The following is a 72089-nucleotide window of genomic DNA, read 5'->3' as shown; positions in this document are numbered from 1 at the left end:
CATTGAGGCTCAAATTATACTTGGGAAAATAAGAATGAAATAAGAGTGAAGTATCCTTAATTGTTTTAATCGTTATGATTTCTGGGACGAAATCCTCAAAAGGAGGATGTATTTGTAACATACACGTTTTGAAATCGTGTATTGTAAATTATAAAAGAGAATAATATTATGTGAAATTGAGTGTTGAGTTCTAAGAGCTAGTTTTTAGTAGAAATGAAGTAAAACTATGTTTAGAATCACTCAGAAAATATTCGAAGTCTTATGAGATTCTAATTAAAAGCCAAATAGTGAAATTTAGCGAAAATATAAAATTTTAAATAAGTACAATTTTATTATTTGATGTTGTAGAGAATCTCGTTAGAAACTTGTAGGTGAAAACCTCGTCAAAATCCGAGTTATAACTAAGAATTTATGACCAACTGAAGATCCGCAACAAAACCGGCACGACATCGAATGACGTAAAAAGTGAGTTTTTGATAAATTACTTTTTAGCCTTAGTTATCTAAATGAAAGTCGTAGTATTCGTTAAACCGAAAAATTCGATAAAAAGAACGCAAAAATTTGACTTCGTATGAGGAAGTTATGATTTTTCGAAGTTTCAACTTAGCAGTAGACAACTAAAACCTCGAATTTTAGATCGAGCGATATTTGACCGATACATCCTAAGAGAGAATCGAAGGTCTCGTCATTTGTAGTACAACGGTAAAAAGTCTGACAAAAACAGATTTCGGATGAAGAAGTTATGAATTTTTAATGGATTTTCCTGTCCGGGTCTGTTAAAAATAATAATATTAGAAATAAATTCAAAATTAGCCAACAAAGTCTAAATGAACTTTGTAGAGCGTAATTTTAGCTATGCGTGCATATAAAGAACGTAAAAAACGGAGCTGGTATGCGAAAGTTGTAGATTTTAGAAGTTCGGGGTCCGAAAACCGAGAAATCTCGCATTAATAGTACCGGCCACGTCACCTCGCACGAAGCAGGTGCGTCACCGGAGACGTGGCAAAAGCCGAAGCAAGCGCGTGTTCCTTTCCGATTCGCTGAGGCTGAGGTCCAGCAGGAGTGAGACACGTCTTGCCTACCAGCTGCGCGTCCGGAGCACACTGACCGAGCCTCGCATGCGCGCCAGCTGTTCCGACCCTCGCATCTGAGCCTCGCCTTCGTGCCACCTGCCCCTCGCTACTGACGCCACCAGGCTGCTTCGCTGCTTGCTTCCTTCCCAACCGACTCCGAACCTCGGCCCTATATAAAGGGGGCTGCGAACCCTCCCGGCTAGAATTTAAAAATTGCCTCTTTTAGCCCCTCTTTCCATATTTTCTTCATTTTGACTTTCCCCGAAGCCCCGATATCAATTTTAGCAATCAAAACACGTCCCGAGACCCCCGAGAAGCCCGTAAATTTTATCTTTTTGGTTTTGAAGACCTACCTTCATAGAGCCCGGTTTTGAATTAAGCTCCCGATTTTCAACATAGAAAGACATATTTAAAGCCGAAGTGCTCTCCAAATTACTATTTTAACCCCCGGTTAACTTAAGGTGAGTTCAATATATAGGAAGAATTGTATGTTATGTGTTATATGTGCTATGTGCTTCTCAGTGTTATTATTCTGAGTTATTCTTCCGTGTTGTTTTATTCGCTATGTTTATAGCAAATATAATACCTTTGACCATGTGATCAGTGAAAGGACTTAGATTCACATTGGTACTGGTACGTAGCCTCTGGCCATGTAGAGCATGTCTCCGTAAGAGAATGACTTCTATTCTATGGCATTGACATAAAGTTAGATAGGAATGGTATGTAGCCTCCGACCATGTAGAGCATGACTCCGTAAGGGAATTGAACTCTATTATATGGTATTAGCAAATGGTTAAAGAGGGCGTGAAAACCTGAAATCTAGTGAAATGCTAAACAGGGCGTGAAAACCTGAAATCTAGTGAAATGCTAAACAGGGCGTGAAAACCTGAAATCTATCATATTGATAATAAAAAATTTATATGTCTTCTGTGCCATTTGGGCCAAAGCTTTATTGATGCATACCAAGTATTGAAATCGTTATGTCTCATTGAAAAGAATGTCTTTGAATAAAGTCTTTGATTGATATGAACGCTTGTCACATGATTTCACATATGTCTTGTTGTTCCTCTTTGCTTTTGGCACATTGAAGTATATATAAGGCATAAGATTATATTGTATCTATTTATTGAATTCACTAAGCGTTATCGCTTATTCCTCTCAATATTTAACAATTGCAGGTGATGAGTATTCCGATATAGCTTTATACTGCTGAAAGATTTAGAATAGTTAATAGTATTTCTCTGTATTTTTAATGTTCATGTATGTATATGAATAGTAGATTCCTGGGTAGATATGAAATGTAATAAAACTTAGTCGGTTTGTATCCAATCCTTTGTAATCACTTTAGCAATATAAAATATTGTTTTATAAATATGCATGTAGCATGTTTTGAGGAAGTAACTTAAGAAATCTTTTAAAATAGTATGACAGTTTGGGTCTTTAATAAATACGAAAGTTGGGGTCTTTCACATTGAGTCTAGGAGACGACTCAGTGAGTTGGTCAAAGATTTTGAGTAAGGAAGACTGAGGAACTCATCGAGTTCAAGGAGGTACTCAATGAGTTGCCTAGAATTGTCTCGATATTATGATAGGAAGAACTCGATGAGTTGTGAAAGAACTCGTTGAGTTGAGACGAGATTTCGGTGTGTCTGATTTGTTGAACTCGGTGAGTTGGGAGAGCAACTCGACGGGTCGAGTCGCTTAGTCCTGATCCTATACAAGGTAGAATTCAACAAATCTGTGAAGGGACTCGACTGGTTGACTTGGTTTATTACGAGGATGAATGGCATAGGAACTCGATGAGTTAGAAGGTAACTCGGTGAGTTGAGTCTATTGGGAGTTGACTTTCACTTTGACCAGGGGCATATCGGTCATTTTAACCTAAGCAAGATTATCAAATTTTTTCACTAAGTATTATTGTATAGTGATAGCCGGGAAGTCGTAGGAGCAGCCAACAGAGATTACTCATGCACGAGTTATGTGACAGTTATATATATATATATATATATATATATATATATATATATATATATATATATATATTGTTGTCTGTGTGATACTTGTATGCATGTTAGTAGTGGAGTGTGGGTAGCGCCCAAATGTCCTAGACAGCAGAGTATGGGTAGGGCCTAGATAGAAAAGTGTGGGTGGGGCCCATATCTCCTACTTGCATGTTATTTGTATGGTATGTGGTATTTTGGTGGAGCTCACAGAGCTTCGTGCTTACAGTTTTTAGTTTCGGGTTCAGGTACTTCAGGTAGCAAAGGGAAGAGCTCAGGATGACTGTATGACACACACCACAGTTTTCAGCCTGGGATATATTAGATTATCATATTTTTACACATGAATTTGATACAATATTTTGATATGATGTTTGAGATACATGACATTTGATTTTATTATGTTGTTTTATGAGTTATGGGTTTTCATTAACGATTAAAAACAAAAATTTTGGACTATATTTTTGGGATGTTTCACGTTCCTACTTCCACTTGGGAATTTCTGGTTGTTGTAGTAGACCCGAGGGCTTCTGATACTCTACTTTAACTATGGCGCAAGTCAGGCACTTGCTCACATAGGTAGTAATTTCGGCTTTCATATTCGGCCACGAATAATGTTGCTTGAGGTCCAGGTATATTTTTTCTTAACCTGGATGGATGGAGTACTTTGTTTTGCTGGCCGGATTCATAACCGCATCTCTGAAGCCACCAGATTTTGGTGTCCAAATTCGGTCCATACGGTAGTAGACTCCGTCATCCTTGATCATGAGATTCTTGTGCATCCCACGCAAGGCTTCGTTTGTGATGTTTTCCGCTCTCAAGACTTCCAGTTGACCCTCTCTAATTTGCAAAGACAAGTGGGAATGGATGGTCATCATTAGAGACTCGACTCGGCAACACAAGTATTCTTTCTAGCTTAGTGCATCTGCCACCACATTGGCTTTGCCCGAATGGTATCAGATCTCACACTTGTAATCATTCAAATGTTTAACCCATCACCGCTGCCTCATATTGAGTTCCTTCTGATTTAGAATGTGTCGGAGGCTTTTGAGATCCGTATAAATTATGCACTTTGTTCTGTAGAGATAGTGCCTCCATATTTTTAGAGCAAACACGACTGCTCCCTGCTCAAGATCGTGTGTAGTATAGTTCTTCTCATGGGTGTTTAGTTGTCTTGATGCATAGGTTATGACTTTTCCTCGCTGCATGAGTACGCAACCTAAGCCTTGATTTGAGGCATCCCAATAAACCACGAAGTCATCCATTCCTTCTGGGAGAGTCAAGACCGGGGCGCTGCATAGAGCATGTTTCAAGGTTTGGAAGACATTCTCTTGTTAACTCTCCTAGACGAAGGTTACACATTTATGTGTTAGGACAGTGAGTGGTTTAGCTATTTTGGAGAAATTATGTATCAACCTCCTATACTAACTAGCGAGGCCTAATAATTGTCTGATCTCTATTGGGGTTCGTAGAGTCACCCAACCTTCGATTGCTTTGACTTTGGAAGGGTCCACATGTATTCCCTCCTGGCTTACTACATGACCCGTAAAATACACTATGCAGATCCATAACTTACACTTGGAAAACTTTGTATACAACTTCTCCACCATTAGTGTTTCCAGAACCTGTCGCAGATGTTAACTATATTCTTCCTTACTGCGTGAATAGACTAGTATATCATTAATAAATACTATCATGAATTGTAAAGATAGCATCGACAGACTCGGTTCATTAGGTCCATAAATTCCGCAAGCATATTTGTTAGACCAAAGGGCATTACTACGAATTCATAATGACCATAGCGAGTTCGGAAGGCTGTCTTGGGGATATCTTCTTCCCGTGCCCGTAGTTGGTGGTGCCCGGATCTTAAATCTATCTCAGAAAAGTAACTTGCTCCATGTAACTGGTCGAATAGATCATCGATCCGAGGAAGAGGGTATCAGTTTTTTGACGGTAAGCTTGTTTAGTTCCTGATAATCGATGGACCTGTGAAATGACACATCCTTCTTTACAAATAAGACCGGAGCTCCCCAGAGTTAGAAACTTGGCCTTATGAACCCCTTGTCTAGCAACTCACTCAATTGATTGAAGAGTTCTTGTATCTTAGCAGGAGCTAATCTGTACGACGATTTAGCAATTGGTGTTGCCCCGGGTATCATGTCGATTCCAAAATTCGACTTGTCGTTTCGGAGGTACTCCCGACAGGTCTCCGGGAAACACTTCGGGAAAACCGCACACCTACTGGATGTCTTTAATGCTCTTTTCTTCCTTCTTTTTATCAAACACATGACCTAAGAAGTCGTGGTTCTTCTTGTGTAAACACTTTTGTGCCTTAATGCACGAGATGAAGCGAAGGTTTGTAATGAGTTTGTTGCCATATATAACCAGGGTTTCATTGTTAGGTAGGTGAAGGTGAATGGCCTTCTCGTAGCATGTAGTATCAGCACGGTGGGGGATTAAGCAGTCCATGCTGATGATCACACCAAAACTCCGTATGGTAACCAGCACTAAGTCGATCTGAAAGGAGTAGTTATTTAAAGTTATCGTGCACCCTATGAATACGTTGTTTGTTGTTTATGTTTTCTCGTTAACCATTTCCACAGTAAAATTTTCATTTAATGTTTGACGATTTTGGTTGACTAGGTGTTTAAACTTATGACTCACAAAGCTTCTTTTTGCCCCACTATCAAATAAAACGCATGCATAAATGTTGGTGAGGAGGAATGTACCAGTGAACACTGCGGGATCCTTCATTCCATATTCATTTCCTATTACTAGGACTCTTCCCGTCCCCCTTGTGTTCCTGTTGTTGGCCTTTGGAAAATTTCTTATGTAGTGATCCATTTCTCCATACCCATAACATGCTTGACTCACCCCAACATTGGTAGGTAGGTTGGTTTGTTTTGTTGATGTTTTGCATTATCAGGCACTGTGCCCTTTCTTTTTAAGGTTTATGCATTGCATTTCCATGCAGGCTCCATAATGGTGGAAGGGGCATTTGTTGTACATTGGCAGATTACCGACATATTGCTTTATGGGTGCCGATATGGCTGGAGTAGTTGCAACATGAACCACCACTATTTGTTTCTTTTTGGAGTGTTCTTGGGTTGGTTGGCCCTTATTTTTCTTCCAAACTTCCTATTGGTATCATTTCCCTTACCTTCGCTCACTAGATAGTAAGGTCCTTGATGAGTGGTTTTATAGGGTAGTAATCCCTCTCGATTTCTCGAGTGCAGACGTTGGTGACCTCTACAGTAGTTCTCATCTCCATGACTCAGTTCGCTGTCATCTAGGCGTAATCGCCGATGTCTATGATCCGTGGGATCATAACGAAGAGATGTCAGTCAGCAGGTCCTCCATGGCGGAGGTCGTAAAAACCTCGCTCCATACCATATGGAGGGTGTTGTCTCTGATGTCGGCTCCACCTCTCAAAGTAATCTGCCTAGCAGAGCGTAGGGCCAATGTAGCTCCAACGATGTGCAAGTACTCTAGCCATGTATGGATGATTGATGACTTTGAAGTCCGCATCCAAATCATCCTCCTCCTCCTCCTCTTCCTCTACTTCCTCCTTAAGCTCATCCTCTGGCTCTTCCTCTAGGATCTTCTAGGGATCCTCCTCAATCCATCTTCACTTCCCCTGGTTGGGGAAGTAAGGATCTCTCGGATGGTGGAAACCTGCCATAGCATCAGATGCGACCTCACTTCATTAAGAGACTCCCTATGCTCCCGGAAAGAAGGGCCGTCAGCCATTTCCCGAGAGGAGACTCCCAGAAAGACACTCCGATGGTCAAGTTAGATGGTATCTATGGTTTTTTTTTCTGAGTAAATGGAAGAATATTGTTTAACTTGTAAGCTCCAGAGCGTACCCTTTTATAACTAGGGATTCTGTCATGTCCATACGAGATATGATCGCATTTAAGGAGACAGGACCAGAGGCGCTGATTGGAGAGTCGTGCGCCACTATCTGTTAGGGCGCCCTTATTTGGCTCTGGCAATAATGGTCTGATCCTGTATCTTGTCTCCTGACCATGTCTTTTGTCTTGGTGCTAGGAGTGTCCCTGTCTGGTGCGAGCCTTTTGTCGAGGGTGCCCTGCTCGTAGTTGCGTTGGCAGGCGTTGAGCCCTTTGTTAAGGGCGCCCTATTCTTTGGGACGCTGGCAGATGCTGAGCCTGTTGGGATTAGTTCTGCTAGAATGCTTGGTTTATTGGCTAGGTGCAATTCTCTCTTGCTGGCTTGTAACGCTGTAAATTTTCAAGAAAAAAAATTTGATTTAAAATCACTTAATCCTCATAACACATTTCATAAAAATCTCATTAATTTAATTTAGACTTTTGCAACTCCACAATTATTCAGTTAAAAAAATCCAGGATCCTCAGAATACATAACTCTTCCACTGGTGTGTACAATGAAGCCGGTGACTTCCCACGATCCTAAGAAAAAACTAAAACACATAACACCTAACACAGTAAGAACAAAGCTTAGTGTTTTCCCCAAAATAACACATGCAACAAATTATCCACTCGAGACTATAACTCTATATGACCCTCTAATCAATGTGTCTCAGTGGGACCCTCCAGTCCCACAACTCTGGGGGACCCTCCGGTCCTAATTCTACGGACCTTCCGGTCCTAACTCTGTAAACTCTGAATAATACATAGCATAAATCACATAGAAATACTGTAGTATATCATAGTACACAAGTAACATATCAGATACTCTGTCACACAACTCCGATTACCACTCTAGGTATGCATATTGAGAAGACTCACCCCACAATCAGCAAGTAAATTACCTCACACCCGAATCTCGAGCTAGCCTCCACCTAATATAAGCGATGAATCTCTCTAATTAATAGTCTTTTACAGGAACACTAATAATTGAGGGCTATTCCTTCTCACTCTAACTCTTGAATTGGGTAAAGGACCATCTTACCCTCCATGGTCTCCATTACTCATGTTGACTAAACCCTAGAGTTAACACAAGTCAAAACCGAGTCAGTAGTCTATGTTTGACCCGACTTGTCAAGTTCACTCACGCAACTTGTCGAGTCCACTCGCATCCTCAGAAGTCTCGTGAAGGTCCAGCTCAACTAGTCGAGTTGACCTCCAACTCGACGAGCTATCTCACGATTAATCTCTTCGGGATAAACCGTAACCAACTCGTCGAGTCGGCTCACCGACTCGGCGAGTTCATTCAGACCCAAAGCTCATTCAGACAATTTAAAACAGATATATCACTCCAAACATTAGATTTGTCATCTCAAGTATCAATAGTCACGTAACGTTTAGATCTTTACATTCATGCATGATGTTATTGCTCTAAAAATGCTAATACATGCCCTTCATGAGTGATTAGGCCCAAAAAGCCTCCTATGTATGAATAAAGCTAGGACACCTAGACTCCAAGGACCTCACAAGGTCCATATCTAAGGTCTAGACTCTTTCATAACTCATGTTACTCAAAAACCCAAACAAAAGATGGCGAAAAGTCGTAAAACTCCATAGATATGAGATCTATCGAATATAAGAAGAAAGGTGAAGACTTCATACCTTCCTTAGAAGCTCTGGACAAGAAATCACTGGATCCAACAGCCTCACCTCCAGCTCCATGCTGGATAACCCCATCCTTTTCCTCAAATGACGCACAAGAACCAAAATATAAGCTTCTCTCTCTCTCTCTAGCTTTAATAGCAATTAGGGTTTGTTTTTAGAGGTGTAGGGTAACTGATGAGGTGGAAATGGGGGCATAAGCTCCCTTATATAGGCCTGAACCCCAGGAAATTATGGTTTTTCTACCCAACACCAACTCAGCAAGTCTACCTGCCGACTCGTCGAGCCCATTCATTAAATCCCACATGGAAACTCAACCCTACTCGGTGAGTTGGACTCCTAACTCGTCGAGTCACTCCATAAACGTCAAGAATTCAACCATATGATAACATACCTAAAGTTCTGTATGTTACAATTTCCCCCCACTTGAATTAGATTTCGCCCTCGAAATAGCTCCTCAACCACAGATAGCTCGAAACCTATAACCCGAAAAGCACCATTGAAAGGATCTCGTACCAAACCTGATATCCTACTCCATGGACATCTGAATCCAAATACGAACTCCTAAATCCAGAACAAAACCGACCCCTCTGCCGCTATGATACCTCTTTCCGGCTTTCCATATTCTAGAAACTCTAGTGGCCAGAACCACTGCTAGACCGCCCACTCAAGATATTACCATCTCTCACTAGAGCATTAACGAATTTATGTTAACTACGACTCCTTTTTTTCTTGTATAATAAAATAATTACACTATTGGAAAATTTATGACATGAGTTTTATGACACAAATTATACAATTAATAATTTGCCATGTATGTTATTGTGTAAACTATCCGTATAAATAGTTATATAAATATCTATTTTTAAGTTTGTTAAAATATATTGTTCTTGGGTTTTAAGCCATCAAAACCGTGGCGACTGAAATACCACAGTTTTTATACTTATACAATTTTTAATTTGTAAAAGTGAGTCATGTAAGTATCCGATGATCAAACATATTTGGACAAATATATATATATATATATATATATATATATATATATATATATATATATATATATATTATATTTGTATGTATCAACCCATAAACACAATATTTGTGAAATAAGATGATGATATCCTCATAAATCATGATTTTTAGGTAGTAAGCAAGTGATAACTACTTATTATACAAGAAATTGTTCCGTATTCAAACAACTAAACATGGTGCACACATATGTCCAAAGGAAAAACACATTTTGAAGCAATTTTGAAGCAAGTATCATTATCATTAGTTTAGTAATAATATCATTCATAACTCGATGTACTCATGGATTTACCATATCCATATATATTGATTCAAATAACATAGGCTGGCATGATTGTACCTTGGATATAAAATGTCCCCCACCTTCTTTCATCTATCAGCCATACTAACTTGTCCTCACATCTTTTTTTATGTGAACGAAAATCATCATCATTCCCTATTTTATGGACACATAGATTACTGACTTTCTACTATATATACATATACATACAATCTTTACATATACCTAAAATAAATAATCATTTCGATATGATCCTTACCAATTGGAAACAACCTTGTCCATGAGAAAGAAATTCCAACCATTTAATCATCATCACGTGATTCATGAAGTTTTAGAAACAAAAATGTATATGACTAATTTCTATTTTCTCACCGGAACAATTCCTCAAAACATACACATGAAAACAACCAACCGGCAACATCTCACGCTGGCAAAATGACCCCGACTAGAGTCACAGTCACTCCCCGGAAATCAAACAAAATCACGTTCTCTATCTCTCCTTCTTTCCATTTCTTCCCCTTGCTCCCTAGTCGACGCACATAAACGGGCCGACATAAATATTGTTGGTCTTTTACGGGGGTTTTAGTGAATTTACATACCAAATAAGGCAACAGGGGACAAAGTATTGAGTATCAAAGTGGGTAAAGTTAAAAGAGAAATAGGACAGGAAAGTAATATACAGGGTACGGGTATAAAGCTACAATTTTCTTATTTATAAACTAGAAGAGAAAGAGGATGAGTACACCTCGTACATACCTCACTGATTAAACTAGAAAAACACTAAAACCAAAGAGCTACTTCGACCTATCTACATAAGAATAGGATCCATTTGCCAACATCGCCTTGGACTTATTCAAAAACAAAGATTGGGTAAAACACTAAAACAAACATGTGCAGTAAAATTTGAATTAGACTCACATTTTCCTCTTTAATTTAGAGTTTGATACCTGCTTAACTCTAATCAAAGCTTTCATCTCCTTGTGTTTCAATTTTGCCATTGCTTTTGTGAGTATATCTGCCTATTGACCCTTGCTACATAGATGAGTCACTTTCATTTCACTATTCTCCATGCACTCTCTAATAAAGTGAAATCTCATGTCAATGCGCTTGCTTTGTCCGTGAAACATCGGATTTTTCATAAGGTCAAGGACTGACTGGTTGTCAACAAACAATGTTGCTGGTGCAACTCTTTCTCCGATTATCTCATTAAGTAGACGATGCGATCATATTCCATTACATGTTTCCATTGTGGCATCCACAAACTCCGCTTCACACGAGGACAATGCAACAGATCGTTGTTTTTGAGAGGACCAGGTGACCAAGCTCCCATGTACATAGAACGACATTCCACTAGTGCTTCTCCTATCATTGAAATCCATTGCCAATTGACTATCAAAGTACCCAGAGATTGTAACCTTGACCTCCCCTTTAGTATAAACTAAACCATAGTCTAAAGTGCCCCAAAGATATCTAAGTATGCTATTTATAGCTTGAAGGTGTTTCGTGGTAGTATTTTCCATGAAACAGCTTACCACCCCAACCGTAAAGGATATATCGGGACAAGTATAAGTTAAATACCTCAGTCCCCCTACGATGCTCCTGTACTCAGTTGGATCCACTAATTCTCCATCTTCATCCTTGGTTAACTGCACTTTGTGTTCCAACGGACTTGTGGTGGGATTGCACTGCAGCATCCGGTCCAGGTTAAAATACTCTTTGCATATGCTTCTTGTTTAAGATAGATTCCTGCATAATTTTGATGTACCTCGATACCCATATAATAACTCAGGAGCCCAAGATCACTCATCTCAAATTTTTCATTCATATCTTATTTGAAACACTTCACTTCTTCATGGCAGTTTCATGTTAACAGGAGGTCAGCGACATACACAACAACTATAAAAAAAAATATATTCTATCTTTTTGGTATAAACCAAGTACTCTTTTGTGCATCTTGCAAAACCCAAACTCTTTAAATACATGTCTAAGAAAGCATTCCATGCATGGGGTGCCTGCTTTAACCCATACATGGCCTTAGAGAGTTTATACATCTTTTTCTCTTCACCTCTTCTTATAAACCCATCAGGTTGAGATACATAGACTTCCTCCTCCAACATACCATTCAGAAATGGTGATTTCACGTCTAGATGATGCACATGCCTTCCATTGCATCCTGCAAGGGGTAGTATTACTCGAACCGTTTAAATTCTTGCCACTAGTGCAATGACTTGTTCATAATCAATCCCATGCCTCTGAACATACCCCTTCGCCACAATTCTTTATTTATGTTACAAATCTTTCCATTTGGGTCTTGTTTCACTTTTAAAACCAACTTTAAACCAATTGGCTTTCGATTCTTTGGAAGATCGACTTACCTCCAGGTATTGTTTCTTTCAATTGAGATCAATTCGGCCTTTATAGGATTGACACACTGCTTTTGTTTTCTTGTCTTCTGTATATGAGGTTGGTTTTTCCTCATCGTGGACGAGCATGAGACACTCTGTGTGGTCATACAGGTCCGATAAAAGTCTGTAGCACTTTGGTGCTCCACCGTTTGTGGAGCTCAATGCGGTACTAGGAGAGACGACTTGCAACACATGTGAGTTTGTGTAACTAGCATATTAGGTGTCGATGGTGGGCTTAATTAACTATCAAGTAGGCTTAACTGTGGGTCCATTTGTGAGCTAATGGGCTGAGATGCATCTTCGATCAAATCTTCTTCTAACTGTGGCATCACGTTTTCAACTGGGGTAGCAGGGATAGGCCCAACTTCCTCATGGCCACGCTCGTTTAAGTCAAACCCTTCAATTGTGAAACTCATCCCTGGTGTTGGCTTAATCTTAGCCGTCTTCTACCACATCTATACCTTATCTTTTTCAAATATCACGTTTCTACTCACATACATCGAACCTGTGACTGTATCCATTAACCGATATGCCTTGGTTCCTTTCTTAATTCCAATATGCACAACTCTTTTTCTTCTCTCTCCTAATTTCGTTCGATGGTTCTGAGCCACCATTATGTGTACAACACATCCGAGCACCCTGAGATGTCCTACTTGTGCTTTTCTCCCAGTCCACATCTCATATGGTGTTGATTCCTTCAAGGATTTTGTGTTGACCCTGTTTAGAACATACACAGTGGGACCCTCCAGTAAGCACAAAGCTTAGTGAGTTCCCCAAAATAACACATGCAACAAATTATCCACTCGAGACTATAACTCTATATGACCCTCTAATCAATGTGTCTCAGTGGGACCCTCCAGTCCTACAACTCTGGGGGACCCTCCGGTCCTAACTCTATAAAATCTGAATAATACATAGCATAAATCACATATAAATACTGTAGTATATCATAGTACACAAGTAACATATAAGATACTCTATCACACAACTCCGATTACCACTCTAGGTATGCATATTGAGAAGACTCACCCCACAATCAGCAAGTAGATTACCTCGCACCCGAATCTCGAGCTAGCCTCCACCTAACATAAGGGATGAATCTCTCTAATTAATAGTGTTTTACAGGAACACTAATAATTGAGGGCTATTCCTTCTCTCTCTAACTCTTGAATTGGGTAAAGGACCATCTTACCCTCCATGGTCTCCATTACTCATGTTGACCAAACCCTAGAGTCAACACAAGTCAAAACTGAGTGAGTAGTCTATGTTTGACCCGACTCGTCAAGTGCACTCACGCAACTTGTCGAGTCCACTCACATCCTCAGAAGTCTCGTGAAGGTCCAGCTCAACTTGTCGAGTTGACCTCCAACTCGACGACCCATCTCACGTTTAATCTCTTCAGGATAAACCGTAACCAGCTCGTCGAGTCGGTTCACCGACTCAGCGAGTTCATTCAGACCCAAAGCTCATTCAGACAATTTAAAACAGATATATCACTCCAAACATTAGATTTGTCATCTCAAGTATCAATAGTCACGTAACGTTTAGATCTTTACATTCATGCATGATGTTATTGCTCCAAAAATGCTAATACATGCCCTTCATGAGTGATTCGGCCCAAAAAGCCTCCTATAGATGAATAAAGCTAGGACACCTAGACTCCAAGGACCTCACAAGGTCCATATCTGAGGTCTAGACTCTTTCATAACTCATGCTACTCAAACACCCAAACAAAAGATGGCGAAAAGCCATAAAACTCCATAGATATGAGATCTATCGAATATAAGAAGAAAGGTGAAGACTTCATACCTTCCTTAGAAGCTCTGGACAAGAAATCACTGGATCCAACAGCCTCACCGCCAGCTCCATGCTGGATAACCCCATCCTTTTCCTCAAATGACGCACAAGAACCAAAATATGAGCTTCTCTCTCACTCTCTAGCTTTAATAGCAATTAGGGTTTGTTCTCAGAGGTGTAGGGTAACTGATGAGGTGGAAATGGGGGCATAAGCTCCCTTATATAGGCCTGAACCCCAGGAAATTACAGTTTTTCTACCCAACACCAACTCAGCAAGTCTACCTGCCGACTCGTCGAGCCCATTCATTAAATCCCACATGGAAACTCAACCCTACTCGGTGAGTTGGACTCCCAACTCGTCGAGTCACTCCATAAACGTCAAGAATTCAACCATATGATAACATACCTAAAATTCTGTATGTTACAATTTTCCCCTACTTGAATTAGATTTCGCCCTCGAAATAGCTCCTCAACCACAGATAGCTCGAAACCTATAACCCGAAAAGCACCATTGAAAGGATCTCGTACCAAACCTGATATCCTACTCCATGGACATCTGAATCCAAATACGAACTCCTAAATCCAGAACAAAACCAACCCCTCTACCGCTATGATACCTCTTTCCGGCTTTCCATATTCTAGAAACTCTAGTGGCCAAAACCACTGCTAGACCGCCCACTCAAGATATTACCATCTCTCACTAGAGCATTAACGAATTTATGTTAACTACGACTCTATTTTTCTTGTATAATAAAATAATTACACTATTGGAAAATTTATGACATGAGTTTTATGACACAAATTATACAATTAATAATTTGCCATGTATGTTATTTGTGTTAACTATCCATATAAATAGTTATATAAATATCTATTTTTAAGTTTGTTAAAATATATTGTTCTTGGGTTTTAAACCATCAAAACCGTGGCGACTGAAATACCACAGTTTTTATACTTATACAATTTTTAATTTGTAAAAGTGAGACATGTAAGTATCGAATGATTAAACATATTTGGACAATATATATATATATATATATATATATATATATATATATATATATATATATATATATATATATTATATTTGTATGTGTCAACCCATAAACACGATATTTGTGAAATAAGATGATGATATCCTCATAAATCATGATTTTTAGGGAGTAAGCAAGTGATAACTACTTATTATACAAGAAATTGTTCCATATTCAAACAACTAAACATGGTGTACACATATGTCCAAAGGAAAAACACATTTTGAAGCAATTATGAAGCAAGTATCATTATCATTAGTTTAGTAATAATATCATTCATAACTCGATGTACTCATGGATTTACCATATCCATATATATTTATTCAAATAACATAGGCTGGCATGATTGTATCTTGGATATAAAATGTCCCCCACCTTCTTTTATCTATCAGCCATACTAACTTGTCCTCACATCTTTTTTTATGTGAACGAAAATCATCATCATTCCCTATTTTATGGACACATAGATTACTAACTTTCTACTATATATATATATATATATATATATATATATATATATATATATATATATATATATACATACAATCTTTACATATACCTAAAATAAATAATCATTTCGATATGATCCTTACCAATTGGAGACAACCATGTCGATGAGAAAGAAATTCCAACCATTTAATCGTCATCACATGATTCATGAAGTTTTAGAAAGAAAAATGTATATGACTAATTTCTATTCCTCACCGAAACAATTCCTCAAAACATACACATGAAAACAACCAACCGGCAACATCTCACGCTGGCAAAATGACCCCGACTAGAGTCACAGTCACTCCCCGGAAATCAAACAAAATCACGTTCTCTATCTCTCCTTCTTTCCATTTCTTCCCCTTGCTCCCTAGTCGACGCACATAAACGGGCCGACATAAATATTGTTGGTCTTTTACGGGGGTTTTAGTGAATTTACATACCAAATAAGGCAACAGGGGACAAAGTATTGAGTATCAAAGTGGGTAAAGTTAAAAGAGAAATAGGACAGGAAAGTAATATACAGGGTACGGGTATAAAGCTACAATTTTCTTATTTATAAACTAGAAGAGAAAGAGGATGAGTACACCTCGTACATACCTCACTGATTAAACTAGAAAAACACTAAAACCAAAGAGCTACTTCGACCTATCTACATAAGAATAGGATCCATTTGCCAACATCGCCTTGGACTTATTCAAAAACAAAGATTGGGTAAAACACTAAAACAAACATGTGCAGTAAAATTTGAATTAGACTCACATTTTCATCTTTAATTTAGAGTTTGATACCTGCTTAACTCTAATCAAAGCTTTCATCTCCTTGTGTTTCAATTTTGCCATTGATTTTGTGAGTATATATGCCTATTAACCCTTGCTACATAGATGAGTCACTTTCATTTTACCATTCTCCATGCACTCTCTAATAAAGTGAAATCTCATGTCAATGCGCTTGCTTTGTCCGTGAAACATCGGATTTTTCATAAGGTCAAGGACTGACTGGTTGTCAACAAACAATGTTGCTGGTGCAACTCTTTCTCCGATTATCTCATTAAGTAGACAATGCAACCATATTCCATTACATGTTTCCATTGTGGCATCCACAAACTCCGCTTCACATGAGGACAATGCAACAGATCGTTGTTTTTGAGAGGACCAGGTGACCAAGCTCCCATGTACATAGAACGACATTCCACTAGTGCTTCTCCTATCATTGAAATCCATTGCCAATTGACTATCAAAGTACCCATAGATTGTAACCTTGCCCTCCCTTTTAGTATAAACTAAACCATAGTCTAAAGTGCCCCAAAGATATCTAAGTATGCCATTTATAGCTTGAAGGTGTTTCGTGGTAGTATTTTCCATGAAACAGCTTACCACCCCAACCGTAAAGGATATATCGGGACAAGTATAAGTTAAATACCTCAGTCCCCCTACGATGCTCCTGTACTCAGTTGGATCCACTAATTCTCCATCTTCATCCTTGGTTAACTGCAATTTGTGTTCCAACGAACTTGTGGTGGGATTGCACTGCAGCATCCGGTCCAGGTTAAAATACTCTTTGCATATGCTTCTTGTTTAAGATAGATTCCTACATAATTTTGATGTACCTCGATACCCATATAATAACTCAGGAGCCCAAGATCACTCATCTCAAATTTTTCATTCATATCTTATTTGAAACACTTCACTTCTTCATGGCAGTTTCATGTTAACAGGAGGTCAGCGACATACACAACAATTATAAAAAAAAATATATTCTATCTTTTTGGTATAAGCCAAGTACTCTTTTGTGCATCTTGCAAAACCCAAACTCTTTAACTACATGTCTAAGAAAGCATTCCATGCATGGGGTGCCTGCTTTAACCCATACATGGCCTTAGAGAGTTTATACATCTTTTTCTCTTCACGTCTTCTTACAAACCAATCAGGTTGAGATACATAGACTTCCTTCTCCAACATACCATTCAGAAGTGGTGATTTCACGTCTAGATGATGCACATGCCTTCCATTGCATCCTGCAAGGGGTAGTATTACTCGAACCGTTTAAATTCTTGCCACTAGTGCAATGACTTGTTCATAATCAATCCCATGCCTCTGAACATACCCCTTCGCCACAATTCTTTATTTATGTTATAAATCTTTCCATTTGGGTCTTGTTTCACCTTGAAAACCAACTTTAAACCAATTGGCTTTCGATTCTTTGGAAGATCGACTTACCTCCAGGTATTGTTTCTTTCAATTGAGATCAATTCGGCCTTTATAGGATTGACACACTGCTTTTGTTTTCTTCTCTTCTGTATATGAGGTTGGTTTTTCCTCATCGTGGACGAGCATGAGACACTCTGTGTGGTCATACAGGTCCGATAGAAGTCTGTAGCACTTTGGTGCTCCACCGTTTGTGGAGCTCAATGCGGTACTAGGAGAGCCGACTTGCAACACAGGTGAGTTTGTGTAACTGGCATATTAGGTGTCGATGGTGGGCTTAATAAACTATCAAGTAGGCTTAACTGTGGGTCCATTTGTGAGCTAATGGGCTGAGGTGCATCTTTGATCCAATCTTCTTCAAACTGTGGCATCACGTTTTCAACTGGGTTAGTAGGGATAGGCCCAACTTCCTCATGGCCACACTCGTTTAAGTCAAACCCTTCAACTGTGAAACTCATCCCTGGTGTTGGCTTAATCTTAGCCATCTTCTACCACATCTATACCTTATCTTCTTCAAATATCACGTTTCTACTCACATACATCGAACCTGTGACTGGATCCATTAACCGATATGCCTTGGTTCCATTCTCAATTCCAATATGCACAACTCTTTTTCTTCTCTCTCCTAATTTCTTTCGATGGTTCTGAGCCACCATTATGTGTACAACACATCTGAACACCCTGAGATGTCCTACTTGTGCTTTTCTCCCAGTCCACATCTCATATGGTGTTGATTCCTTCAAGGATTTTGTGTTGACTCTGTTTAGAACATACACGGTATGGTTCACAGCTTCACCCCAATGAACATCAGGCACATTCATTGACAAAAAAGCAGCTTCTAACCATCTCTAAGATAGTCCGATACCATCTCTCCACAATCCCATTCTGTTGTGGAGAGTATGATGCATTGTAATGACGATTCAAACCTGTTTCAGTGCAATATGCGGTGAACTCGTTTGACAAGAACTCACCACCACGATCCGTTCTAAAAACCTTCATCTTCTCACATGTATCAATTTCCACTTTTGCCCTGAAATTCTTGAACGTTCGGAATTCCTCGTCCTTTTTTTCAGTGATTACACCCACATAACTCTACTATAATCATCCACCAAGATCATGAAATAGATATTTCCTGCTGTTGTAGGAGGTGATACCGGTCCATATAAGTCCCAATTAATAAGCTCAAATCTTTTCTTTTCCCTATACTTAGTATGAGCTGGATAGGGACTTCTAGTCTGCTTTCCAACCAAACATGCTTCACACCTTTGGGAGGGAATGTCTATTTTTGATAATCCTTCAACTAGGTTCTTATCCGACATGATCTTGAGTGCACCAAAATTAACATGACCCATTCTTGCATGCCAGAGCCATGTTGAATCATTAATTTTATTAATTAAGATAGTTGACCTTACATCTTCCAACTCAATCTTGTACAAATGATTTTGATACCTCTGGACCTCCATCAACAGCCTTCCTGCAACATCATGTACCTAAAAAAATGGGACTTTTATTCTGATCTCATCTCCACATTCTGCTAGTTTCCGAAGACTTATTATGTTGCTGCATAAGTATGGGATATAATAAACCTCTTCAAGTTTACGGTACTCTACATTTTTATATTGAAAGACAATCTTCCCCTTTCCTTCAATCCTGACTCTAGACTCATTCCCAAACTTCACATATCCTTGAATTTTGTTATCCAGCTCTTTAAACTTACTCTTATCCCTAGTCATGTGGTTGCTGTCCCCCCTGTATCAAGGTACTAGACTTTTGAGTAGCTTGCAACATCTCCTCTTGTCTTTAATGGTGGGTTTATGTTTTCTTCATTTAGGAAGACTTCACCAATCTCTTCACTTCTATCAAAGGATGATAGAAGTAGTGTAGGTCCATTGTCAATATGGTCTTGAATAATGTTATTCACTTGATTTCTCTCAGGCCTTGGATTCTTACATTCAGTAGCATAGTGAGCAAACTCCTGACAATTGTAGCACTGCACTCCACTTTTGTCTTGGATGCTGGATTGACCCTGTTTCTCTTATTTCTGGTGGTGTGAACCACTTCTGCCATGACTACCATAATTTCCGCCCCTGCTACAACCTTTAAATTGTCCTCGAGAGCCTCCAAACACACCAAGGTTTCGTTTGTGAGTGTGCTTATAATCATTTTCTTCCTTCTTCTTGCTTCTCTCATACCATTCTTGGTGGGTCAAAAGTAGTTTCTTGTCTTTTTTTTCACCATGTCCGTTCATGAGTTCTTCATGGGCCTTCAATCTTCCCACTACTTGTTCAACTGTCATTACAGTCAAATCCCCAAATTGATCCAGTGTAGAAGCAATTTGGAGGAACTTGGATGGAACTGCTCTTAGTAGCTTCTTCACTACATATTCTTCTTCCATGGTGTCACCCAAAGCACACATGGTGCTTACTATATTGTTCACCTTCACAGTGAAATCATTTACACTTTCTGACTCCTTCATATTCAGGGCTTCAAATTCTACTTTTAAAGTATGAATTCTTGTTTTGTTAACTCTATCTTCTCCCAAGAACATGGTCTTTAAAGCTTCCCATGTTTCTTTGGTTGTTTTCTTCTCAGCCAATGAAAGCAATAGGTCTTCAGGTATGCCTTGGTAGATGGCTGCCAAGGCCATCTTTTCTTTCTTTACTTCAACCATAGTGTTTGATGTCATGGGTTCTACTGCATCCCACACTCCCTGGGCTTTCATGAATACCCTCATTTTTATGGCCCATGCAGAGTAGTTGCTTCTTGACAACATCAGGTAATGAAAAGTGACCATACCATCCTCTTTTCCATTTCCATGTTTTCCTATCATCTCATTACGTGGTTGATAATTTGGCATGCACCAGGTTGTGCTCTGATACCAAATATTGACCTATTACAAGGGTATTAGTGACTTTACATATCAAATAAGGAAACAGGGGACAAAGTATTGAGTATCAAAATAGGTAAAGTTAGAAGAGAAATGGGACAAGAAAGTATTACCCAGGGTAGGGGAAAAATGTTGCAATTTTTTTATTCATAAACTGGAAGAGAAAGTGGATGTGTACACCTCTTGCAGAACTCACTATTTAAACTACAAAAAGACTAAAAAAAGGAGCTACTTTTACCTATCTGTGTAAAAACAGGATCCATTTTCCAACATAGTCTTGGACTTATTCAAAAACAAAGACTGAGTAAAACACTAAAACAAACATGTGCAGTAATGTCAGAGTTACATTCACAAATATGGTGTTGATCGGATTTGTATATGTGTCGCCAAAAGATCACGATGCCTTGTCGGAAGTCTAACCAGTCATCGAAAAACTCATCTCTTCCCTGGAGTTTAGCCATGTTAGGAAATATCAAAACCTCACTATGCTCTCATTGTTTTTATCTTGACCTCCACAACACCCTATCATCGTAAGAACCATTCAACAAGAAGAAATAACACAACTTAATTAACGATAAAGAGTAGGACATGATTGTTGTAACTTTTATTTTGAAAAGTTACAATCTTGGTCCCTAGATTTTATCTAAAATGACATTTTAAATCCAAAACACAAAAGCAGTATATTAAATGATTTCAAAGAAATCACTTTGACGCTTAAACCTTTTTTATACCATTTATGGATTATATTTATGTTAACTATTCCCACAAATTAATTAGCTAAATTACATACCTTTAATTATTAGTTATTTTAAGTATTAAATAAAACCCCTTTCAATGAATTATTTTAATATTATAGTTCCATGTAATCAAATAATATACCCATTAAATATAAATGATTTCCTTTAAATTTTAATTAATATCTTTTTTTAATTTCAATTCATACGCTCAGAATCAGAATAACTTTACAACCGCTATTACTCAAGTAACAGGAAGCTAACGTCGTTTACAGAAAGATATTTGGGTCATTACAATTCTCCCCTCCTTAAAATGATTCCGTCCTCGGAATTAGATACTGACATAGACAATTAGTGTAACAAGCTTTATTGTTTTCTACCACCTAGGTCACTTCTATCCTCTACATGTCCTCCTATTGGGCCTTATCGAGTTTAACTCATTTCATCATTTGCTTCTTCATCTCTTTTTAACCAACATATCTACTAGCTCTCCTATCATGTGCAGAGTCGCAACTTGTCTATGAGCAGAACACTCGGCTCTTAAGCTGCATCGATTATCAAAAGAAATAATTCTCATCCAAGGAGAGTGTTTCAATATCACCCTTCAACGATGTACAGACGAGATTCCTTGACAATATCAATAAAAAGGTAGTTACTGACTTCCTAGAGCCCTCCATCACATGAGTCAGGAAAACATCACAGCTCATCGCTAGACACTTGTTCACTATAATTAACAAATGATGGAAACTAACCCTAGAGTTCGTTCCTCAATAAGCACAAAGAATCAGCTTCCCTCGCTACATGACCCTCTCGTTAACAAAAATAGGACGTAGATACTTACTTGTTTTCATGTTGATCTTATTTAATATTACATAATTGATACCCAACTACTTGTATCGTATTCCTTTTAATGACTTGGATCGGCGCTCCCCAAGATAAGGAACTTGTGCAAGCAACTCGTGAAGCTACATCACCATTTCCTTCATTATTGAATGAACCAACTAAAAAGATGCTTTGGCTTTAGGTGCTACACCAGGTATAAGGTCAAACTAGAGCTCTACTTGATGTGGTGTTTATACACTCGACAATTCATTAGTGAAAAACATCATTATATCCCCTAGCAAGATCCATATTGAAGAGACTCGCCGTCTTCCTTGAACTCTGAATCGCATCACTCAAGAAGATCCCATATCACCATGTTAGGTAGTTGCATGCCTCCATCAATGATATTCTAGGAATATACTCTAGAATAGAATTTTATCCCAATAGACATACCCCTCGTTGACAAGCAGAATTCACACATGCTTTTCAACACATAGAATTTTGGTTTGGTTCGTGGAAAGCCAAACCATACCAACGACAATATGAAACAATTAGATTACAAAAGGAAGTCAAATCTAAGGAAAAATATGGTCATCTATAAAGATTCCACGTGCATCAAACATCCTCCTACACGAAGAGTATATCTCCCACGGCCGCATTGCCATCTATCATCGAAATCGAAAAACTATGAGGTACATCAAGACAAGCATAAAATAAAGCAATAACACAAAAAGATCTAGCAAAGATACAACTATTTCAACTGTATGTACTGACCACCAGGTCCGCAGGTTTCTTCATGGTTCCTCCAGTCCCAAATATATATCATGTGCTTATGAGACTACTACGCCTATACTAACATTCACACACACACACACACACACACACATATATATATATATATATATATATATATATATATATATATAATGGGGATGTACTTGACCTAATACTAGCATGGTCCTTTTAGGTTGCCTTCACCATAGCTGTTGGACAGAATAAGCTTTGGAGAAAGAGGTTATTTAAATGGTTTATTAATATATAACAAGAATAATATATTAATTGAGAAATCATATTATTTACTTAGTATTGATTGGAAATTATTCTGGAATTAATTTATTGATAAAAAGAGACTGATTACGTAAATTAGTAGTTATTATAGTTTGGGCTAATGGATCGTATTGGTATAGGATGGACGATAATATATAGGAATCCAATAGAGTTATCGTCAAAGGCTAGCCATATGGGGGACCATGTGTTGCTTAGGGCCTAAGCAAGTGAATTAGTGTGACAACTTGATATTTCAACTCCATGTAAACGACCTAAAAAGTCAAGTATTGTAACGACGTTCATTATAATAAAATTAACTTCGAAAATAAAATATCCAAAAATCACTAATTAAATTACCTATTATGTTAGATGTCATTAAACCGTGATCATACGTAAAAAGAACGCCCAAATCCGACTTCGTATAAGAAAGTTAGGAATTTTCCAAGTTCGGCTTAACGACAGACGGCTAAAAAGTCGAATCGGAGATCGAGCGACTTTTGGCTAGAATCACCTAAACGAGAATCGAAGGTCTCGACAATGCTATTTCAGCGGTAAAAAGTCTGGCAAAAACTGACGTTAGTTAAAGAAGTTATGAATTTCTAAAGAAATTTTCTTACCGCAACCTTTTAAAAATAAATAATAAAAATAATTTTAAAATTTGCCGACGGGATCTAAACTAAAGTTGTAGAGTATGGCCTCACCTTCACGTGGATATAAACAACGTCGAAAACGGAGTTAGTAAAAGTTTATTAAATAATTAAAATATAAATTTTAATTAAAACCCTTGGTATTATCCGAAGGGGAGTCATCAGATAAGGCCGAGTTACGCCCAACGTAAGCCCGTACGCCCAGCGTACACGAGGCCTTGGCCGCGGATCGTCCACGTCACGCCTATGCGAGGCTATGCCCCATCCCATCCGAGCTCCGAGGCAGTCGAGGATCCGGTCATGCGTGCCGCACGCATACGCCCAGCGTGTAAGGTCGGTTCCCAGCCCCTATAAAAGGGATGCGAGGGTTCTGAAGAAAATGCACCATTTCTCTCATTTCTCTTGCGTTCTTGCCTCGTTTTCTGTGCCCGTGCTACCCCGAAGCCCCGATCACTTTGCTCAAGTCCCGAAGGTCGTTTGTGCTCCCGAGATTCCTAAGAATCCCGAGGAAATCCACTTTCTCGAGTCGAAATTATGTCCGGTTTTCATCAGGCAACCTCCTATCTTTCAAGTGACTTCATACCCCTATAATTCAAACTTTTAAATGCTTTATCAGTACTTTTATATGCTTTTAAGGGGGGGGGGGGGGGATACAAGTAAAACACTCGATTATTATTGTGTGTTATATAAACTTTCACTATACGCGTTTTATCAAAGGAATCATATGTGATTTGTAACTATTATAGGGAAACTTTCATATGCAAATTATACCACGGCAACATTTTATCTTTTGAAATGAGAAATGATTTATGTATTTATATAAATCAGACACTTTGCTTATACTATATTTCAGTGTGTCGGTTTTGGCACTACAAAAACTACACTTTTCATAACAAGTGAACATTTTCACTAAGGGTTTATTATACAAACGAAACACACTTTTAGGAAACTATAATAGGTATAGTTTTACGAGAATACTACGAACTTTTACATACATGGAAATACTATTTCAAGAAGTTACTTTTATATACAATAACAAATGAACATTTTCACATGTAAATCTGTTTTATACTAAGTTTTGTGAGACATTAACTTCACGTACGTTCGAGTACACATTTCAAGTCCTGTATTATATACCAGAATCCATTGGAGGGGGATCATGGTGTTTTTGTATAGATATATACGGGCTTGACAACCTGCACCCTGACTGTTAGCTACAGTCCACCATTTGGGGTGACAAACATCAGAACATTCCAACGCCTGAAGAACGTTGTGTATAGGCATTCCTTGTCAATAGCATGGTTATAAAACTCACATAGCGTATTAAAAACACAATGATTTACGGGGTTTTTCTAGGAATAAACAAACAAGAACAAAAACATTTCATTTCATACAAACATTGTCATTTAATACTTATGAAACTCACCAGCTTAAATGATGATCTACTCTTTCAAAACTACTTGTATGTCCCAGGGATTCAGTAATTACAGGTAACAAACCGCTTTTGAGGAAGGAATGATGCGGCACTAGTTTAAATTCATATTTTGACATCATATTGTAATTGGTTTTGATCATGTACTCTTTTAAACAATGTAGAATTTCAATTATATATATGATGGTTGTATTGCTTTCTTTACTATGTATTCATTTGTTACGTTATCACATGAAGTCATCCGCCCCCGAACGTTTCCACCGTTCCGGTTTGGGGGTGTGACAGATTGGTATCAGAGAAATGTTTATAGTGAACTAAATATATCGAACGTCATAAGATATACAAACTATAAATGCTTAGGGAGTCAAAGTCTCTGACAAAAGTTTTCATACCTAAAATCCTTATTTCATTTAAATTGCTTATTTTAGGTCATGAAAATCCAAAATACATGCATACAACAACATATTTTGATGATGAAAACTATACAAAAGTATTAAGACAAGTTGGACACTGCAATTAGTTCTCGAGATATGTAATCAAATTTGGTACGAATATAGCCTGATCAACTATGTTTATTCAAAATTAGACTAACGTATATCGAGGAATGATCGTAGTGAGAAAAAAGTCAAAACTTACCAAAAATAGACACTAGTATCAAACGTACAATTTAAATACTATAGGAGTATTTGGTGCATACAATAGATTAATTAGTATTACATGTTCCCAAGTTTTGTTCAAATCTTATAACCCTATTCTCGTATAGTTAAATGGCTGGATTTCACCCGCATGGGGACCCCTACTTCCCAAACAAAGGCAACGCTGGATGGCTAGAGGAAGAACCAGAAGATGCTCACCCAAGCCCTTTGGATGGCCACCATGCTGAGGGTTTTTCTGATAGTTCAGACTCTGAGCCTGAAGTCAACAACCTACCCCTAGCTGCTGAAAACCCAAACCTGAATCCCCGTCCTGCATTTCAAGGACCCACACCTCTGTGGGCCACGAACTTGAATACATGGAGCCAGGAACAAGGTCAACCCATTCCCTACAATGGAGACCGAAGTTTCTACAACCTCACTGAAGGAGGTTCTGCTGACAGAGTCCTACCAATCATGGTTCGTAGGATTTCTCCAAACACAATAATGGCTCAAGCAACTATCAACCAAGTCTTGGAGGTTGACACCAACTCTGGCGTTAACACCGTCCGCATTCGCCAACTAGAGTCTGTTTACGAAAGAACTCTAGCCCGCATTATAGCTCTGTAGAGGGAACTTACTGAAACACGAGCTGAAGTTAGGGTACTTCGAGCTCGGTAAGCAAGAACTGGCAGGCTTATGAGGGACATGGAACGTCTACTATCAGGATCAAGGACTCATGCTAGCAGCTCTCGTCGCCGATAGAATCTCGTCGACTCATCTTTTGGATATAACCTAGTTTATCTAAAAACTTTGGTCTAATTTCCTATCCTTGTAAATCTTAGACCTGTTAGGTCTTGATCTAGTCATAGTTCTGTCAAAAATTTTCCTATCTTGGTTGATGTAAGGCCTACTCGTAGGCCATTTTCCTGAACTTGTTACATCTGTAATCCCAGTATTATTGACAGATATCTAATCATATGGAAATTATTATCCAAATGTTGTCATCTTCATTTAGTCATACTATTCATTTTGTTGTTGGACTATGGGGAGGTAGTCCATGAGACACATTCATTATTCATTTATTCTTATCCATATCATCATCTTTTAAATGTATAGTTAAAGATTCCGCCATGCAGGAATCCCAGGCGTAACCCTAACAACGAAAAACCGACACCACCACCTCCACCTCCTCAATTTGATGTTGTCATGTTCCAGGCAGCAATCACCGCAGTGGTAGCAGCTACCATGTCACAGATCAATACCCCTGTTACTACTAGGTCATGAATTGGCATACATCCCTCCAACCATGGCGATAGTCATGGGCAACCCCGGGAGTGCACCTATAAAGACTTTACGAATGCTAAGCCCCGGATGTTTAATGGAACAGGTGGTGTGATGATTTTAAGGCAGTGATTGAAACGACAAAAATAGTATTTGAAATCTGCTCCTGCCCAGAGCACAGCAAAGTCAAGTTTGCAACTTACACACTTACTGATAGGGCTTTAACTTGGTGGAATGGCGACGTTAAGGTACTTACCCTGATAGTGGCAAACTCAATAAGCTAGGAGAGCTTGAAAATCATGTTGATGAGGGAGTATTGTCTATGAGGAGAGATTCAAAAACGCGAGCATGAACTCTGGACTCTGGGAATGATTGGTACGGACATAGCAACTTATACCAACAGATTCTGCGAGCTGGCAATCCTTTGCCCAGATATGATTGCTCCCGAGAGCAATAAAATAGAGCGATACATTTGGGGACTGTCTCCCCAAATTCAGTCAAGCGTGTTAGCTTCAAAACCTGACACTTTTAAAAGTGCCAAGGAGCTGGCACAATCGCTTATTAATCAAGGAAATCATCAAAACTCAACAACTTCTACACCTGAACCACACAAGGGAAACAACAATAAGAACAACAACAACAAGAGATGGTGGAATAAGGGGAATGGTGGTTCTTCCCAAGAATCCTCGAAGAAACAAAAACTGGTTGCTATAAACGCGGTACCTACTACCGTTCCTAAAAATCTCTACCCAACAAAGCCTTATGTGGGAAACCTCCCAAAGGGCACCAAGTGCAATTACCACTACCACGGACCTTGTCGGGAAATGCAATGCTCCAACTGAAACAAAAAGGGACACACTGTCCGTTTCTGCAAGGCCCCTGTAAAGCCGATCACTCAAGTTCCCGGTGCGGGTGTAGGCCAAGCATGCTACGGTTGTGGCGAGGTGGACCACTACAAAAGAAACTGCCCAAAGGCAACAAGTACTGGCGGAGTAGGATGATTCATATGCATGCATCCTATTCGATAGGAAGCCGTAGCTAATCCTACAGTAGTTGCTGGTACGTTTCTTCACGATCATTCATATGCATGCATCCTATTCGATAGCGGAGCATAGAGAAGCTTTGTGACCCAAAACTTTATTCACTTACTTAAACATAAACCTAGCATGTTAGAAGAATCATTCACTGTAGAAATGGAAAATGGGAAAACGGAAAACACTAATTGCATATACATGGGTTGTACATTAACTTTAGACGGTCACTCTTTCCAAATCAACCTTATGTAGGTCCAAATAAAAAGTTTCGACGTTATAGTTGGCATGGATTGGTTAAGTCCTCTTCGCGCAGTCATCATGTGCTTTGAAAAAGCCGTTCATCTAAATCTCCCTAAATATTAAATGTTACTGATCTACGACGACAAATCAAGTACAAACAGCATCCCAGAGGTACGGGATTTCCCCGATATCTTCTGAGAAGAACTACCGGGATCACCACCACAACGCCAAGTCGAGTTCAGAATGGACATAATTCTAGGGGCTACCCCTGTAGCAAAATCACCTTATCGTCTGGCACCAGCAGAGATGCAAGAACTTTCTAGTCAGCTTAACGAACTTCATCAAAAAGGATTCATTAGACCAAGTTTCTCACCTTGGGGAGCACCGATCTTGTTTGTGAAGAAGAAAGACAGATCATTCCAGATGTGCATCGACTACCGAGAGTTGAATTAACTCACTGTCGAAAACCGTTACCCTCTACCCCGCATTGACGACCTATTTGATCAACTTCAAGGAGCGAGCTACTTCTCGAAGATAGATCTACGATCCGGATATCACCAATTACGAGTGTTGGAGGAAGATGTTCCCAAGACAGCCTTCCGAACTTGTTATGGACACTACGAATTTGTAGTGATGCCGTTCGGATTAACCAACACACCAGCATTATTCATGGACCTAATGAACAGAGTGTGTCGTCCTTACTTGGATCAGTTCGTCATCGTATTCATCGATGATATACTTATCTACTCCCGAAGTAAGGAAGAACATAGTCAGCACCTACGAAAGGTCTTAGAAACACTACGATCAGAGAAGCTCTATGCGAAGTTCTCTAAATGTAAATTTTGGATTCGAAGAGTCGATTTTTTGGGCCACGTTCTTAGCGAAAAAGGGATACATGTGGACCCCTCCAAAATTAAGGCCATTAAGAACTGGTCGGCACCAAAGACACCTATAGAGATTCGTCAATTTCTAGGTCTAGCTGGCTACTATCGCAGATTCATAAAGAACTTCTCTAGCATCGCAAAACCTCTTACTACATTAACCCAGAAAGGCATGGTCTTTGACTGGGAAGCCAAACAATAGAAGGCATTCCAAACACTGAAACAAGCCTTATGCACCGCACCAATACTATCCCTCCCATAAGGGATAGAAGATTTTGTAGTGTATTGCGATGCATCAAATCAAGGGCTTGGTTGTGTTCTTATGCAACGAGGGAAGGTTGTTGCTTATGGCTCCCGTCAGCTTAAGACACACGAAGTAAACTATACAACACACGATCTCGAGTTAGGAGCAATGATATTTGCTTTAAAGATCTGGAGACACTACCAGTATGGAATGAAGAGTACTATTTACACCGACCACAAGAGTCTTCAACACATTTTCGATCAGAAGGAGCTCAACATGCGACAACGACGATGGGTCGAGTTACTCAATGATTATGAATGCGAGATTCATTATCATCCAGAAAAGGCCAATGTAGTAGCTGATGCCCTTAGTCGAAAAGAATACACTAGTCGGAGAGTCAAATCTCTGAATATAACCATCCATTCCTGCTTATCCACACAAATTAAGGAGGCTCAACTGGAAGCTTTACAACCCAAGCATGTGATGGGTGCATCCCTGAGAGGAATGGAAAAGAATCTAGAAATCAAGGGTGGCGGAGCCTATTATCTCATGGACCGTATCTAGAAACCAAGACATGGTGGTTTTAGGGATGTGGTCATGACTGAAGCGCACAACACGAGGTATTCCATTTACCCAGGTTCAGATAAAATGTATTTGGATCTTAAGAAACTGTACTCGTGGCCTAACATGAAAGTATAGATTGCACCCTTTGTAAGTAAATGTCTTACTTGCGCTAAGGTTAAGGTCGAGTACCAGAAACCTTCAGGATTACTACAACAACCAGAGATACCGGAATGGAAATTGGAACGGATTACTATGGATTTCATAACCAAGTTACCCAAGACAACAGGTGGAGTTGATACCATATGGGTCATCGTCGACAGATTGACGATTGCATGGGGTTCTGATGTCCATTATCTCCGATAGAGATAGTAGATTTACATCAAGGTTCTGGCAGTCACTACAAAGTTCCCTTGGGACTAGATTAGACATGAGTACAGCCTACCATCCACAAACAGACGGGAAAAGTGAGAGAACGATACAAACTTTGGAAGATATGCTGAGAGCCTGTGTGATTGACTTTGGAAAGGCATGGAATATCGATTGACCTCTTGTCGAATTTTCATACAACAATAGTTATCATACGAGCATAAAGGCTTCTCCATTTGAAGCCCTCTATGGCCGCAAGTGCAAATCCCCTCTATGTTGGACCGAAGTGGGCGACACACAACTAGCTAAAGGACGAGATACTGAAAACACCCTCACCAGTCCGAAAATCATACGAGAAACGATAGAGAAGATCGTTCAGATTCGTGAACGGTTGAAAGCATCTAGAGACCGACAGAAAAGCTACGCTGACCAGCGGAGAAAACCTTTGGAATTCCAAGTAGGAGACCTTGTTCTATTAAAAGTCACACCATGGAAAGGCTTATTACGCTTTGGAAAGCGTGGAAAGCTAAATCCAAGGTACATAGGGCCTTTCGAGATTCTCGCCAGAATCGACCCTGTGGCTTACAAACTGAATCTACCACGGGAACTTAGTAACATACACCCAACCTTCCACGTATCGAATTTTAAAAAGTGTCTGTCCGATGAGACACTTGTTATCCCACTCCACGAGATCGAGATCAACGAGAGCCTCAACTTCGTGGAAGAACCAGTAGAAATCATGGATCGAGAGGTCAAACAAACGAAACAAAGTCGCATACCCATCATAAAAGTCTGTTGGAATGCCAAGCGAGGACCTAAATTCACATGGGAACGTGAAGATCAGATGAAACAAAAGTACCCGCAGCTTTAAATTTTGGGATGAAATTCCCTCTAACAGGGGGATGATGTGACAACTCGATATTTCAACTACATGTAAACGACCTAAAAAGTCAAGTATTGTGACCACGTTCGTTATAATAAAATTAACTTCGAAAATAAAATATCCAAAAATCACTAATTAAATTACCTATTATGTTAGATGTCATTAAATCGTGATCGTACGTAAAAAGAACGCCCAAATCCGACTTCGTATAAGAAAGTTAGGAATTTTCCAAGTTCGGCTTAACGACAGACGGCTAAAAACTCGAATCGGAGATCGAGCGACTTTTGGCCGGAATCACCTAAACGAGAATCGAAGGTCTCGACAATGGTATTTTAGCGGTAAAAAGTCTGGCAAAAACTGACGTTAGATAAAGAAGTTATGAATTTCTAAAGAAATTTTCTTACCGCAACCTTTTAAAAATAAATGATAAAAATAATTTCAAAATTTGCCGACGGGATCTAAATGAAAGTTGTAGAGTATGGTCTCACCTTCGCGTGGATATAAAGACCGTCGAAAACGGAGTTAGTATGAAGAAGATATGAATTTTTGAAGTTTACTATTACATACATGGAAATACTATTTCAAGAAGTTACTTTTATATACAATAACAAACGAACATTTTCACACGTAAATCTGTTTTATATTAAGTTTTTTGCGACATTAACTTCATGTACGTTCGAGTACACATTTCAAGTCCTGTATTATATACCAGAATCCCTTGGAGGGGGAGCCTGGTGTTTGTGTATAGATCTATACGGGTATGACAACCCGCGCCCTAACTGTTAGCTACAGTCCACCATTTGGGTGACAAACGTCAGAACATTCCAACGCCTGAAGAACGTTGTGTATAGGCATTCCTTGTCAATAGCATGGTTATAAAACTCACATAGAGTATTAAAAACACAATGATTTACGGGGTTTTTCAGACGTATTGGAAATTTTATACGTACATACATTTTATAGAAACAAACATTGGTCTTGAAAGAAGGCTACATTTATACTAGTAGAAAATATAGGATTTTCTAGGAACAAACAAACAAGAACAAAAACATTTCATTTCATACAAACATTGTCATTTAATACTTATGAAACTCACTAGCTTAAATGTTGATCTACTCTTTCAAAACTACTTGTATGTCCCAGGGATTCAGTAATTACAGGTAACAAACCGCTTTTGAGGAAGGAATGATGCGGCACTAGTTTAAATTCATATTTTGACATCATATTGTAATTGGTTTTGATCATGTACTCTTTTAAACAATGTAGAATTTCAATTATATATATGATGGTTGTATTGCTTTCTTTACTATGTATTCATTTGTTACGTTATCACATGAAGTCATCCGCCCCCGAACGTTTCCGCCGTTCCGGTTTGGGGGTGTGACAGTTAGGGTTTCCAGTGGAAAACCCTAGCAATCTTAACTATAAATAGAACCCCTAGCCTCATGAAATCGGCCACTGCTTCTTTAGAAGAATCCCCATTCGATTTTTTCCTCTCCTAGTCCTCATTCTTCGCTTGTGGTGTTTCTGACTCTATTAGAGGTGCAACGCTTGAGGCACTAAGCTCTTCAAGGTCAAGATCAAGTAAAGGATTGATTGTTACTACTAGCTAACAAGAAAGGTATTATTCTAACTTAATTTTAGTTGTTAAATCCGAAAAACGTATGCTAGATTAGGGTTCTTGCTTTGGATAATTAATTTGCATGAATAACTTGAGAAAACCTAGATCCAAAGCTATTAGGGTTTCATCTGAACCATAGGAATGTTGTAATGCTCAAAACTCATCTGTAGTATCAGACCTTAGGGTGTCTTTCTGTTATATTTGATGCTATAGAGTTTTGCCAAAGCTGGAAACAAAATCGATTTTGTTTCTGACTGCAGAACTTGACAAGTCCTATGATGACCTCGATGAGTTGTACCAACTCGACGAGTCCATGACCTGACTTGATGAGTTTATTCGTCCGTTGGAAGATTTTTCGAATTTTTTCCTAAAATTGGATTAGGATCATTACCTTAAATTGTTTTAAATGTTTAAATTTGAAATTTATGCTATGGTAATGAATATCCTCATCTAATTAAAAGATAATGGGCAAATTTTAAGATAATGTTCAAAGTTATATGATTAGTTTGATTATTTAAAATTTGATCTAGAAGTTTAGAAAAGTTTCAAAATTTTCCCTCAAGTTTTGGAATTCAAAATTTGAGTAAAAGTTTTAATTTTGATGTACCATCCCGACTCCGAGTTATTACATTTATTTATTTATTACTTTTGCGATTTCATGAGTGACTCGATGAGTTGTGTGTCTAACTCGTTGAGTAGAGTTCGATTTGGTCATGTGGGTTTAATGAGCGACTCGACGAGTTAGAGAGTTGACTCACCAAGTTGACACTGTGTGAGGAAACCCTAAATCCCCAGGTTTTTGACCCATTTAAAGGAACTTATGTCCTTACTTCCACCTCACCAGCTACCCAACTCCCCTGTGTTTAACCCTTATAGGCCATTTGAGCTAAGAGAGAGTGATAGAGCTAATATCTGAGTATTTTGGGGAATCATTGGAAGAGAAGAAGTGAGATTCAAGAAAGGAACAAGGAAAGGCTGTCGATCTAGTATTCTTTCACTTGGAGTTTCTATTGGAAGGTAAAAGTCATCACCATGCTCATTATGTTGTATAGATCTTGTTAATGAGGAACTTTTAGGGCTTTTTCCATATTTCATTGAGATTTTATATGACTTGTGATTGCCAAGCATTAAGACATCAGATCTCGACCTTGTGAGGTCCATAGAGTCCAAAGGACCTAGCTTTATCCAACCATTAAACAATTATTGTGCTTTAACATTATAGTTAGAGCTTGTATTGGCATTATGGAGCCAATATATCATGTATGGACGTAAAGATTGAAGCTTTACATGACATTCGAACCTTGGGAGGCTAGATCTAGAGTTGGGAGTGGTAGATCTGTCTTAAAACGTCTGATTGAGAATTTAACTTATGGGACTCGACGAGTGAATAAGCTGACTCGACCAGTCGACCATGGTTTTCCCCAATGATTCTAGACATGGGTAACTTGGCGAGTTGACGAGACAAGTCGATGAGTTATGTTAGGTTTTCACGATGTTTTGAAGGAACGATGGGGACTTGGTGAGTCACATAGATGCACTTGGAGAGTGAGGTCAACATGGACAGTTGACTTAAGTGTTGACTTTTTTTGACTTTAGGGTTTGGTCAAGACATGGAATATGGGTACCATGGAGGGGTAAAATGGTCTTTTAATTTCCAAGAGTTTGAGAGAGAGATTAACCTAGTTTATTTTGAGTTGTGATTTAAATGTTAATTAGTGATTATTATCTTATGTGTTAGGCGGATCCTAGTTCGAGAATTATGTACAAGACTATTACTTGCTTGCTTACAAGGTGACTCTTCACACTATACTTTACCTATAGTGGTAATCATTGTGGGACCAGAGGGTCTTATGTGTTATATTGAGTATGGTGATATCCTACATTATGTCTTTGTGATTTGTGTTATGTATTATTTTGAGCTTACCGAGTTAGGACCAGAGGGTCCACACAAATTGTGGGGCTTGAGTGTCCCACTAAGACACATTGACCGAAGGGTCTTATTTGAATATAGCTATGAGAGGCTAATGAGATATGTGTGGTATTTTGAGTAACTCACTAAGCTTTGTGCTTACCGTGTTGTGTGTTATGTGTTTCAGGTATCTCTCAGCATCATGGAAAGGCACTGACTTGATTATACACACTGATGCGAGATTATGTGGATGATTCTGGGATAGTGACACTCTTATGTGGATTGTGCTGACACTTGATACAATTATGTTTTTGAGATATATTATGAGTTTTTATGTGTTATAAATAAATATAAATTTTGGCTTTAAAATGTACTCTGTTACACGTTGGTATCAGAGCCTTGGTTTGAGGGATTCAGGTGTACCTTCGGGTATGTCTAAAATCAAACTGAGGATTTGAAAAAAAATGAAAAAAAATGATTTTTCTAAAATGTGAAATACTTTTAAGAGAAAACATGTTGGAGTAGTGTGTACAAGCAATCGAAGCCCGAATGGTGATTTTCTGTAACACCCTTACTTAGTTATTTTATAAGATATTTATGAAATGTTAGTGATGCGTGCTAGAGGATAGGCTAAGTAATTAATATTTCGGGCTAGAGTTTAACGTTTTGTGATACCTTAGCCTAGGAGTTGCTGCTATATGTTATGTGCTTTGAGTATGTACTGGGTAAGAGTATCTAATAGGATCATATGTAGAGAGAGAGTTTTGACTCGAGAGATAATCTAGCATAGATACCTAGATGAGCGTATGATAGATCTACTGAGAGGTTAGCGTGTTATTTGAGAGAGTTAGAGTACTTGTGAACTGGGATTCTAAGAGGAGCACTTGAGGTGACTATAGGTTGGTGTGGAAGGTAGTATTAGGCCTGTACCACTTTAAGGACCGGATTTGTATGCAACCCAAGTAAGAATCATTAGGATACCAAGTAACGAGTATAGATGAGTGATCGAGTGTGAGTATGCTCGAGTGAGTTTCTGATGAATTTTGTGTTGTGTTTCAGAGACATCATGGTGCATACACGTCACAACCCCGGGAGCAGTGGGACTAGTGATGATAAGATTCACAGGATGATTAACGACGAGGTGGTCGCAACCATTTGAGAAGCGATTCCTGAGGTGTTTGGGTCTATTAAGACCACCTTGATTGAGACATTTGATTAGCAATATACTACTGTTACTGAGGCGGGTGCAACTACAGCTACCACAACTGTCGTCGCTGCCATGCCACACAAAGGTGACTCGTTGTTGTTTCAGGAGTTCAACAACATGAAGCCACTAGAGTTTGATGGGAATCAGGATCCAATTAATGGTATGAGATGGATATCTAATACCGATGGTTGTTTTTACACGAGTTCTTATCCTGATCATTAGAAGGTTCGGTTTGTGCTGAACCAGCTTCGTGCGGGGATGAGGTACTAGTGGAAGTTTGTGACTACCAGTTTTACTCCTGCACACCATGCTGTAGTGACATGGGAGAGGTTCACCCAGTTGTTCCAAGATGAGTATGTTCCCGCAACTGAAAGGGAACGTGTGCCTTATGATTTTCTCTCTCTAATGTAGAAGACAGAGTCAGTAACTGAGATTACAAGGATGTTTCACGAGTGCGCATGGTTTTTCCATGAACATGTGTCCACTAAGAAGGAATGTATAAGCATGTATATGAACATATTGAGGAGGAATATATGAGAGTTTGTGGGAAACCCATCATACAGGACATTAGCTGAGCTTCAAACCAATGCCAGACGGAGGGAGATCGAGCTAGAGTTACAGACCAGGGAGGAGGAGGAGTCCCGGGGTAGGGACTGGAGACCAGTGCAGTCGCAGCCTGCTGATACGAGTGTTGGGGTCCAGAAGGGCCGCACTTGTGGAAAATGCGGCAAGATTCATGAGGGATTGTGTCGATAAGGGATATGTAACAAATGTTGCAAAGAGTGGCACATGGCGAAGGATTTCCCCAAGGGGTTTACAGTTTGCTCTCCCTGCAACCAGACTAGACATCGAAAGACCGAGTTCCCCCAGGTTCTTCAGGGATCAGCACAGGGATCTGTACCTACTACTTTACATGCTACTGAGAATTAACCGGTGAAGGTCTAGACACCAAGGGCTCGTGGGAGAGCCTTTCACGTGACAGCAGAGGAGGTCCACCCAGCACATGACGTCGTGGCCGATACGTATTCATTATTTATATTCTTTTGAGATATTTTGTGCTTATATCGTGTCATGTGTAGGTACTTTCTTGTGAATTATGTAATTGCTTTGGTGTTATTTGACTCGGGCGCGAGTCGATTCTTCGTGTCTTTAGCTTTTAGTCATCACGTCAGTATCCGACATTAGCCGTTGAGTCGACCTCTATTAATTTCTATAGCTAATGACCATGCAGTTTTTTCTACTGATGTGATCTGGGGATGTGTACTAGAGATTTTTGGTGTTGAGTTCCCAATAGACCTGGTACCAATCACGATAGGTGATGTGTGTGTCATAATGTACAAGGACTGGTTGAGTCGGTTTGGAGCTATGAACGACTGTGACTGTCAGTTAGTGACAATACACGACCCTAGTAGAGGAGTGCTTACAGTGTATGGCAAGGGTACTAGATCTGGATTAGCTTTCTGATCTGCTACCAGAGTGATATAGAGTCTACAGCAGGGTTGTATAGGATTTTTGGCATATGTTATAGATATGTGGATTGCGACAACGAGGCCAAGTTTTATCGCCAAGGTTCGATAGTGTGTGAGTTTCTGGATGTCTTTCCCGAGGAGTTGCCGTGTGTGCCTCCCGGGAGGTAGGTAGAGTTTTCGATCGATTTGGTTCCGGGAGCGGCGCCTATTTCCAAGGCACCTTATCGCCTTGTGCCACCAAAGATGCAGAAGTTATCCTCACAACTCTAGGAGATGGTGGGGAAGGGTTTTATCAAACCGAGTAGCTCACCGTGGGGAACACTAATCCTTTTTGTCAAGAAAATGGATGGTTCAAACCGGATGTGTATTGATTATCGGAAGTTGAACAAGCTGACGGTCAAGAACCGGTATCCATTACCGAGAATCGTCAATCTCTTCAATTGGTTGCAGGGGGCCATCTAGTTTTTCCAATATTGATTAGAGGTCTGGATATCATCAGATGAGAGTTTGCGAGCAGTATATCTAGAAGACGGCCTTTCAGACTCGTTATGGGCACTACAAGTTTTTTGTAATACTTATCGGGCTCACCAACGCACTGGCAGCGTTCATGGACCTCACGAACTGGGTGTACATGCCTATGCTCGATCAATCGGTGATCGTGTTCGTTGACAATATCATGGTGTATTCGAGATCCAGAGAGTAGCACGAGGAGCATCTTAGAGAGGTTCTTGGAGTTTTAAGGATGGAGAGGCTTTATACCAAATCCTCCAAGTGTGATTTTTGGTTATAAGAGGTCTAGTTCTTGGGACACCTGGTTAATCAGAATGGGATATTGGTCAACCCAGCCAAGATTGAGGCGATTATGAGATGGGAGGTTTTGAGATCCCCGACCGAGATCAGGAATTTTTTGGGTTTAGCCGGCTACTATCGGAGATTTGTCAGATATTTCTCCAAGATTGTCGTTCCAATCACCAGGTTGACCTGGAAGGGAGTTACGTTTACTTGTGGTCCCGAGTAGTTGAGAACTTTTTGCAGAGATTTTGCGAAGCCCCATTGTTAACCCTTCCTGAGGGAGTGGAGGAATTTTTGGTTTATTGTGATGCTTCTATATCCGAGATGGGTGCGGTGTTGATTCAGAGGCGGAATGTGATAGCATATGCATGAAGGTAGGTGAAGCCTCATCAGACGAGGTATCCAACCCATGACCTAGAGCCGGGGGCGGTAGTGTTCGCCTTCAAGATCTGGCACCACTACTTATATGGGTTTCGGTGTACTATAGATACGGACCACAAGAGCCTGAAGTATCTCATGGATCAGCCCAAATTGGATATGAGGCTTATATCATCCGAGAAAGACTAAATTTGGTAGTCGACGCCCTGACTCGTAGAGCTACGAGTGCTCCAATCCATGATGTGTTCATGAGATTGATAGTGATGACACCAGTCTTAGATATCATTCGAGAGTCCCAAGTGGAGGACGTGAGACCGGAGAATCGCAACAGGGATCGGGTAATTGGGCAGGTTTTCGAGTTTTAGACGGAAAGTCATGGGCCTATGACTTTCTGAGGGTGGATTTGGGTGCCCTATATTGGTGGAGCTTGTCGTTTATTGATGGAGGAGGCACATAGATTGAGATTCTTGATCCACCCAGGGGATACTACGATGTATTTGGACCTCAAGAGAGACTATAGGTGGCCCTGTACGAAGAGGGATGTGGCATGGGTTGTAGAGAGGTGCTTGACATCTCATCAGCTTAAGGTGGAGCACGATCGTGCACATGGTCCGTTAGAGCCTATAGAGATTCCCTAGTGGAAGTGGGAAAAAATTTTGATGGATTTCATCACCAAACTACCAAGGATCGCGTGTGGGGTTGACATGATATGGGTGATTATAAACCGATTGATGAAGAGTGCTCACTTACTCGCCATCAGTGAGAGCTCTTCTTCAGAGAAACTGGCCGAGATTTATATGAGAGAGGTGGTAGTAAAACATGGAGTGCCGACCTTGATAGTGCTACATTGAGATGTGCATTTTACTTCCAGGTTCTGAAAGAAGTTTCATGAGGAGTTAGGTACCCGGTTTTATTTCAGTACCGCAGACCACCCGCAGACAGACGGCAGAGCGAGCAGATGATTCAGACACTTGAAGACATGCTACATGCATATGTTATGGACTTCAGAGGAAGTTGGGCCACCTATTTTCCGTTAGCTGAGATTTCTTACAACAACAACCACCATTCCAGTATTAACATGCCTCCATTCAATCTTATATGGGAGAAGGTTTCAGACTCCCATCTGTAGGGGAGAGGTAGGGCAGCAAGTGATGGATTGCACTAAGATAGTGCTGAAGATGACTGAGCAGATTCAGCAGGTCACACAGAAAGTTACTCACATCCCATAATCGCTAGAAGAGTTATGAAGATCGGCGACGATCTGAGCTAGAGTTCTAGGTTGGAGATTTTTTCCTCCTGAAGGTATCCCCATGGAAAGGGGTGATCTGATTTAGTAAACAAGGCATGTTTGCGCCTCGATACATTAGTCCTTTCATAGTGATCGCCAGAGTAGGTATGGTAGTTTACCGATTAGAGCTACATGCAAAGTTGAGTCAGATTCATAACAGCTTCCATGTGTCTCAGTTCAGGAAGTTGGTAGCCAATGAGATGGCGGTGGTACCATTACAGGACATTCAGGTGGATGCGAGCCTGATTATATTGAGAGGCCAATTGTGATCTTGGAACAGAAAGTGAAGGTTCTGAGGAACAAAGAGGTGCCCCTGGTTCAGGTCCTATGGCAAGATCAGAAGGGGTCCGAGTGGACTTGGGTACCGGAGTTTGAGACACGCGAGCAATATCCACAGTTATTTCTAGAGCATGACTTCGAGGGCGAAATCTGATTCTAGTGGGGGAGAATTGTAACATCCCGACTCCCAGGTGTTACATTTATTTATTTATTATTTTTGAGATTTCATGAGTGAATCTACGAGTTGTATGTCCAACTCATCGAGTAGAGTTCAATTTGGTTACATGGGTTTAATGATTGAATTGATGAGTCATAGAGCTAACTCGCCGAGTTGACATTGTGTGAGTGAACCTTAAATCCCCGGGTTTTTGACCTATTTAAAGGAACTTGTGTCCTTATTTCTGCCTCACCAGCTACCCAAATCCCTTATGTGAAACCTTAGTCGGCCATTTGAGCTAAGAGAGAGTGATAGAACTAATATTTAAGTGTTTTTGTGAATCCTTGGAAGAGAAGAAATGAGATTCAAGCAAGGAACGAGGAAAGGTCGTGAGATCTAGTATCGATACACTTGGAGCTTCTATTGGAAGGTAAAAGTCATCACCTTGCTCATCATGTTGTTTAGATCTTGTTAATGAGAAACTTTTGGAAATTTTTACATATTTTCTTGAGACTTTGTATGACCTGGGTTTTCCAAGCATTGAAACATCAAATCTAGACCTTGTCAAGTCCAAAGAGTCCAAAGGTCCCAGCTTTATCCAACCATAAAATAGTTATTGTGCTTAAACACCATAGTTAGAGCTTGTATTGGAATTATGGAGCAAATATGCCATGTATGAGCGTAAAGATCGAAGCTTTAAATGACATTCAAACCTTGGGAGGCTAGATCTAGAGTTGGGAATGGTAGATCTGCTTTAAATTGTCTGAATGATAATTTGACTCAAGGGACTTGACGAGTCAATGAGCTGACTCTACGAGTTGACTAAGGTTTTCCCTGATGAGTGTGCACATGGGTAGCTTAACGAGTAGACAAGACAACTCGATGAGTTAAGTTGGGTTTTCATGATGTTCTGAAGGAACAAGGGAGACTCGGCGAGTCAGGTCAACATGGATAGTTGACTTGAGTGTTGACTTCTATTGACTGTAGGGTTTGGTCAAGGGAGGGGTTATGGGGACCATGGGGGGGTAAAAAGGTCTTTTACCCATTCCAAGTGTTTGAGAGAGAGAATAACCTAGTTTAATTCGAGTCGTGATTTAAGTATTAATTATAGATTATTATCTTATGTGTTAGGTGGAGGCTATTTCGAGATTCATGTACCAGAGTATTACTTGCTTACTTACGAGGTGAGTCTTCTCACTATACTTTACCTAGAGTGGTAATATTTTAGTGATCGGAGGGTCTTATGTGTTATATTGAGTATTGTGATGTCATGCATTATGTCTTTGTGATTTGTGTTGTGTTTTATTCTGAGCTTACCGAGTTAGGACCGGAGGGTCCACCCGAGTTGTGGGACAGGAGGGTCCCACTGAGACACATTGACAGGAGCGTCTTATTTCAGCATAGCCATGAGAAGCTAATGATATATGTGTGGTATTTTTGAGAACTCACTAATCTTCGTGCTTACTGTGTTTTGTGTTTTCTGTTTCAAGTGCCTCTTAGGATCGCGAGAAGGCACCCGTTTAATTGTACACACTGATTCGTGATTAAGTGGATGATTCTGGGATAGTGATATGTGGATTGTGTTGACACTTGTGACAATTATGTTTTAGAGATATATTATGAGTTTTGATGTGTTATAAAAAATGAAAAATTGGGTTTGAAAATTTACGTTGTTACAAGTTGATAACGGAGCCTTGGTTTGAGGGATTCAGGTGAACCTGCGGGTATGTCTGAACTCAAACTGAGGATTTGAGAAAAGAATTCAGAATAAATGATTTTTCTAAAATGAGAAGCAGTTTTAATAAAATACGAGTTGGAATAGTGTGTACGATTAGCCAGAGCCCGAACAGTGATTTCCCAAAATACCCTTAATTATTTATGTTATGAGATATTAGTGATTCATGATAGAGGATAGGCTAAATAATTCATATTTAGAGCTAGAGTTCCCTGATTTGTGATGCCTTACCCAAGGAGTTGCCACTATCTGCTATGTGCCTTGAGTATGTACTGAGTAGGAGTATCTAGTAGGATCACCTAGAGAGAGAGTTTTGAGTCGAAAGATAATCTAGGATAAATACCTAGATGAGCATATGAGAGATCTACTGAGAGGGTAGTCTGTTATTCATGAGAGTTGGAGTACTTGTGAACTGGCATCCAAGGAGGAGGACCTGGGTGACTATAGGTTGGTGTGGAAGGTAGTATTGGGCCCGTACTACTAAAACGACCAGATCTGTACGCAACGCAAGTAAGAATCCTTAGGATACCAAGGAACGAGTATAAACGAGTGATCGACTGTGAGTATGCTCGAGTGAGTTTCTGGTGATTTTTGTGTTGTGTTTAAGATAAATTAGGGTGGGTATATGCCACAACCCCAGGAGCAGTGGGACTAGTGATGATGAGATTTGCAGAATGATTCACGTTGAGGTGGTTGCAGCCATTCGATAGGTGATTCCTGTGATGTTTCGGTTTATTAAGACCACCATGATTGAGACGTTTGATGAATGATATGATGTTGTTACTGAGGTAACTATTGCTGCAGCCACCGCAGCTGTCGCTATTGCCAGGCCCCAAGGAGGTGACTCGTTGTTGTTTCGGAAGTTCAGCAACACGAAGCCACCAGAGTTGATGGGATCCGGGATCTGATTGTTGCTATGTTATGGATCTTTGATATCGAGGGGTGTTTTTTCAGGTGCTCATGTTCTGATCATTATAAGGTTTGGTTTGCGTTGAACTAGCTTCGCGCTGGAGCGAAGGACTAGTGGAAGTTTATGACTACCAGTTTATCTCCTGCAATGATGTGGGAGAGGTTCACCTAGTTGTTCCGAGATGATTATGTTCCCCCCGTGGAAAGGGAACATTTGACCCAGGATTTTCTGTCTCTCATGCAGAAGACAGAGTCAGTGACTGAAATTACGATGATATTTTACGAGAGGGCATTATTTTTTCCGCTAAACATGTGTCCACTGAGCATGCATGTGTGAGCCAGTATCTGAGCATATTATGGAGGGATATATGAGATTTCGTGGCGAACTCATCATAAAAGACATTAGGTAAGCTTCAGACCAATTCCAAGGAGGAGCAGGAGTCTCGAGGGAGGGACCGGAGACCAGTGCAGTCGCAGCCGACGGCAAAGCGGCTAAGCCTGTTGATACGAGGGCTGGGGGCCAAATGGGCTTCACTTGTGGTAAGTGCGGCAACTATCACGAGGGATCATGTCGAGCATAGATTTTCTACAAATATGGAAAAGAGGGGAACATGGCGAATGATTTCCCTAAAGGGTTCGCAGTTTCCTTTCACTGCACAAGGATCTGCACCTATAATTGTACATGCTACTAAGATTCCGCCAGCAAAGGTCTAGACACCGAGGGTTCTTGGGAGAGCCTTTCACATGAGAGAAGAGGAGGTCCACACAACACCTAACGTCGTGCCCGATACATGTTCTTTATTTGTATTCTTTTGATATATTTTGTGCTTATATCGTGTTGTGTGTACGTGCTTTTGTTGTGAATTTTGTACCTGCTTCGGTGTTATTTGACTTAGGTGTGAGTCGCTCCTTCGTATCTTTAGATTTTAGTCATGACATCAGTATTCGACATTAGGTGTTAAGTCGACCGCTGATGGTTTCTATAGCCGATGAGCATGCAGTTTTTGCTACTGATGTGATCCCGGGATGCGTACTAGAAATTTTTGGTGTTGAGTTCCCAATAAACCTGGTACCGATCGCGATGGGTGATGTTTGTGTCATAGTGGGCATGGACTGGTTGAGTCGGTTTAGATTTGCGATCGAATGTGAGCGTCAATTAGTGACAATACGAGACCCTAGTAGCAGAGTGCCTATGGTGTACGACGAGGGTACTAGATCTGGCTCAGCTTTCTGCTCTGCTGGTAGAGTGAGACAGAGTCTAAGCATGTTCATATGGGCTTTTTGGCGTATGTGATGGATACGTGGATTTCCATAGAGAGACCGAGTTCTATCGTTGAGTGTCCGATAGTGTGCGAGTTTATGGATCTATTTCCCGAGGAGTTTCTAGGTGTGCCTCCCGAGAGGCAGGTAGAGTTTCAGATCGATTTGGTTTCGGGAGTGGTGCCTATTGCCAAGGCACCATATCGTCTTGTGCCACCAAAGATGCAGGAGTTATCCTAACAACTCCAAGATGTACTGGGAAAGGGTTTTATCAGACCGAAAAGCTCACCGTTGGGAGCGCCCATCCTTTTTGTCAAGAAAAAGGATTGTTTACACAAGATGTGTATTCATTACCGTGAGATGGACAAGGCAACGGCCAGGAGCCGTTATCCACTACTGAGGATCGATGATCTATTCGATCAGTTGCATGGGGCGTATTTGCTTTCTAATATCTATTTGAGGTCTGGATATCATCAGATGAGAGTTTGCGAGGAGGATATCTAGAATACGACCTTTTAGACTTGTTATGGGCACCACGAATTTGTGGTGATTCCTATCAGGCTCACCAATGCACCGATAATGTTGGATCGATCAGTGATCGTGTTCAGGCCTCATGAACCAAGTGTGCAGGCCTATGTTGGATTGATCAGTGATCATGTTCATCGAGGATATCCTGGTATATTTTCGATCCAGAGAGCAGCACCGGGAGAATCTTAGAGAGATTCTTGGAGTTTTGAGGATGGAGAGGCTTTATGCCAAATTCTCCAAGTGTGAGTTTTGGTTACGATATGTCCATTTCTTGGGACACCTCGTTAATTAGAATGAGACATTGGTCGACCCGGCCAAGATTAAGGCAGTTATGAGATGGGAGGTGTCGAGATCCCTAAGTGAGATTAGGAGTTTTCTTGGTTTCTCCGGCTACTATTGGAGATTTATCAGAGATTTCTCCATGATTGTCGTTCCTCTCACCAGGTTGACCCGGAAGGGTGTTACTTTTACTTGGGATCCCGAGCAGCAGACCTCATTTGAGACACTTTGCCAGAGATTGTGCGAAGACCTAGTGTTATCCCTTCCCAATGGAGCGGAGGGATTTGTGGTTTATTGTGATGCTTCTATCTCTGGGATGGACACAGTGTTGATGTAGAGGATGCACGTGATAGAATATGCATCAAGGAAACTAAAGCCTCATGAGACGAGGTATCCCACCCACGACCTGGATTTGGGGTGGTGGTGTTCGCCATCAAGATTTGGAACCACTACTTGTATGGGGTCCGGTGTACCATATATACGGACCACAAGCGCCTGAAGTATCTCATGGATCAGCCCAACCAGAATATGAGGCAGAGGAGGTGGTTGGATGTAGTGAAGGATTATGACTGCGAGATCTTATATCATACGGGCAAGGCTAATGTGGTAGCTGACGCCCTGATCCGTAGAGCAGCGAGTACTCCAATCTGAGATATGTGCATGAAGATGACAATGATGAATCCAATCTTAGATATCATTCGAGAGGCCTAGGTGGAGGCCATTGGACTGGGGAACCGCAAGAGGGAGTGGGTGATTGGGTAGGTTTCCGAGTTTGAGATGGACAGTCTTGGAGCTATGACTTTCCGAGGGTGGATTTGGGTACTCTATATAGATGGAGCTCGTCGTTTATTAATGGAGGAAGCACATAGATCGAGATTCTCGATCAACCCAGGCGCCACTAAGATGTATTTGGACCTAAAGAGAGACTACCGCTGGCCATGTATGAAGAGGGACGTGGCATGGATCTTAAAGAGGTGCTTGACCTGTCGTCGGGTTAAGGCGGAGCACCAGTGTCTAGACGGTCCATAACAGCCTATGGAGGTTCCCCAGTGGAAGTGGGAACAAATTTTGATGGATTTGATCATCAAACTATCAAGGACCCCGCGTGGGGTTGACACGATATGAGTGGTTGTAGACTGGTTGATGAAGAATGTTTCCTTCCTCGAGATCAATGAGAGCTCATTTGCAGAGAAATTGGCCGATATTTATGTGAGAGAGGTGGTAGCACGGCATCGAGTGCTGACTTTGATTGTGTCAGAACGAGATGTGAGTTTGACTTCCAAGTTCTTGAAGAGGTTTCATGAGGAGTTAGGTACCTGGTTGCATTTATGTGCTGCATACCACCCGCAGACAGATGGGCACAACGAGCGGACGATTCAGATGCTCGAGGACATGCTACGTGAATTTGTTATTGACTTTAGAGGAAGTTGAGACACCTATTTTCCCTTGGTTGAGATTTCATACAACAATAGCCACCATTCCAGTATTGGCATGCCTCCCTTCGAGCTCTTATATGGAAGAAGGTGTCTGACACCCATCTGTAGGGGAGAGGTAGGGCAGCAAGTGATGGGTAGTGCTGAAGATGACCAAGCAGATTCATCCGGTCAAACAGAGGTTACTGAAATCCCATAATCACCATAAGAGTTACGTAGATCAGCGACGATCAGAGCTAGAGTTCCTGGTTGGATATTTTTTTTTCCTGAAGGTATCCCGATGGAAATGGGTGATTCGATTTAGGAAACGGGGCTAGTTGGGGCCCCGATACATTGGTCCTTTCAGAGTGGTCGCCAGAGTAGGTATGGTAGCTTACCCGTTAGAGCTACCTGCAGAGTTGAGTCAAATTCATAACACCTTCCACGTGTCTCATTTTAGGAAGTATGTAGGCGATGAGACGATGGTGGTACCATTAGAGGACATTCAGGAGGATGCGAGCCTTAATTCAATTGAGAGGCCGATTGCGATCTTGGATCAGAAAGTGAAGGTTCTGAAGAACAAAGAGGTGCCCCTGGCTCAGGTCCTATGGCACCATCGGAAGGGGTCCGAGTGAACATGGGACTCGAAGTCTGAGATATGCGAGCAGTATGTCCAACTCGTCGAGTAAAATTCGATTTGGTCACTTGGGTTTAATGATCGACTCGACGAGTCAGAGAGCTGACTCACCGAGTTGACGCTGTGTGAGGAAACCCTAAATCCTCAAGTTTGTGACCTATTTAAAGAACCTTATGTCCTCATTTCTGGCTCACCAGTTACCCAAATCCCCTTTGTGAAACCCTAATTGGCCATTTGAGCTAGGAAAGAGTGATAGAGATAATATTTGAGTGTTTTTTTGAATCATTAGAAGAGAAGAAGTAAGATTCAAGGAAGGAACAAGTAAAGGCTGTGAGATCTAGTACTCTTTAACTTGGAGCTTCTATTGGAAGTTAAAAGTCATCACCTTGCGCTTCAAGTTGTTTAGATATTGTTAATGAGGAACTTTTAGGGATTTTTCCATATTTCCTTTAGATTTTCTATTACTTGTGCTTTCTATTAATCGAGACATCAGATACGGACCTTGTGGGGTCCATTGAGTCCAAAGGTCCCAGCTTTATCTAGCCATAAATGAGTTATTGTGCTTAAACACCGTAGTTAGAGCTTGTATTGGCATTATGGAGCAAATATGCCATGCAGGAACATAAAGATTTAAGCTTTAAGTGACATTCAAACCTCGGGAGGCTAGATCTATAGTTGGGAGTGCTAGATCTTCCTTAAAACGTCTGAATGAAAATTTGACTTAAGGGACTCGAAGAGTTAATGAGCTGACTCAACGAGTCGACTAAGGTTTTCCCCGATGTGTCCGGACATGGGTAACTCAGCGAGTTGATGAGACAACTCGACTAGTTAAGTTGGGTTTTCGCGATGTTCTGAAGGAACAAGGGGGAATCGACAAGTCACATAGATGCACTCGGCGAGTTAGATCAACATGGACAGTTGATTGGAGTGTTGACTTCTGTTGACTTTAGGGTTTAATCAAGGTAGGGAGTATGGGGACCATAGAGGGGTAAAATGGTATTTTACCCATTCCAAGAGTTTGAGAAAGAGAATAACCTAGTTTATTTCGAGTTGTGATTTAAGTGTTAATTAGAGATTATTATCTTATGTGTTAGGCGGAGGCTAGTTCGAGATTCTTGTACGAGACTATTACTTTGTGCATTGTGTTGTGTATTATTCGGAGCATACCGAGTTAGTACCGGAGGGTCCACTAGAGTTGTGGGACTAGAGGGTCCCACTGAGACACATTGATCAGATGGTCTTATTTGAGAATAGCCATGAGAGGCTAATGAGATATGTGTGGTATTTTTGGGAACTTACTAAGCTTCATGCTAATGGTGTTATGTGTTATGTGTTTTAGGTACCTCTCTAGATCACGTGAAGGTATCGGCTTGATTGTACACACCAATGAGAGATTATGTGGATGATTTTGGGATAGTGAAACTTTTATGTGGATTGTGTTGATACTTGAGACAATTATTTTTGTGAGATATATTATGAGTTTTTATGCATTATAAAAATGAAAACTTTTGGTTTGAAAATTTACGTTGTTACATTTGAAATATTAAATTCTAAAACATAAGTGTTTTAAAAAGTTTAAAATTCAACCCTTATATTATTATAAAATTAAAAGATTAATATTTATATATACATGAAAGATGATTTAGTCTTACAGTTAGTAGGCCTCATTCATGAAGCCGATCTATAAGGGAGTATAAGGAAATTACCTATAAAATGGCGGTTGAATCGGTGTCCACTCTCACCCACCACTTCCTTGATTGGTGGAGGGTCGTTAGTTGAACTGGTAGGATAGGACATTAATTCTTCATTAATAAGGGTAAAGAATGTTTTTAAGTAACTAAATGTTTTTATAAATTCCCAATCTTAGTACTTTAGGAAAATGTGAAAATGATGCTAGTCCATGAAATTGCACTTTGCACCTTGCCAAGTCGTTAGTGGAGCGTGTGTGGTTAACCAGCACACTAAATTTGACGAACAATGTGTTAAAGGGTAGCTCAAGAATTATCATAGATCAATGGAGCGTGTATGCTTAACTAGTACATTGATTATGTGGCAAATGACTCAAGAGAGCCAAGCTAATTTGCATGGTTATTTACACCTTGTTTGTGATCCTTGGTATCCCAGTCACAAACTTGAAGGGCATAGTCTAGAAATTTTATTTCATTTAAAACCTAATTCTTCATTTCGTTTTTCGTGGTGGAATTGGTGAATCGTCATTTACCTACCTTGAATAATTTGTAATTGGACTATGGCATCCATCTTTAGGATTGTGAATTATTGTGTTGGGTCTTAGCCTTAATATTTCATTTGGGTGTTATATTAAGGATTCCATATCTAATCTAAACTTTGTTCTTTTTCTTTTTCAGATCATTGGCTCTAACAACGCTTCTGGCTCAAACTCCAAAACCTCAAGCTCCTTCTCTCTCATGAACATTTGTGCGAGGATCACATTCGATGGGTCAAACTTCAATGATTGGATCCGCAACATTCAAATAGCCTTGTGTTACGAAGAGAAGGAATATGTTCTCTACATGCAAATCAACGAGATCAACCAAAAGTAAATCTACACACGAACAGATAGTTAACTATAGGGCTCATGAGAAGGATGTGACAAAGGTGTCATGTATAATGGTAGCCACTATGACTCCTGAGTTGCAGCGGTTCTGCAAGGAGTACTGGCCTTACGAGATGTGCCAAGATTTAATGAAAAGTACCATCATAGTGAACGTCAAGAAAGGTACGAGATTGTTTCCTCGTTAATAACAACCAAGATGAAAGATGGAGAGTCCATCACGACCTACTTGCAAAGAATGTAAAGATATGTAGATCGTTTTCTCAAGTTCAATGTCAACTTTGATGAACATTTAGTGATTGACCTCGTTGTCCACTGTTTACCTCCCTGTAATGATCAGTTCAAGATGAATTATCTTATGAACAAGGAGGAAGTCACTTTAACCAAACTTCACGGTTTGTTAAGAACTGCTGAAAGTGGACTTAAAGGCAAAGCTTTCGAGTCTAGCCCTGATGTTGCTACCTCGGTCCATGCTATAGGACATGGAAAAGGGAAGAATAGGAAAGCTCCCTCCAAGAACCACAAGGGAAAGTCCCATAATGGATCTACTTCAAATGTATCCAAAGCAAAAGTTGGTTCTACCACTCGCTCCTCCAATCTGAAAGAAGCAAAATGCTTCTACTGTCACGACAAGGGGCATTGGAAATGAAGCTGCCCTAAATACTTGCAGGACATCAAGGATGGGAAGATAAAGCCCACCTTCATAGGTATTTATAATATTCAATAACTCATCACATATTAATTCTTAGGTCCTTGATACAGGATGTGATTTTCACATTTGTTCTGATTTACAAGGGCTAAAAAGAAGTAGGGATATGGAGCATGAGAAGATGAACCTGATAATGGAGAGTAGGAAATTGTCACCTGTCACCAAGATCGGGATTTACTCTTTCACTAGTACTTGTGAAAGATGTGAGGGATCATTGGATCACATACACATAGATATGTGTGGGTCCTTCAGATCCACCACATGGGATGCTAACCGCTTCTATGTGACTTTTACCAATGATTATAGAAGATATGGGTATGTTTACTTAATCAAATACAAGTCGGAACCCTTTGAAAAGTTAAAAGAGTTTAAGCAAGAAGTGGAGAACCAATTGGGAAGGAAGATAAAGATGCTCAGATCGGATAGGGTGGTGAGTATCTTCGTATCGAGTTCCAAAACTATCTTAAGGAATATGGAATTGTTTCACAATTGACGCCACCTAGGATACAAGCAACTAAATGGTGTGGCTAAGAAGTGCAATCGAACCTTGTTGAACATGGTGCGTTCCTGATGAGTCGAACTTCATTACCTATCTCATTTTAGGGGTATGCCTTAGAGACTGTGTCCATTATCCTTAATCTAATCACAACTAAGAAGGTTGCCAAAATACCTCACAGGATGTTGACATGGAAGGTTTCCTCTTTGCCACATATCAAGCTTTGGGGTTGCGGGGCTTTCGTGTGACAACCCGAAGTTCATTTCATCAATTGTAACCGTTTTTGTTAATATACTCGTCATTTTCGAGTCGTTTTCGTTACGTCATTTAATTAGGTCATAATTGTGGGACTTCTATTATGACTTAATGAGTGTCTAAACATGTTTAGAAATCACATCAACACTTCATATTAGTAATCGGAAACATTTTAGAATCGACCATATCGGGTTACAGTAAATCAATCGGGTGCGACCAAAAGCACCGTATAACGCCGATATCGGGTAGAATTCCACCATGTACAAAACTTAGACACTAATTAAAGTGATCTAAGCTTCCATTTGAAGCTTTTGCTCTCTCTCACTACTCTCTCTCTCTCTCTCTAACCTCTCTCCTCAATCCAAATTCAAGGTTCAAAAACATTGATTTAAGGCTTTAAATCCATAAGGTAACTTCCCTAACTCATTGTATAGCACCTTTAGCCTTCAAATCCAAATTTAAACTTTGACTTTGGACCTCAAACATGAGTTGACAGCCAAGAAGCATGCTTGGGCTGTAAACACCTAATAATAGGGTTTTTGAGCCTTAAAACCCCTCCAAACCAACTTTGCGACTTAGATATGATTATATGGCTTACAGATTCGGACTTAGAACACATTAAACATGGTTTTTTGAGGAGTAAACATGAGTTTACTACCCAAGAACAAGCTTGGCCCTTAAACTCCTCATTCATGGAGAGTAAACTCAAAACCAAGTGTTTAAAAGCCATTTAAACACACCATTAGCCTTGGAATAAATCCTCGAATCAACCACAACCAGTTTGGAGGCCTTAAACATGATGAAATAATTCCATTTGGGTGTTTACGGCAATAACTCCCAAAGAACAAGTTCCAGGGCCGTAAACTCCTTTACATAGGTCAAATGGTGCCTAAAAATGCATCCCAAGGCTTGGAAAAATAGTTTGAATCACATATGATTGTTCTAGCATCACCAAATGAATTAAGGTTTGAGCATGGGGGAGTTTACCGCCATAAACTCCATGTTTACTGTCGTAAACTCCAATATATGGTGCTTAAGTGAATTCAATTCATTCCAAGGCCCTAGAATTAAACCTAGCTAATTTTCCCAAGTGTTAGCATGCCATTTAGCACCATAAAACCCCCCAACCATGAGTTCACGGTCGTGAACTCATGTGGTAATGTTCATAGAGACGAAAACTCCATAAGGAGTTTACTCTTTAAGAGTAAACTCATTTCCCAAGTCTCACATGTCCGTAGATGTCACCTGGGTCACTCCAAACACTTGATTTGAAGTGTTTTCTCTCATTGGAGTGTATAATCTTATCTAATTAGTGATTTAAAGTCTAATTAGATACATTTGTATACCATTTCATATTACATAGGAACCTTGCGTGTAATCAAGCCCCAAACTAACGCTTAGCATCCAAACCGTCGCGTTTTCTCGTCTGATGAGTTCATACCCCTACCCGTTTTTCAATGTTTTCATTGTTTTCAGGGGGGAATACAAGAAAATTACAAGTGATACTTGTACTCAAAACTTGTTTTATATACATTGTGCTTCACATTACATATGCTTTTAACATTGATAGTTGTAACAAGTAACCATTTGAACCTACAGAATATATTATCGTGTTATTTGTGAAATACCTTATAAATTGTTGTATTTATATTTGCACAAATGTTTTCCCACATCATATCAGTTACAAGCATAACATTTAAACATTTGAACATGGTTTTGTCCTCGGTAACACTCCACAGAGATACGTGAGTGGAGGATAGTCATTTGATCTTTCAGTATTATTACTAGTAAATTTGTTAATCCTAAAATTGGAGACACATCCTAGGTGAACACTCCACAGAGATACGCGAGTGGAGGACCGCCCCCGTAATCAGAATCTCTTATATAGGGAGAGCGACTTAAGTGTATAGATCTATACGTGGCTGACTACGCCGCACTTGGCTGCTAGCTACAGCCGAACCGAAAGGTTCAAGGGTGACGAAAGTCATAGAGTGAAATGGACTACTTATTGCCATAATTAGTCTTTAGTATGGTTATGGAACTCGCAATTTGGATAACATAGATTTACATAATAGTAATAATGGGTTAAGTAACTAGTTTACTTGGTATATGTTAGTTTTATAAACGTGTTAAAACTAATACATTTTCAGAGTCCATCTTTTACATTACATTTTGGGTTGGTGAACTAACACACACTTTACAAGGATAACCAGGTTTTCAGTATACATCTTTCATATTAGGAAAATATGGATTTTCCTGGGACTACAGTCGAACATAACCAGAACAGTGTAACCTAACAGTTAACCAAACATTACTTTTAAGAAAATATGGGATTTTTGGGGTAGTAACATTTTCAGAAACCAGAAAGGAAATTCGTACATTTTCACAAAACAAAACCGCTTATGAACGCACCAGCTTTATGCTGATTTTCAAACTGCTTGTATCCTCAGGTCCGCGTTAGATAGGTACCCGATGATCCATTTTGGCGAAGACGGAGTGCGTAGAAGACTCGTCTTACTTTTATTCATATATATACTATGTATCAAAATTGTACAACTTTACTTTTGAAACAAATGTAAATTTCTATATGTAATGTAATGGTTGTATACTTTACTTACTATGTGCATTGGATTTGATACTCAACTCGGAGTCCAACCCGAAAATCTTTCGGCCTTCGGTTTTCGGGGTGTGACAGATTGGTATCAAAGCCCTTGTTTATAGTGAATGAAGTATACCAAACCTTATATGGTATAAAAACACTAAGCGGCCTAAGTGCTCTGATCAATATAGCCTGGCCAACTATTTTCAAAAGTATACAAGTATACCTAACCTTCGAGATCCGTAACTACAAGTAGAAAAAAACTTAAGTAAATGGGTGTTGTGTACTGCAGTTAAACCTGGGCAGTTATGTAGTCGTGTCTAGGATCAATATAGCCTGGACAACTATATTCGTTCGAGACACGGCCAACATGTGCTTGGGAGTGACTGTGGTGTGCGACATGCCTAAACATACCCAAATACCACAAACATCGAACTAGTGTCGTAGCAAACCATGAAATACTATGGGATTATTTCTCGATCCAAATTTGTAGAAATCCTCATTCAAGGGATGTTCCCTGATCATTCCTTAGCGATAAAATATCTGTTTTGATAACTCTTTCCCGCTTTATCGCTTATTCGGAATATATATCTGTCATATCTCTTGATTTAATTTAGAGGACTTACCATCCTCTCTCTTTCTTGATTTTATTAGATCAAGATGCCTCCAAGAAAAAGACCCAGCTCAAAGACCAACAACCCTCCGCCACCACCTTCTCCTCAAATTGACCTCGCAACGCTTCAAACAGCCATAACTGCCATAGTGACAGCAGCCATGTCACAAAGGAACCCCGATAGTTCTGGAGGTGGTCCCCAGCCCCAGAACCTAGAAGACAGTCAAGGACACTGAAGAGGGGATTCTTATAAATATTTCATGAGCGCAAAACCCATTTCCTTTGATGGCACTGGAGTTGTCATTTCCCTCACTCGATGGTTCGAGAAAATCGAATCCATTTTCGAAATTTGTGCTTGTTCGGAGTCCGATAAAGTAAAGTTCGCAGCCTGTCCCTTCAGTGACAAAGCCCTGACTTGGTGGAACGGCCGAGTCAAATCCCTGACCCTACTTGTAGCTAATGTTATGGGTTGGGAAGCCATGAAAGAACTCTTTCTGTCTGAGTACTGCCCTCGGGGCAAAATACACAAGTTAGAGCATGAGCTCTGGAACCTGAAGATGAAGGGTTCCAATATTGCTGCATATATCTCGAGGTTTGACGATCTGGCACTGCTCTGTCTGGGAATGGTTAACCCGGAGAGTAAGAAAATAGAAAGATTTATTTGGGGGCTGACCCAACCAACCAAGGGACATGTCTTATCTGCACGGCCGGATACTTATGACAACGCCAAAAGTTTAGCCCAGATCCTGATTGACCACAGTGATGAAGTTGAGGAAACAACCGCCACTCCTGAACCGCCCAAAACTAGTGGTGAAAACAGAAAGTTCTAGAAGAAGAAGAAGAAAGGCCAACCTTCCCAAGGATCCTCAAAGAAACAGCAGACTGTAGCAGTCCATGCTGCTACTGCCCCCGTTGTTGCTGCTTCTGTTGTCGGATCTACGGCTCAGACCCCTACCAGTAGGTATGCTGGTAACCTTCCCCTGTGTGAAAAGTGCAATTACCACCATAACGCTGGCCCCTTCTGTGACCTAACATGCACCAACTATGCCAAAAAGGGGAACACGGTCCGATTTTGCAAGGCACCAACCCAATCTGCAAATCAATCTTCTGGAGAAGGTGTTGGTCAAACCTGCTATAATTGTGGAGAAGTTGGGCATTACAAGAGGAATTGCCCCAAGAAGGCGACAACTGATAATACCGGGAGAGTCCTAGCCATGGGACGGGAGGAGGCAGTCGCCGATCCAACTGTTGTTTCGGGCACGTTCCTTCTTGACAACTCTTATGCTAGTATTTTTTTTGATTCGGGTGCTGAAATAAGTTTTTTTAGTCATTCGTTCAAACATAATCTAAAACCTAACCCCCAACCATTAACCGAAACGTTTACTATCGAGATGTCTAACGGTGAGAAAGAAAGCGCTAGCGATGTATTCATAGGTTGTACCCTTACCCTGAACGATCATTCATTTCCCATTGATTTTATCCCAGTTTCCATTAAAAGCTTTTATGTTATCATTGGCATGGATTGATTGAGTCCCAATTATGCTGATATCCTTTGCTACGAAAAAGCCATTCGTCTCAATCTTCCTACGGGTCAAACTCTCATAATCTACGGTGATAAACTCAGCTCCAACCTTCGCATCATTTCCTGCATCAAAGCTCAGAAACTCTTGCGAAAGGAATGCCAAGCATTCCCAGCCCATGTCATTAACGAGAAACAAGAAGTTAAAGACCTCGCGAGCATCCCGAAGTCTGTAACTTTCCTAATGTCTTTCCAGAAGAGCTTCCAGGAATTCCTCCCGAACGTCAGTTCGAATTTCGCATTGACCTAATTCCTGGAGCTACCCACATAACCATGTCTCCATATCGTTTAGCTCCAGCAGAAGTGCAGGAGTTGTCCAGCCAAGTCAATGAGTTACTCAGCAAAGGGTTCATCAGACCGAGTTCCTCACCCTAGGGAGCTCCGGTATTGTTTGTAAAAAAAAATATGGATCCTTTCGGATGTGCATCGACTACCGTGAGTTAAACAAGTTGACTGTCAAGAACCGATATCCCTTTCTGCGAATAGATGACCTCTTCGATCAACTACAGGGAGCTAGCTATTTCTCAAAGATAGACCTTCGGTGAGGCTACCATCAGTTACGAGTATTTGAGAGTGATGTTTCCAAAACAGCTTTCAGGACTCGGTATGGATACTACGAGTTTGTAGTGATGCCCTTCGGTCTAACCAACGCACCGGCTGTGTTCATGGATCTGATGAACTGGGTGTGTCATCCCTTCTTAGACAAATTCGTCATCGTGTTCATTGATGACATCCTTGTCTACTATAGAAGCGAAGAAGATCACAAGCAACACTTGAGGTTAGTGTTGGAGACCCTTAGATCCGAGAAGTTGTACGCGAAATTTTCCAAGTGTGAATTCTTGATACGGAAGGTAACTTTCCTCGGTCATGTGGTAAGCAAGGAGGGTATTCATGTGGATCCTTCGAAGATTAACGCAATAGAGAATTGGTCGGCACCAAAGACACCCACAGAAATCCGTCAATTCTTTGGTCTCGCCGGCTATTATCGAAGATTCATCCAGAACTTTTACAAAATCGCCAAACCCCTAACCACTCTAACACAGAAAGGTGTACCCTTTTGTTGGAGTGAAAAGCAAGAATCCGCGTTCCAGACGTTGAACCAAGCCTTGTGTAGTATACCTATTATGTCCCTACCCGAAAGGACAGAAGACTTCGTTGTGTATTGTGATGTGTCTAATCAGGGATTAGGCTGTTCTTTTATGCAAAGAGGAAAATTGATTGCTTATGCCTCGAGACAGCTAAGAGCACATGAGGTCAAATATACCACACATGACTTGGAGTTAGGAGCCGTAGTCTTTGCATTGAAGATTTGGAGACATTATCTCTACGGAACCAAGTGTACGATCTTCACTGACCATAAAAGCCTGCAACACATCCTTAATCAGAAAGACCTAAACATGAGGCAACGGTGATGGGTAGAACTACTCAGCGATTATGACTGTGAAATCCGCTACCATCCCGGCAAGGCTAATGTGGTAGTAGATGCCCTTAGCCGGAAGGAAAGTTCAAGCCGAAAAGTGAAGACCCTGACGATGACTATCCATTCCCATTTATCCATGCAAATCCGAGACGCCCAGATAAAAGCCCTCAAACCCGAGAACATATCAAGTGAAGCCCTAAGGGGAATGGATAAGAAACTTGAGATCAGAGGTGACAGAGTCTACTGTCTCATGGACCGAATCTGGATTCCAAAGTCCGGAGGATTCAGGGAGATTGTCATGGAGGAAGCACACAAGACCAAATACTCCATTCACCCAGGTTCGGACAAGATGTACCTACATCTCAAGACACAAATACTGGTGGCCGAACATGAAAGCCGAGATCGCTACGTTTGTGGGAAAGTGTCTGACTTGCGCCAAGGTGAAAGTTGAGTACCAAAAACCCTCAGGTCTACTCCAGCAACTTGAGATACCCGAGTGGAAATGGGAGATGATTACCATGGATTTCATCACCAAGTTACCCAAGTGTCCGAGTGGGTACGATACCATTTGGGTAATTGTTGATCGTTTGATCAAATCCGCTCACTTCATCGCGATTAAAGAATCGTTTAAGATGGAAAGACTCGCACAGATCTACATCCAAGAGGTAGTTCGACTGAACGGTGTACCTGCGTCCATTATCTCTGACCGAGATAGCAGGTTTACCTCAAGGTTTTGGCAGTCTCCTCAGAATTCTCTTGGAACCAAACTAGACATGAGTACGACTTATCACCCTTAGACTGACAGACAAAGTGATAGAACTATCCAAACCCTGGAACACATGCTTAGGGCATGTGTCATCGATTTCGGCAAATCGTGGGACACACATTTGCCATTGATTAAATTCTTGTACAACAACAGTTACCATACTAGCATCAAGGCTGCCACGTTCGAAGCCCTCTACGGTCGCAAGTGCAGATCCCCTCTGTGCCGGACCGAGGTAGGGGACACGCAGCTAGCCGAGAGTCGATTCCTCGATAGTTCTCTCACTGGTCCTGAAATCGTTCATGAAACCACCAAGAAAATTATCCAAATCCTGGAAAGATTGAAAGCTTCATGAGATCGCCAAAAGAGTTACGCAAATACTCGTTGGAAACCTCTGGAATTCCAGGTTGGAGACCGTGTTCTGTTGAAGGTCTTGCCCTGGAAAGGCATGGTACACTTTGGAAAGCGTGGGAAACTTAACCCAAGGTACATTGGACCCTTCGAGATCATCGCCAGGATCGGTCCGGTAACCTATAAACTTCGATTACCTCAGGAATTTAGTAACATACATCCGTCTTCCATGTCTCAAATCTCAAGAAATGCCTATCCAATGAAACCCTAGTGATTACCGTGGACGAGATCGAGATCAACGAAAAATTGAACTTCGTGGAGGAACCAATCGAAATCATAGATCGAGAGGTCAAATGCACGAAACAAAGTCGCATCCCGATAGTGAAGGTTTGCTGGAATTCCCAAGCGGGGACCGGAGTTCACTTGGGAGCGTGAAGACTCAATGAAATAGAAGTATCCACACCTCTTCCCTGATCCATGATTTGTATCTTAATTTTGAATTTCGGGACGAAATTCCCTCTAACAGGGGGATAATGTCACAACCCGAAGTTCGTTTCATCAATTGTAACCCTTTTCGTTAATATACTCGTCATTTTCGATTCGTTTCGGTTACATCATTTAATTAGGTCATAATTGTGGGACTTCTATTATGACTTAATGAGTGTATAAACATGTTTAGAACTCACATCAACACTTCATATAAGTAATCGGAAACATTTTAGAATCGACCATATCATGTTACAGTAACTCAATCGGGTGCGACAAAAAGCACCGTATAACGCCGGTATCGGGTAGAGTTCCACCGTGTCCAAAACTTAAAGACTATTTAAAGTGATCTAAGCTTCCATTTGAAGCTTTTGCTCTCTCTCACTACTCTCTCTCTCTCTAACCTCTCTCCTCAATCCAAATTCAAGGTCCGAAAACATTGGTTTAAGGCTTTAAATCCATATGGTAATTTCCCTAACTCATTGTATAACACCTTTAGCCTTCAAATCCAAATTTAAACTTTGATTTTGGACCTCAAACATGAGTTTACAGCCAAGAAGCATGCTTGGGCCGTAAACACCTAATAAGAGGGTTTTTGAGCCTTAAAACCCCTCCAAACCAACTTTGCGACTTAGATATGATTATATGGCTTACAAATTCGGACTTAGAACACATTAAACATGGTTTTTGAGGAGTAAACATGAGTTTACTGCCCAAGAACAAGCTTGGGCCGTAAACTCCTCATTCATGGAGAGTAAAGTAAAAACCAAGTGTTTAAAAGCCATTTAAACAAACCATTAGCCTTGGAATAAATCCTTGAATCAACCACAACTAGTTTAGAGGCCTTAAACATGATGAAATCCTTCCATTTGGGTGTCTACGGCCATAACTCCCAAAGAACAAGTTCCAAGGCCGTAAACTCCTTTACAAGGCCGTAAACTCCTTTACATAGGTCAAATGGTGCCTAAAAATTCATCCCAACGCTTGGAAAAATAGTTTGAATCACATATGATTGTTCTAGCATCACCAAATGAATTAAGGTTTGAGCATGGGGGAGTTTACTGCCATAAAATCCATGTTTACTGCAGTAAACTCCAATCTATGGTGCTTAAGTGAATTCAATTCATTCCAAGGCCCTAGAATTAAACCTAGCTAATTTTCCCAAGTGTTAGCATGCCATTTAGCACCATAAAACCCCCAGCCATGAGTTCACGGTCGTGAACTCATGTGGTAATGGTCATAGAGACGAAAACTCCATAAGGAGTTTACTCTTTAAGAGTAAACTCATTTCCCAAGTCCCACACGTCCGTAGATGTCATCCGGGTCACTCCAAACACTTGATTTCAAGTGTTTTCACTCATTGGAGTGTATAATCTTATCTAATTGGTGATTTAAAGTCTAATTAGATACATTTGTATACCATTTCATATTACATACGAACCATGTGTGTAATCAAGCCCCGAACAAACGCTTAGCATCCAAATCATTGCGTTCTCTCGTCTGGTGAGTTCATACCCCTACCCGTTTTTTAATGTTTTCATTGTTTTCAGGGGGGAATACAAGCAAATTACAAGTGATACGTGTACTCAAAACTTGTTTTATATACATTGTGCTTCACATTACATATGCTTTTAACATTGATAGTCGTAACAAGTAACCATTTGAACCTACAGAATACATTATCGTGTTATTTGTGAAATACCTTATAAATTGTTGTATTTATATTTTCACAAATGTTTTCCCATGTCATATCATTTAAAAGCATAACATTTAAACATTTTAACATGGTTTTGTCCTCGGTAACACTCCACAGAGATACGCGAGTGGAGGATAGTCATTTGATATTTCAGTATTATTCCTAGTAAATTTGTTAATCCTATAATTGGAGACATGTCCTCGGTCAACACTCCACAGAGATACGTGAGTGCAGGACCGCCCCCGTAACCAGAATCTCTTATATAGGGAGCACGACTTGAGTTTATAGATCTATACGGGGCTGACTACCCCACACCTGGCTGCTAGCTACAGCCGAACCGAAAGGTTCAAGGGTGACGAAAGTCATAGAGTGAAATGGACTACTTATTGCCATAATTAGTCTTTAGTATGGTTATGGAACTCCCAATTTGGATAATAGAGATTTACATAATAGTAATATTGGGTTAAGTAACTAGTTTACTTGGTATATGTTAGTTTTATAAACATGTTAAAACTAATACATTTTCAGAGTACATCTTTTACATTACATTTTGGATTGGTGAACTAACACACACTTTACAAGGATAACCAGGTTTTCGGTATACATCTTTCACATTAGGAAAATATGGGATTTTCCTGGGACCACAGTCGAACATAACCAGAACAGTGTAACCTAACAGTTAACCAAACATTACTTTCAAGAAAATATGGGATTTTCTTGGGTAGTAACACTTTCAGAAACCAGAATGGAAACTCGTACATTTTCAGAAAAAAAAAAAACAGCTTATGAACGCACCAGCTTTATGCTGATTTTCAAACTGTTTGTATTCTCAGGTCCGTGTTAGACAGGTGCCCGATGATCCATTTTGGCCAAGACGGAGTGCGTAGGAAACTCGTCTTACTTTTATTCATATATATACTATGTATCAAAATTGTACAACTTTACTTTTGAAACAAATGTAAATTTCTATATGTAATGTAATAGTTGTTTACTTACTTACTATGTGCATTGGATTTGATACTCAACGTGGAGTCCGCCATGGAAATGTTTCCGCCTTCAGGTTTCGGGGTGTGACATTTCGTAAAATGAGAGACTCACGATAGGCTTGAACCTCACAGTGAGCGGTGTATTTTCATCGGCTACCCACATAAATCTTTTAGATATCTTTTCTATAGACCTGGTGACAACGTGGTTTTCGTAGAAAGGAGAAGGGCTTTCCACGGAAGAGAACTCATATGACAAGAGGATAGTAGGAGGCAAATTGATGTTGAAGAGCCTCAAGAGTCAAGAGATGAAGGGACCTATAACACTAGCGCTCAACCTGAGGAGGAGATTCCTGTTGAACCAATTGACGAGTCCTTACCTCTGAGACATTCCAGTAGAGTTAGTGGTCCACCTATATTGTATGGTTTCCATATAAAAGTTGAAGGTGATACATTTATCAGCGATAGTACACTGATAAATTAGGATGAACCTAACAACTACAAGGAAGACAAGGTGGGCCCAGATTCAATAAAGTGGAACTTGCTTGACAATGTACCGGCTCATAAGACAGTCGCGTGCAAGTGGATGGCAAAACTGCTTTCCTTAACGGGAAGTTGGCTAAAGATGTTTACATGTGTCAGCCAGATGGTTTTGTAGATGCGAAGTACCCTAACAGAGTGTGCAAGCTTGAGAAATCCATCTATGGATTAAAGCAAGCGTCTCGCAGATGGAGTCTTTGTTTCGATGAGAAAGTCAAAGAGTTTGGATTTTCGAGAGGCAAGGATGAGTCATGTGTGTATGACAAGGCTAGTGGGAGTATACTTAGTTTTCTATTTTTGTATTTTGAGGACATATTACTCATAGGAAACGACATCCCGACCTTGCAGGAGGTTAAATCCTGTCTTGGGAAATATTTTGTTATGACGGATCTAGGGGAAGCTGCTTATACTTTGGTGATAAGGATCTTGTAACATCCCGAGTTCAGGAGTGCGAGTTCAAGGTTCAAAGTGAAAATTTGGATGGTCAACTCAGCGAGTCCATGGGTAGACACGACGACTAGGCTCGCGATTCTGGTCGCGTGTTAAGTGGCCAACTCGGCGAGTCGGTAGCTGGACTTGGCGAGTTGGTGTTGTGTGGAGAAAACCCTAATCCCAGGGGTTGAACCCTATATAAAAAACATAATACCCTCTCCCCAGTCTCTTTACTCTCCGTTGAAATCCAAAAACCCTAATATTCGTTTGAGAAAGAATTACAGATCATTTGGATCTTGAAGGAGTGTTTGTTGAAGAGATCTTTGATGATTAAGAGGCTTGGAGCAAGGGGCTTTGCAAGGTTTTGGCTTATTCTTCTGTTGGAGTCTTCTCTTGAGGTAATGCTTCGTTTCTTGAGCTATTATCCATCAAGATCTATCATTTGTGGGATTTTTGGGAGTATTTCTAGAGTTTTTTGGGGCTTGGAGATTGGATCTAAGGTTGCTACCTTAGATCTGGACTTAACATGGTCCAGAAGATCATAAAGTTCCTGTCTTTGAATTGTTGGTGAAGCCTTCTTGTCCCAAGCCCTAGTTCAAGAGTATTTTATGCTTAGATCTCTTTGGATTCACATAAAGTTTACAACTTTACATGAGGAATAGCTTGTAGAAGGGTAGATGTAAGGATTGGAGCCCCTGCATGGCTTGGAAAGCCATTGTATAGATTAAGAACTAGATATACTCGGCGAGTCACATGGGTGTACTCGGCGATTTGGATGAAGATAGGCAGGGACTCGACGAGTTGAAAGAACAACTCGGCGAATCTGTTGAAGATTATCTTGGACTCGGCGAGTTTGTTCTTGGACTCAGTGAGTCTGGTCGTGAAGTCCTAACCTTCTTGATTGAGCTTTGAATCGGTGAGTCAAGGGATGACTCGGTGAGTTGAGTAGGAAGTGACTCAAAGTTCTTGGGACTCGGCGATTTTTGGGGCGACTCTACGATTTCGTTCGCGATATGGGAGTTTTTAGAGCATAGGGACTCGACGAGTCAGTGGGCTGACTCGGCGAGTAGAGTCAGTCAGGAAGTTTGACTTTGAGAGGACTTTGACTTGACCAAGAGTTGATCAGTTAACTTCCAGGGGTAATTTGGTAATTATTGAGTTCAGTCTTTTGGTATAATCAGTGGTGGACTTCGTGTCGGAGGTTGGAGCAGCATGATCTAATCTTTTCAGTCAGCAGTTGCAATGTGAGTTATCCTCACTGTATCGATAGGGTCTAAGGCACCAAGGTTGACCCTTTATCGGATCGTAATCCGAGTATCTTTGTTGTGTTAGTGCTTTTCTATGGCTGCATCCTGGTAGTAAGGATGGTATGTGTTAGTGACCGGTTAGGTTGGTATCCTGTTTAGAGTATGTTATGTATGTGATCTACTAGATCGGTTGATTGTTGATTAATTTTTATGTAGTTATGTACTTATGTGCACATGGTTGGTTCACTGGGGTTGGGTGGAGGCGGGTCCTGCTTTGTGCTGTAGCCCAACATACCCAAGGTGGACCGAATATCCCGAAGGCCCAGCGAGCGGTTCGGATAGGCTGTAGGCCCCACAAGGGCGGACCAGACGTGCCAAGGCTCGTAGAGTGGACCAGGCCGATTGAAAGTCGGGTACGGGCGGACCAGTCATACTATAGACTCAGAGAGTGGACCAGGTGGGTTTAAGGCCCAGTGCGGGCGGACCAACCACACAGCAGACTTGATGGATATGGCTAGACTCGGAGGGTGGACCAGGTGGACTGAAGGCCCAGTGTGGCGGACCAGTCACACATAGACCCGATGTGCATGGTTGTTCTATGTTCTGTTATGATATGGCTTGTTATGTGTATGGTATATGTGGTTGGTATTTTGGGGGTATCTCACTAAGCTTTCGGGCTTACAGTTGTGGTTTAAATGTTTCAGGTATTTCAGGAGACCGCGGCAAGGCAAAGGCGTGATCGTACCGCTCCTCATGTTTATGTTTTATGTTATGCTTCTGGGAATACTCTCATAATAAATATATTGAAAACGTTATTGTAATAAGTTAATGAATTTGGGTCGTTTTTGAAAAAGTTTAAATTGGCTTGAATTTTTGGATGTTACAATTTGGTATCATAGCCTTGGTTTGAGTGAATTAGAGGAACATTCGTGTGAATCCAATCTCAAATCAAGGAAAGTTTTCAAAAGAGAATTTAAAATGGTTTTCAAAAAGGAGTAAAGAAGGACGTGGTGGTACGACCAGTCGGAGCCAGCAAGTAGCCCCAAATTACCATACAAGTTATTTTTTTATTTGATATGATAGAACAACATGCTAGTACTAGGATAGGGATCTTCATGAATTGCATGATTGGGTTGCCCGATTTATGATGCCTGCTAGCCTAGGGTTTCTTTATGTATGAGATTTCCAGTGTTCCTCTAGGAGTGAGGGCTGAGTGCTTGTTATGCCTGTTCTTCTCTAGGGTGTTGTGGTGATACTTGATATAAATATGGGTAGGTGTAGAAGGTAGTATAGGCCCATACTACTGAAAGCACAAGACCCATACGCGTATCAAGGATGTTACAACCCCTAGGGCTGGGTTGAGAGTTGGTTCCCGGGTTAGTGGGAGGTTTTGATGTTTGCAGTGTTTTTCAGTATTGTGGTTACGAGGATGCTGGGAGTGGATCCGGTTCAGGATCGGGAGCAGGAGAGGGCGATCAGGGTGGGTTAGCACCACCCAAGCTTATCAGTCAAATGAGCACATACGACTTGGATGCTTGGATTTGTGAAATCCTGCATGATGAGGTTGCTGCTATGTTCCTGGCCGAGTTACCAGAACTTTTTCGGTCAATCAAGACCGCCATGGTCGAGTATTTTGATTAACACTATGCAGCTCTTATAGAGACGGATGTCGCGGCAACTACAACGGCTGTAGCAGTGGCAGGGGGAGGAGCATGTACAGGTTTTCAATATCGGGACTTCAATAATACGAAGGCCCCTACCTTCGATGGAGTTCAGGACCCGATTGTTGCTATGAGATGGTTGTCAGATGTGGAGGGGTATTTCTTCACGTGTTCATGCCCTGTTGATCAGAGAGTGAGGTATGCTTTGAACCTGTTGAGGCTCGGGGCGAAGGATTGGTGGAGATTGACCATGGGGTCATATTCGGATGCTCAATGGGCTGTGGCTTTGTGGGATCAGTTCCAGGAAATGTTGAGTACCCGTTATGTTCCACGGGTTGAGAGGAAGAGGTTAGCTCAGGAGTTCCTGGAGTTGAAGCGGGATACAGGGTTAGTGAAGGAGATCACCAGGATGTTTACTAAGAGGGCGATGTTTTGCCTGGAGTTTGCTTCAGAGCAGGCTGAGATGTCCCGATATCTGAGTATGGTCAAGAGGGATATCAGGAAGTTTATGTCTACGCAGAGGTGCGAGACTTTGTTGGAGTTGCCGGAGGCCGCTCGGCAGCGTGAGTTCGAGATTGAGCTACAGTTGAGGGAGCAGAGGCAGGCCCCGACACAGTCGCAGCCGATGCCGAAACGGTCCATGACTGTTGATACTAGGTCGGGAGATCAGAGTAGCCGCACTTGTGGAAAGTGCGAGAAGGCTCACACTGGAGTTTGTAGGTCCAGTGGTGCGTGCCGCAAGTGCGGGAGAGAGGGGCATTATGCAAGGGATTGTCGTCAGATAGCCCCAGTCCAGGATATGAGGATTTTCTATCAGTGTCATCAAGTTGGTCACATGCGGGCCAACTGTCCACAGCTTGCTGCAGGACTGGTGACGGCTCCAGCACTGGCTACTTTGAGGATTTTGGGTGGAGGTCAGGGTGGAGTAGAGCCCTTGAGGGCTCAGGGGCGAGATTTTTTGCTTATAGCAAAGGAGGTCAAGGCAGAGCCGGATGCAGGTGCGGGTATGTTTCCTTTTTGATATCTTGTTATCTTATGATTATTGTGGAGTATTGCTTATGCTAGTCATGTTTGCATGAATATTGTTTTGTATTGTTCGCCTTCTCGTCTGGGTTATCTTTTGCTAGAGGATTTTATAGCTGGGAGTTGTAACTAGTTAGTATCCAAGGGATGGATGGTCAAGATTGGTTGTGTGGTCTTGTTGTTAGGTATAGCATTCGCGATGTGATAAGTGTTCAACTAGGAGTTCGACTCCCTTGGGATTCGAGATGAGCAATGTCGGGAGAGCAGTTTTCTGAAGATTACTCATTCAGAGGAAAGCAGTTTATGGATGAGGAGGGTATGAGATAAAAATGATTGTTCAAGACCGGATGAGTCACCGGTATTTGGAGGTCAGTGTTCTAAGTGAGGGGGGAGTTGGAAAATTCTCAGCAGGATCGACAAGTATATGAGTTTGATTAGCTGTTTGGAAGTCGGCGGCGTTTCAGTCAGCCAAGAGTGTGGACTGGTATGAGTAAGTGGCAGACTAGTAGGGGCAGCAAGCAGACTATCGATTCAGTGTAGATAGTGTTTGATGTTAGGCCTGGGTTAGGCCATGCAAAGGATTCCAGGATTAGAATGGAGTTAGAGTTCGGAACCCCTTGAGGGCTAGAATAGTATATTCGAGAGAGAGTCCCAGGAAGGATAGTTCAGGATGAGATACGATAGTTTGAGCAATCCCGAGAGACTGAAGGCCTGTGGGCGTACCAGTCAGGCCGAAGGCTTGGAGAACAGTCCAGATAGGCTGAAGGCCGTAGAGGGCGGTTAAGACATGTTGAAGGTTTTGAGAGTGGTCCAGATTGGTTGAAGGCCTGGTAAGGCAGTCCAGTCATGTTGAAGACTCGGTAGGTGTTGATAGATCTATATGAGGAGATGAATTGAGTATGTTGTGGCGCGATGGAAACCAGTAGGTCCGGCCCCAGGTATTGATCATGTTAGAGGGAGGTGGTGCACAGACCCGAGAGTCCATGCGAGTAGATTCAAAGCATGTGTGATGCACGGAGTAGCGGTTACTCTACAAGGGATAGTCTAGAGTGGGGTGTCTACACTTTGGAACTTGTCTGAAGCGGAGAAGTTGGCAAGTAGATTTCCTTGGATAAGGAAAGGGAAAGATATGTAACTCCGGGAAGGAGTGTTGGTTCACGGAAGTGGAATCACTAGTGAGAATGGAGGATTGAAAGTATTTCAATTATGGTTGTTGAAGCACTGGTAAATACCAGTGGTATGGAAGCACATCCAGATTGGGTGTCTGTTGAGGTTGCGGATAAATTTCCGGTGGTATAGAACCAGAGGAGTTCGCAAGGGATGCAAGGATGGAGCCTTGAATTTTCGGTATGATTGGAATCAGGAGGTCGCGTATGTAGCGGTGATTCATCCTGGGAATGTCAGGAGGTATCATCAGTACGTGGGGTTTGTCCAGCCCGAGGATGTTAGAGCAGGTTCAAAATTTGTATGTGATTGCAGAAGAGAGCTCTTATGATTGCTCAGGAGCTGAAGGATGTGTCATCCTATCAGCTCGGGAAGGAACGAGTTGGATTCGGAAAGGGAAGCGAGATGAGTACCAGCAACTGGTACCGGGTTGGATTCCGGTGGTTCAGGGTTATATTTAGCTCGTAAGAGTCAAGTGATTGTTGTGATATGGAACAAGTGAACTATCATTGAGTGGTACTCGGTTGATAAGTGTAGTTATCAGAGGATGAAACCGGTGGCTGGCTTGAGGCGGTGGTCAGGACACCGCAGGGGAAGAGTTGGGTTTCGGGTTTCAGTGGTAGTGTTTTGCGGAAACTGGTTTGGTTAATGCCAGGTGGTGCATTGCGAGAGTAGTTTCTGGAGCTTGTGTTGCCGCAGGCTTCGAGGGCGAAGCCTGATTTAAATGGGGGCAAATTGTAACATCCCGAGTTCAGGAGTGCGAGTTCAGGGTTCAAAGTGAAAATGTGGAAGGTCAACTCGACGAGTCCATGGGTAGACTTGACAAGTAGGGTCCCGATTCTGGTCGCATGTTAAGTGGCCAACTCGGTGAGTCGGTAGCTGGACTCAGCAAGTTGGTGCTGTGTGGAGAAAACCCTAATCCCGGGGGTTGAGCCTTATATAAAGAACATAATACCCTCACCCCAGTACCTTCACTCTCCCTTGAAGTCCAGAAACCCTAATATTCATTTGAGAAAGAATTAGAGAGCATCTGGATCTTGAAGGAGTGTTTATTGAAGAGATCTTTGAAGAGTAAGAGGCTTGGAGCAAGGGTCTTTGCAAGGTTTTGGATTATTCTTTTGTTGGAGTCTTCTCTTAAGGTAATGATTCGTTGCTTGAGCTATTATCCATCAAGATCTATCATTTGTGGGATTTTTGGGAGTATTTCTAGAGTTATTTGGGGATTGGAGGTTGGATCTAAGGTTGCTACCTTAGATCTAGACTTGAGATGGTCCAGAAGATCATAAAGTTCATGTCTTTCAATTGTTAGTGAAGCCTTCTTGTCGCAAGCACTAGTTCCAGAGTGTTTTATGCTTAGATCTCTTTGGATTCACGTAAAGTTTGCAAATTTACGTGAGGAATAGCTTGTAGAAGGGTAGATGTATGGATTGGAGCTCCTGCATGGATTGGAAAGCCCCTGTATGGATTAAGAACTAGATGTACTGGGCGAGTCACATGGGTGTACTCGGCGAGTTGGATGAAGATAGGCAGGGACACGATGAGTTGGAAGAACAACTCAGCGAGTCTGTTGAAGATTGTCTTGGACTCGGCAAGTCTGTTCATGGACTCGGCGAGTTTGGTCGCGAAGTCCTAACCTTTTTGATTGAGCTTTGAATCAGTGAGTCAAGGGACGACTCTGTGAGTTGAGCAGGAAGTGACTCAAAGTTCATGGGACTCAGCGAGTCTTAGAGCGACTCGGCGAGTTGGGTCGCGATATGGGAGTTTTCAGAGCATAGGGACTCGACGTGTCAGCGGGCTGACTCGGCGAGTAGAGTCAGTTAGGAAGTTTGACTATCACTGAGGACTTTGACTTTGACCAAGAGTTGACTCGATGACTTCCTGGGGTAATTTGGTAACTATTGGTATTTATTGAGTTCAGTCTTTTGGTATTATCAGTGGTGGAGTTAGTGTCGGAGGTTGGAGTAGCGTGATCTTATCTTTTCAATCAGTAGTTGCGAGGTAAGTTATCCTCACTATAGCAACAGGGTCTAAGGCACGAAGGTCGGTCATTTATCGAATTGTAATCCTGGTATTTCTGTTGTGTTATTGCTTTGCTATGGTTGCATCATGGTAGTTAGGATGGTATGTGTTAGTGATCGGTTAGGTCGGTATCCTGTTTAGAGTATGCTATGTATATGATTTGCTAGATCGGTTGACTATTGATTAATTGTTATGTGGTTATATGCTTATGTGCACATGGTTGGTTGACTGGGTTGGATTGAGGCAGGTCCTGCTTTGTGCTGTAGGCCAACATACCCACGGCGGACCGGATATCCCGAAGGCCCAACTAGCAGTTCGGATAGGCTGTAGGCCCCACGAGGGCAGACCAGACGTGCCGATGCTCATAGAGTGGACCAGGCCGACTGAAGGCCCGGTGCGGCAGGACCAGTCATACTGTAGACTCAGAGAGTGGACCAGGTGGGTTGAAGGCCCGGTGCGGGTGGACCAACCACACTGCAGACTCGATGGATATGGCTAGACTCGGAGGGTGGACCAGGTGGACTGAAGGCCCGGTGCGGCGAACCAGTCACACAGTAGACCCAAAGTGCATGGCTGTTCTATGTTCTATTATGATATGAGTTTTTATGTGTATGGTATATGTGGTTGTTATTTTGGGGGTATCTCAATAAGATTTCGGGCTTACAGTTGTGGTTTAAATGTTTCAAGTATTTCAGGAGACCGCGACAAGGCAAATGGATGATCGTACCGCTCCTCATGTTTATGTTTTATGTTATGATTCTGGGAATATTCTGATAATAAATGTAATGAAAACCTTTTTGTAATAACTTAATGTATTTGGGTCGTTTTTGAAAAAGTTTAAATTGGCTTCAATTTTTGGATGTTACAGATCTTGAGAAATAGGGGTAGATGACTAATAGGACTTAGTTAAAGTGCCTACATGGACAAGGTGCTGAAACATTTTAACATGGAGATTTCCAGGAAAGGGGAACTGCCAATCTAGAGTAATACCAAGCTGAGTAAGACTCGGAGTCTGAGTACCATTGTCGAGAGAGTGGAAATGAGTTGAGTGTTATATGCTTCCACCGTTACCTTAATCATGTTCACTATGACATGTACTCACCCTGATGTGGCTTTTGCGTTGAGCATGGTTATTCGATATCTAGGGAACCCCGGTAGAGCTCACTAGACAACAGTGAACAACATTCTTAATTTCCTGCGAAGGACTAAGGATTGGGTCCTTATAATTAGTGGGAGTGAAAAATTCAGAGTGATAGGGTATAGTGATGCCAACTTTCAGACTGACGGAGATAACTTCCGCTCTCAGATGGATTCGGTGTATACCCTAAATGGAGCAGTAGTTACTTGGAAAAGTTCCAAGCATGAGACAGTGGTTGATTCAACGTGTGAATCAGAGTACATAGCAACAAGCAAAGCGTCGAAGGAGTCAATATGGTTAAATAACTTCATTGGAGACCTTGGAGTTGTACCAACCATAAAGGAACCTATAGAAATTTTCCATGATAACGAAGGAGAGGTTGCCTTGACCAAGGAACCAAGGAATCATGGCAAATCCAGAAACATCAACAGAAAATACCACTTCATCAGACATTGGGTAGAAGGACTCCTCATGGTTAAGAGGGTATCATCAAAAGAGAACCCGACAGATCCCCTCACAAAGGGTCTGAGTAGGGTTAAGCACTTACATCATGCAAGGAGCATTGGTCTGAGGGACGATATTAGTTTTAGTGATTAGATAAATGTTTAGAAACTTGTAATAGAGAAATGTAATTGACATTTGATGATTAAGAAATGGAGACTTATTTATGAGTAAGGTTTCATATCTTGTGTCGATTGTTTACCATTGTTTCACTTTTGCACGTTTACTTCTGGAATAACTAGATTGTTCAAATTATCCACAGTCGATCATACTTTAGGAGTAATTTATGAGGTTAGACTATCATGCATTGATATGTAGATTGTCTAAGTGTTTACACATAGCAAAGGTTTGTTGCAACATTCATGAGTACTCTTGAAATAAGATTTGAGTATTAGATTAAACCCACGCTCATGTGAATCACT

Source organism: Lactuca saligna, chromosome 3 (genome assembly GCF_052625555.1).
Source record: "Lactuca saligna cultivar CGN05327 chromosome 3, ASM5262555v1, whole genome shotgun sequence".
Taxonomy (NCBI): Eukaryota; Viridiplantae; Streptophyta; class Magnoliopsida; order Asterales; family Asteraceae; genus Lactuca; species Lactuca saligna.
Note: the sequence above shows the minus strand (reverse complement) of the source record.